Genomic DNA, 72089 nt, shown 5'->3' with positions numbered 1-72089 from the left:
AAAACTTGATTTGCACAAAAACACTATTTTTAATTTTTTTATTTTTTGATATGTTTTAGAGGACATAAATTGCCAACTTTTCAGAAATTTCCAGGTTGTGCAAAAAATCTTTAAGCGAGTTATGAATTTTTGAATCAATACTAATTTTTTCAAAAAATCAAAAAATTGGTCGCAAAATTTTTTTAACTTCATTTTTCGATGTAAAATCAAATTTGCAATCAAAAAGTACTTTAGTGAAATTTTGATAAAGTGCACCGTTTTCAAGTTAAATCCATTTTTAGGTGACTTTTTTGAAAATTGTCGAAGTTTTTCATATTTTAAAATTAGTGCACATGTTTGTCCACTTTTGAAAAAAAAAAAATTTGAAAAGCTGAACAAATTCTCTATATTTTGCACTTTTGAACTTTGTTGATACGACCCTTAGTTGCTGAGATATTGCCATGCAATAGTTTAAAAACAGGAAAATTGATGTTTTCTAAGTCCCACCCAAACAACACACCATTTTCTAATGTCGATATCTCAGCAACTAATGGTCCGATTTTCAATGTTAAAATATGAAACATTCGTGAAATTTTCCGATCTTTTCGAAAAAATTATTTTGAAATTTTTTAAACCAAGACTAACATTTTAAAAGGGCGTAATATTGAATGTTTGGCCCTTTTAAAATGTTAGTCTTGGTTTAAAAAATTTGAAAATATTTTTTTCGAAAAGATCGGAAAATTTCACGAATTTTTCATATTTTAACATTGAAAATCGGACCATTAGTTGCTGAGATATCGACATTAGAAAATGGTGTGTTGTTTGGGTGGGACTTAGAAAACATCAATTTTCCTGTTTTTAAACCTTTGCATGGCAATATCTCAGCAACTAAAGGTCGTATCAACAAAGTTCAAAAATGCAAAATATAGAGAATTTTCTCAGCTCAGCAAAAATATTTTTTTCAAAGGTGGGCAAACATGTGCACTAATTTAAAAAAATGAAAAACTGCGACTATTTTCAAAAAAGTCACCTAAAAATGGATTTAACTTGAAAACGGTGCACTTTATCAAAATTTCACTAAAGTACTTTTTGATTGCAAATTTGATTTTACATCGAAAAATGAAGTTAAAAAAATTTTGCGACCAATTTTTTGATTTTTTGAAAAAATTAGTATTGATTCAAAAATTCATAACTCGCTTAAAGATATTTTGCACAACCTGGAAATTTCTGAAAAGTTGGCATTTGATGTCCTCTAAAACATATCAAAAAATAAAAAAAATAAAATAGTGTTTTTTTGCAAATCAAGTTTTAGTGACAAAAAGTTAAATAAAAAATCACCAAAATTTTTTTTACCGTGTATCATTTTTTTCCAGTGTAGTCCATATCCATACCTACAACTTTGCCCAAGACACCAAATCGATCAAAAAATTCCTTCAAAAGATACAGATTTTTGAATTTTCATGTATCATTTTTGGATGGCCAGCTGCCAAATTTGTATGGAAAATTATATGGACAAACTAATGATGCAAAATGGCTTCTTTGAGCATACCGAAGGCACCAAAAAAGTTTCAGTCGGATAAAAAAATAAAAAAATAAAAATTGAAGAAAAAAGACCGATTTCGTAGAGAATTGCTCAAGTCAAATGTCCATGTATTAAGTCAATCCACCGTTTAAATCAGAACAATATTGAAAAGTATTACTTTTCACTACAGTGCTGAAAAGTAGAACTTTTCTGCATTTGTTTTGAAATATGTTTCTATTCGATTTTGTTATTTATTTATTTTTAGTAGAGAAAAGTAGGCTGTTTCGTCATTCGAGAATGACAGGAAAAGTAGGAAGTTTCAAGACGGAATTGCAAAAAGTTACTTTTAGGTTTTTGATTTCTTTTCGTTTTTTTACATCTCATTTTTTTTTTGAAAAGCTGAGAGTGTTACCTGCACAGTAACATTTTTTTTTTCAATTGGAAGGTTGAATATTACCTATTTTATATAGTTATTTTACCTCAATTTAGACTGAAAAAGTGACATTACACAAGAAAAGAGGTAAAATTACATATTTTCAGAGGTAAAATTACATATCATTTCTGGCGTAAAAGATGAACCCCTTCCCAGATGTAAAATAACCATGATTTTTTTACTGTGTAATTAGCCTGTTATTTTCAACAGAATCTCGGAAACTTTTGGTGAAAAAAAAAAACTTATGTGAAATTTTCTAATCTTTTTTATAGAAATATTTAAAAAATTGAAAAATTCGGTCTGATTTATGAAATAAGGAAATTTATCCATTTGCAGACCTTTTCAAAAGTTTGATTTTAAAATTTTGAGTTACATTTTTTTTCAATTGAAACGATTTTCAACCAATAGTTCTCAAGATATCGTCAGTTGTAAATTACAGGATAATTAAGTAACACTTGGAAAAATCTCCTTTCCATCGATTCAAATTCGTTGTGAGGCTGTAGCTCAGAAACTAATTGCCCGATTTTCAAAGTCTTTAGAGAAAAATATGTTGGAAATTTTCGCAGCTTTTTTAAAATACAAAAAACAAAAAAAGTAGCTATGAATTGAAAACGTTACATTTTATCAACAAAATTGTCAAGTAATTTTCGATTGAAGATTTGATATTGTTTTACAAAAATAATTTTAGTAATTGTTTTGTCCAGGCTTACGATATTTTCCAAAAAAATAAAAATAAAAAAAAGAAAATGGAAAAATCATGTATCCTAAACCAGATTTTGCACCATCACGGACTACAACTCAGAGGATGTCTTTTTCAGTCCCCTAAAATATATAAAAAAATTGAAAATTAGAAAATCGTTGTTTTGGGAATTGGACTTTTAGTAAAACTAAAACGATGAGAAAATCCCCTCTCAAGATACAGAATTGTATTCATTTACATACCCATTTCGAATGACCAGCCTCAAAGTTGATTTTTTGTCAAAAGAGATGTATAAACAAAGTCTCATCCAAACCATAAAAAAATATATTAAAAAATCACAAAAAAAAAATGCGAAATCGTAGAGAATTACTCATACTAAAATTTGGCTCTGGTGCACAGTAAAAAAAATCGTGGCAATATTTCTTCTCTGAGTGGGTACATCTTTTACGACAGAAAAAAGTGTAATTTTACTTTAAGTTAAAGTTAAAGTTAAAATATTTTTAAAATATTTTTTTATTATGGTATTTTTGAAAATTGACAACACTGTCAAATTAATTTGGACAAACTTGTGTCACAAGGTGTGACGGAAGCAAAATATTAAAAATCGAGATGACACATGGGAGATTCATACGTAGAAGGTTGTGGTTCTTCGATCTGATTAAAATATATTCGATTCAAAATATTGTTTCAGTGAAAATTGAATTTTTCATACCAATGGAGACGCCTGGTACTAAATTAATAATAACAAATTTTAACAAAAATATCTTTTTGGAAAATTTATGCTTAACTATTAGCGTGGCTCACGGATATATAAAAAAGACAAACGTGTTCAATTTCGAGTGCCTCAAAAGAAATTTACAAGCTCTGTAGCCCCAGAAGCTAGCCTGAAATTTTCAGCGCATTTGGTTAAGGTTTAGTTGTTCCACTCTTGACTTGAAGTTATGATGAAATTCAATAAATTAATTTATTTTTCTCTTTTTAACTCTTCTTCGAGAGAGTTTTCCTATACCCTATTATATTTTCTCAAATTTGAGGTTTCTTGTTGGTTTTGATCCGGGGATTAACTTTGTAGAACATTGCAAAGCGCTAGAAATAAATGCCGGAAAAAATACCCAACTCCAAAAAATATCTTGTATCTTTTCGGGATCAATTCCCAGCGCTTAGCGATGTTCTACAAAGTTGTTCCCCGTATCAAAACCTATAGGAAACCTAGGAATTGAAAAATTTGATAGGATTTTGGGGAACTTACTCTAAGAAGAGGTAAAAAGTGAAAATTCCTCATAGTTCATTTTTAGAAGTTCCATACTAACTTCAGATAGCAAAATTAGGTGGAAAATGGATTTTCCGAAAAATGGTGAAGTTTTGGAGCTTTGGTGTCTTTAGAAGAGTTGTTGCAAATGGAAAGGGGAAACTTTTGGTTTGGTTGAAAATTAGGGTGGTTCACAATTAGGGGGATTTTGAAAATCTAACTTTACAGGAATATTTTTGGGAATTTTTTCGTCTTCTATAAAGTTGTTGAACTTTCCAATTCGAACAACTTTGTCCAAGACACCAAAATTTTATCTCATAATCTACGCCTTCTATGACCAAATTTATAGAAAGCATCTAAGCAAACCTTCAAAAATCAGCTTCAGTCACAGCTCAACGAACTCAAGTCAATCATCATTTTCCCCTCAGTCACAAATTAGAGCGACATTTGAAAACTTTCCGCCAAATCAGGTAGACTTTATCGAGTCAGTTCCGCTTCCACCAAAGCCAATATCGGTCTAGTTTGATTCTATCTCGGAATCCGGCATCCATCAGTCGAATCCGTCAACTTTCGCGATAAAGAAATTCAATTTCATGGAACAAATCACCAGAAATGCTGGTGGACCCCTCCATTTGTCAATCAGTGTGCAGCACCGTCTGGTGGAATAATTTGATCAAAAGTGGCCCCGGAGAAAGTTTGCCCTTTCATCTTCTATCGAATTTCGCGTAATTTTCCGGAGTGATTATCCCGCAGGGAGTTGTGGAACTTGCCTGCTGAACGGTTATCAAATCACTAAATTCACCTCGAGTGATTCCATTCATAAAACGTCGCCTTTGAAAGTGATCTAAATTGGTGCAGCGCATGCGTCAAAAGTGCACTGTTAAAAATTTATGTTAATTTGACATTTTAGATCACATTCAGATAATAAACCGCCAAGTTCAAGCAGGTCCACTGCATTTGTAACGGATGAGAGTGAGAAACTGGTAGCGTGTATAAAAATAAACACGTGATATCTGATTGATCAATACAAACACTAAAGGTTGGCCATAATAAAAACAAATCAAAACGACGATTCGAAGCCTCAGGAATGTAATTTCAGCAGATGTCGATCGAATTTAACGGAAAAAGCAAAAGTTTCCAACACTTGTTTACGACGCGTCGCAGTGCTCGAAGGCCGGAAATGAACCAGGAACGAACAAGTTGTTGAGTTAGGGCTGAATGTTGATAATCGAAATCTGGGAACTCAAACAGGGCAACAGATGGCGGCACTTGTCCTTGTCCTATCAGTTCCGAAGTTTTATTAGCACTTATTCGGGAGGATGATTTAAAAAGGTCTTATTAAATTTGAAAGTGTTCAAATTGGAAGTGTAAAAATACGCCCTTTCTAAAACGTCATCTCGATTTTATAGTTATTTTCAATTTATCCGGAAGGCGGCAGTTGCTCGACCAGAAGTGGCTTCTCCTTTTATTTCCTGTCTCGGAACGGCATCTAATTGTTTGTGTCGTAAAGGCAGTGTTCAACAAGGGTAGAAGGTTTTAGAGTATAACTGGGAAAGAGCATCATTGAGGCTTCTGTCTTGTATTGTGTTTGTTGATGGGAACAGAAATGTTAATGTCACTGAAAAGAAAAAGTTAGCTTGCTATGAGACAAAATGGTGATAGTTATGAGAATCCATTAAAAGTTTATAACTTTTAAGATTTATTAACAGAAATATATGGAATAAAAACTTGTGTTGAACAATATAGGATAAAAAACTTATGGCAAAAAACTTCCGGATGAAAAAAAAACATTAAAGAATTAATTAAAATAAGATGAAATCAAACAAAATTAAACTAAATTTAAATCAAAGTTACAAAAAGTTGTAAAACAATGAATATTGCCCAAACTTGATTATCTGAAGTCTAGATTATCCGATGGCTTGTATGGAACTTTGCATAATCAAATCATGATTCAGAATAAAAATGTTCTTTTAAATTCAGTCAAATTTCAACAGTTGATCACTTCCATTTTGCTGCAATCTTTAATTTTAAAAAATATATGTTTTAATGACAACTTTCAGAAATTTAATGAAAATTCAACAAAGTAGAAAATATTAAAGAAAATTTCAAAAAAAATCAGAAGAATATTTCGAAGAAAATATTAATAAAATTAAACAAAAATTTAAGAAAATTTAAGACTGGTACAAATATTTTTAAAAGTTTTTGTCACCAATCAAAATCTGGCAAAAAAAAATCAGGGGGCACAAATAATTTTTTTTTTGAAAAATTTCAAAATGTCATTGAATATTAGCGTTTAGAATCATTTTTAGCATGTTTTGTTTTATTCAAAAATCTTTTGATTTTTTGAAATTTTCAGTGTGATTGCAAAACAACTTAACTGGAGTAAAACGCATGTTAGAACACTTTTTTCATTCAAATGTTGAGACAATTGCCAAAAAAAATTAGAAAATTTTGAAGAAAATTTAAAGAAAAATAATAAGAAAATTTTAAGATAATTTAAATAAATTTTTTAAAGAAAATTCAAACGAAAGTTTTCTGGAAAATTTTAAAGAAAATTCAAACGAAAGTTTTCTAGAAAACTTTTGATAAAATTTTCTAAGAAAATTGTAATGACATTTTAAAGACAATTTTAAAGACAATTTTAATGACAATTTTAAAGACTATTTTAAAGACAATTTTAAAGACAATTTTAAAGACAATTTCAAAGATAATTTTTAAGACAATTTTAAAGACACTTTTAAAGACAATTTTAAAGGCAATATTAAAGAAAATTTTAAAGACAATTTTAAAGACGATTTTTAAGACAATTTAAAAGACAATTTTAAAGACAATTTTATAGACAATTTTAAAGACAATTTTAAAGACAATTTTAAAGACAATTTTAAAGACAATTCTAAAGACAATTTTAAAGACAATCTTAAAGGCTATTTTAAAGACAATTTTAAAGACAATTTTAAAGACAATTTCAAAGACAATTTCAAAGACAATTTTTAAGACAATTTTAAAAACACTTTTAAAGACAATTTTAAAGACAATTTTAAAGACAATTTTAAAGACAATTTTAAAGACAATTTTAAAGACAATTTTAAAGACAATTTTAAAGACAATTTTAAAGACAATTTTAAAGACAATTTTAAAGACAATTTTAAAGACAATTTCAAAGCAAACGTAAAAGGAAATTTTGATAAAAAATTTACAGGCAATTTCAAAGAATAAATAATATAGAATTTAAACGAAAATAAAAAAAGAAATTTTTTAAGAAAAAAAAATAAAAGGATAATTTTACAAACAAAATTTTAAAGAAAAATTTCAAAGAAAAAAATCATAAAAAAATTTCAAAGAAAAGTTTTAAAGTGAAGAATAATAAAAAAATAAGAAAAATTATAAAGAAAATATTCAAAGAAAAATTTAAAAGAAAGATTTTAAAGAAAGATTTTAAACAAATTTTTTAAAGAAAAAATTCAAAGAAAATTTTTGAAGAAAAATTCAAAAAAAAAATTTAAAGAAGAATTTTAAAGAAAATTTTTTTATAGAAAAAATTTAAGGAAAAGTTTTAAAGAAAAGTGTTAAGGAAAAGTTTTAAGTCAAAATTTAAAAGAAAAATTTGAAAAATAAATTTAAAGAAAAAAATTAATGAAAATTTTAAAAGTAAAATTAAAAAGTAAAATTTGAGAGAAAAATTGAAAATAAAAATTTGAAAGAAATTTAAAATTAAAATTTGAAAGAAAAATAAAAAAAAGATGTTGAGAAAGTTGAAAGAAAATTTAAAAATTATAAAAAATTAACAAAAATTTAAATAAAATTCCAACAAAATAAAAAAAATCATACAAAATTCATAGAAAATTCAAAGAAAATTCAAAGAAAATTCAAAGAAAATTCAAAGAAAATTCAAAGAAAATTCAAAGAAAATTCAAAGAAAATTCAAAGAAAATTCAAAGAAAATTCAAAGAAAATTCAAAGAAAATTCAAAGAAAATTCAAAGAAAATTCAAAGAAAATTCAAAGAAAATTCAAACAAATTCAAAGAAAATTCGAAGAAAATTCAAAGAAAATTAAAAGAAAATTAAAAGAAAATTCTAAGAAAATTCTAAGAAAATTCAAAGAACACTCAAAGAAAATTCAAAGAAAATTCAAAGAAAATTCAAAGAAAATTCAAAGAAAATTCAAAGAAAATTCAAAGAAAATTCAAAGAAAATTCAAAGAAAATTCAAAGAAAATTCAAAGAAAATTCAAAGAAAATTCAAAGAAAATTCAAAGAAAATTCAAAGAAAATTCAAAGAAAATTCAAAGAAAATTCAAAGAAAATTCAAAGAAAATTCAAAGAAAATTCAAAGAAAATTCAAAGAAAATTCAAAGAAAATTCAAAGAAAATTCAAAGAAAATTCAAAGAAAATTCAAAGAAAATTCAAAGAAAATTCAAAGAAAATTCAAAGAAAATTCAAAGAAAATTCAAAGAAAATTCAAAGAAAATTCAAAGAAAATTCAAAGAAAATTCAAAGAAAATTCAAAGAAAATTCAAAGAAAATTCAGAGAAAATTCAAAGAAAATTCAAAGAAAATTCAAAGAAAATTCAAAGAAAATTCAAAGAAAATTCAAAGAAAATTCAAAGAAAGTTTCAAAAAAACTAAAAAAATTGTAAAGATAGTTTACAGAGTACCGTCATTTGAAGAAGTTTTAATAAACACTTCTAGAGTTTTTATTTTGAAAAAAGGTCCTATAAACAAAATTTTCATTTTTTGTCATTTGGGTGTTTATGAATACCCCTGCCTTAAGGCGGTTTTAAAAACACCTAAAAACCAGAAAAAAATTGTTAATAGAATGTATTCACAGTGTGAGTGTTTTAAAATTGAGTTGGAGATTTTAGAAACTTTTTGCAAATAAATGGAAATATTTATGAAAATATTTTTAAAAATGTTTTAGAACATGTGTTTGAACTTTTTCAAAAATAGCATGAAAATGTTTTATTTTATCTAAAAACTTTTTTCAAAATACCTTGATACAGGAATATAAAATACAAATTCCAGGGAAATGAGTTGATTGAAATTCCATGAACTGACCAATAGTAGTGGATTCCAATTAGCAAATGTTTTGACCGAGCAGACCAGTTAATTGATTCGAAACCACGCCAATCCATCCAAGTTCCAGCACGGTACTGCGGTAAATTTGATCCAACCCATCAGCCAGCTAGAACCGCACTAGTCATCGTGTACGGTAATGTCCATTGGCCGAGGTAATGGCCAAAGCCATCCGGATTGAGCACGGGCATGGGCATTTCGATATAATCAATCGGTGATGTACGTAGGTTTGTGAAATGAAAAATTCATACTGGCTTCTACTATGCGAAGACTGACCCCGACCACGTGGTGCGTATCCATCAACACGTTCTATCTGACCATCTGGACGGGAGTTGTGGTTAGGGTGGTCATTTTTTAGAATTTCAGAAATGTTCATATGCTTAATAATAGTCAGAGATTTTGTTTGTTTGTTTAATATAGTTTTTAATGTTTTTTTTTTTCGAAATACAAAAAATAATAATGGCAACTCTAAAACAGTTGAAACGCTGTACAAGTCCTACCGGCAGTCCTGTAAATCAACAACAACAACATCACAAACTCTACAACTACAAAACAAGTACAGGTCGATGTTTCGTGTGTCATTCACGTGTTCCTCGGGGGCTGTAATATCAACTTGATTTGGCCGCGTGTGATGTGGGCCCATCACGCCAACCAACCCCCTGGAGAGGGGGTAGGGGGGAGGGAGGTGTTTCTATCCATTTCCGTTGTCGACGAGTCGGCATTGCAGCACCACTCTCGTGTGAGAAAGAGAGAGCGGGAGTGAAAGGGAAAGGGAGTAGGAAAGAACGGAAAATGAGTCCTTCGAAGCACAAAAGGGGGGTGAACAATGTACAGAATCGTTCATCATGGGGCTTTAGGGTGGAGTTTGAAATTGTGGTTTATGGAATTGGATGAATATGTTTATTATTCTTCATTTGCCTTACAGTTTGTGTGAATGTCAAATGGAATTTTGTGTAAAAAATATGTATATTCAATGTGTACAACAAAACATTTTAAAAAATATGCCAATTTATATGACTTTCTGATGAAAAAAATCAATTCGAAATTTAATTTCGAATTTTCTAGCGATTTTGGTTTTCAAAGTTTAAAATGTTTTGATTTTTTAGCAGAAGCATAAGTGTCTACAGCTAGTTCTGAAAATTGTTGCTTTCATTTTTGTTCCAAAGGAATCAGGCTTCAAATTTGAATTTCTGTCCCTATCTTCAATCTCCACCAGAGCAGAAGACCTAAATCATGCAAAAATTGTAAATTGCAAAGGATTTTTATTGTATTATGTTTAATATTTGTCAATGTTTGTCAAAATTACTAAAGTAAAGAGAAGATTCAGATCAACAAAACATAATTCACAAATTTTACAACTTTGTTGATCTGGAACCATAAGTTTTTTTTCGTAATTCTTTTTAAGGTTAAGATATTTGCATGTTTTAACCAACCAATTTGTGTTTTAAAATAGTTTGCCAAACCAAAATTGAATTGTCAAGGGGCAGCCCTGACTTATATTTTGTGAATATAGTCGTAGTAGGCATAGGCAGTAACTACTCTTATATTTATTGCTTTTAGCCTGTTATGTTTTATTTTTCATTTTTTTTCAATTTTGTTTGAAATTTTAATGTAAATTTGATTGAAAAATTTAATGAAAATAAAAATAAAATTCAAAATTTTTTGAAGATGTTAAAGAAAATTTTATTGAACATTAAAAAAATTAAAGAAAATTTTAAAGAAAATTTTAAATTGAAAATGTAAAAGAAAATTTTAATAAAAATCTTAAAGAAAATTTAAAAGAAAATTTTATAGAAAATTTTAATGAAAATTTTAAAGAAAATTTTAAAGAAAATTTTAAAGAAAATTTTAAAGAAAATTTTTAAGAAAATTTTAAAGAAAATTTTAAAGAAAATTTTAAAGAAAATTTTAAAGAAAATTTTAAAGAAAATTTTAGAAAATTTTAAAGAAAATTTTAAAGAAAATTTTAAAGAAAATTTTAAAGAAAATTTCAAAGAAAAAATTAAAGAAAATTTTGAATAAAATTTTTAAGAAAATTTTTAAGAAAATTTTAAAGAAAATTTTTAAGAAAATTTTTAAGAAAATTTTTAAGAAAATTTTAAAGAAAATTTTGAAGAAAATTTTAAAGAAAATTTTAGAGAAAATTTTGAAGAAAATTTTGAAGAAAATTTTAAAGAAAATTTTAGAGAAAATTTTGAAGAAAATTTTAAAGAAAATTTTAAAGAAAATTTTAAAGAAAATTTTAAAGAAAATTTTAAAGAAAATTTTAAAGAAAATTTTAAAGAAAATTTTAAAGAAAATTTTAAAGAAAATTTTAAAGAAAATTTTAAAGAAAATTTTAAAGAAAATTTTAAAGAAAATTTTAAAGAAAATTTTAAAGAAAATTTTAAAAAAAATTAAAGAAAATTTTAAAGAAAATTTAAGAGAAAATTTTAAAAACAATTTTGAAGAAAATTTTAAAGAATATTTTATTTTAAAGAAAATTTTAAAGAAAATTTTGAAGAAAATTTTAAAGAAAATTTTAAAGAAAATTAAAAAAAATTAAAGAAAATTTTAAAGAAAATTTAAGAGAAAATTTTAAAAACAATTTTGAAGAAAATTTTAAAAACAATTTTGAAGAAAATTTTAAAAAATATTTTATTTTAAAGAAAATTTTAAAGAAAATTTGGAAGAAAATTTTAAAGAAAATTTTAAAGAAAATTTTAAAGAGAATTTTAAAGAAAATTTTAAAGAAAATTTTAAAGAAAATTAAAAAAAATTAAAGAAAACTTTAAAGAAAATTAAAAAAAATTAAAGAAAATTTTAAAGAAAATTTAAGAGAAAATTTTAAAGATAATTTTCAAGAAATTTTTAAAGCAAATTTAAAAATAAATTTGAATGAAAATAATATAAAAAAGAAAATTTTAAAGGAAATTAAAAAAAAATAAAGAAAATTTTAAAGAAAATTGAAGTTAAATTTAAAGAAAATTTAAACGAAAAATTTAAAGAAAAATTTGAAGAAAAATTTAAAGAAAATTAAAAAAATGTAAAGAAAATTGAAAAAAATTAAAGAAAAAAAAATTGATGAAAATTTAAGAGAAAATTTTAAAGATAATTTAAAGAAATATTTTGAAAGCTAATTTAAAAAGGAATTTGAGAGAAAATAATAAAAACAATTTAAAAAAAAAAATGAGAAAATTTTAAAGAATATTAAAAAAATTCCAAGAAAATTCAAAGGAAATTCAAAGAAATTTCAAAGAAAAATCAAAGAAAACTCAAAGAAAATTAAAAGAAAATTCAAAGAAAATTAAAAAAAATCAATGAAAATTCAAAGAAAATTCAAAGAAAATTCAAAGAAAATTCAAAGAAAATTCAAAGAAAATTCAATGAAATTTCAAAGAAAATTTAAAGAAAATTCAAAGAAAATTCAAAAAAAATCAAAGAAAATTCAAAGAAAATTCAAAGAAAATTCAAAGAAAATTCAAAGAAAATTCAAAGAAAATTCAAAGAAAATTCAAAGAAAATTCAAAGAAAATTCAAAGAAAATTCAAAGAAAATTCAAAGAAAATTCAAAGAAAATTCAAAGAAAATTCAAAGAAAATTCAAAGAAAATTCAAAGAAAATTCAATGAAAATTCAAAGAAAATTCAAAGAAAATTCAAAGAAAATTCAAAGAAAATTGAAAGAAAATTGAAAGAAAATTGAAAGAAAATTGAAAGAAAATTGAAAGAAAATTGAAAGAAAATTGAAAGAAAATTGAAAGAAAATTCAAGGAAAATTTAATGAAAATTTTAAGAAAAATCAAAGATAATTCAAGGAAAATTCAAAGAAAATTTCAACAAAATTCATTGAATATATAAAGAAATTTTAACGAAAAACCAAAGAAAATTCAAAAGAAATGCAAAGAAAATTTAAAGAAAATTCAAACAAAATTTAAAAAAAATAAGAAATTTCAAAAAAAAAATTAAATAAAAATTAAATGTTATAAATTTTAATTTTTCCAACAACAATAAAATATTTTTATTGTAAAAGGATGAAAATTATCACAAAATTTTATCTTTTCAATCAATTATCAAAAAGTAATACGTTTCAATATTTCGAACATGGACATTTCACTTAAAATTTCGTATAAAGGGTGTTTTTTGGAATTGCTAAAATGTTGTTTGTAGCTCGCTGCAAATTTGAAAAAATCCCTTGTTTTTTTTCATAGCGGGGATGTTGTTTCTTAATTTTTTTTAAATATTCAAAAACTTATTTTTTAGAATATTCATTAAAAAATGCCGAAATAATGCCAAAATATGTTTAGTCATTTTTTATTACAAATTTGATTTGCATCATAAACTTAGTTTAAATGTTTATTCTGACCATTTGTTCGATAATTTTCAAAACTTTTCATTACAAAATATTCTCAACTTATTTACCAGATTTTGCTCAATTCCGAACTCTTAAATAAAAAATAAAAAATAGTAAATTAAAAAATATATGGAAAAATAAAGTGTCATAAACCACAACTTAGCCGAGGACAACAAATCGATCGAAAAATGTCTTCTCAAGATACACATTTTCGAATATTTTGGATCTTTTTGGCATAAGGAAAACATGAACAAAGTTTTATCCAAATAAAAAGTTACGACAGTTTTCACAGTTTTGACACTTAATTTTCTTGATTTATAAACTTGCAACACAAAGTCAAGCTTTTCCAACATTTCCTCCCCACAATTTCCAACTTGACCTTATTTTCCAACTAAACTTTGCCACGTTTCGTTAGCCCACCACTATTCTGCTCCTGCTCCAGCTGCTGCCATCGTGCATTAATATTTGAAGTGTATAAACACGAAATGGAAAATAATGGAAAAATAGTGCGCTAGGAGAAAACCCAGACAAGAGAAAACGCTCGCTGGACGCTTGGGGTTGGGTTGGAAAAATAAAAGCTAGCCAAAGTTGGACACCAAGTTTAGTCTGGTGCGACTGGTTTTCGCGGTCGGAGTTCAAGAGGAGCGAGCCACCTAATCAAGTCGAGCGGCAGAAGAGGGGTTGTGGTTTGGACAATCGTGTGGAAAAACCGGTTGGGTTTTTGAAGTGAAATTTTGCAGGAACCCTGGTTGGATGTGCAAACTATTGTGGTTTTGCATATTGTTCTCGCCTCGTCGCAGCAGAGTATGGTGCATCACTCAGTGAAAGTGGATTAAACTGGTCAGGATGTACAAGTAGTAGAAGCAGCAGTTGTAGTGGGTGGAGCTAATTCAGTTAGAATGTTCCGACTAATTAATAAAAAAAAACCCATCAAATTCCATTAGTGTTGAGCTCTGGTGTGCGACCTCGTCAACGACATTTGGTTAAGTAAATTATTAACAACCCCCTTTTTTCTCTAGTGAGATACAGAAATATTATAGTGTGTTGGTTGGTTTTGTCCTGACCCTTTTTCGTTTCTATCGTCATACAAAAATCGATGGAGCGTCGTCCCACTGGAGGGAAATAGAAGAACCCACTTTGCGTTCGAAATCCATAACTCGTTGATAGTCTCGAAGAGAGGTCCCAGTGGAACATTCCATCAAAAGAAGTGGAGTTAAGTGCCCCCCCTAAGAAGTCAGAAGTCAAAAACGGAAATCGAGAACCAGCTTAGCGTGGCAAAACAAACGCGCAGCTTTTAAGCTCTCAGTGCAGTGCTGTTCTTCCGGGAAATGTAAAAATGGCAACGCAATCATCAAACGGAAGTACCATTCCGAGCAGTTCCGGCAGCAATTCATCTTTCACCAACATCCACACCGACGAGCGCCTCGTGGTGAGTTGAAGTTTTGAAGTGAATGGCCCCAATCAAGGTCCCTGAACAAGGGGGAAATGCACGGTGTGTTATGGAAAGTTCTATGAGATTTATTTCAAATTTCCTTGTTGAGTTTGTTTTAATAATAATATTGAAATAATGTTTGTTTCTTATAAAGACATTTTGTTTTTATCTTGCCTTTAGTTTCATGATTTGGACCAAATTACGACATAGTTTTATTTTAAATTTATAAAAAAAATTAGAGGAATTGCAAACTCTTCTGCTACTTTGTCAGTAGTCTGTACACTGACTTTTTCTGTCCTTTCAAAGTGACGAAATAGCCATCTTGTCATCGCAAAAAAGAGTGCCAAAAGTTCATTTTGCAACTCATTTGAGTTTCGAAAAGTGCTGAAAGATGTGCAATTCGTTGCATAAACTATTGTATGGATCTAAACACAGACGAAAATCATTGAACGAATTTACCAACTGTCAAATGCGTTTAAAAGAGCACATTGCTCTGTAGATTAATAAGGTAAGGCGGGTTTTTCATAGCTGTAAAAAAATGTTACTTAACACAAAACCAGGATTTTATATGGAAATTTACACAAAAGTGAAAATTTTACCATTTTCCGGGCAAATTTCACCGGTTTTTTTCTGTAGGGTTATTAAGCATGCCAAACTGAACCGAAATACGCTGTAAAAACAAACATATTTTTTCCAAAAAAAAAATAAATTCAATTAAACGCCTTTTTCGCATGCTTAACAACTCTACAGAAAAAAATCCGATGAAATTTGACCGGAAAATAGGGAAATTTTCACTTTTCTGAAAATCGTATATAAAATCTAGGTTTCGTGCTAACTGTTTTGAAAGCTAGAAAAACCCGCCTCACCTTATCTAATCTACATACCTTGGGAAATAAGCAATGGTGAATTCAAATGACAGTGGTGAGTTTCTGTCCATTCAAATTGACCGTTAAATTGTTTTTTGATGGATTATAATAGAGATTTACGTCTGTTTGTCTGTGATCTAAATTATACCTCAAAAATTGAAGTAACGAAATTAAAATAATTAAATTGAGAGCTATATTAATATGTAATGGGATCAGGGCTTAATGAAAATTTAAGAACTTTTAGTGTCCTGATAAATTAACAAAAATGTTAAAACTTGCGACTAACATCTGAATTTGTCTGTGGACAAATTTAAGCGTTAAATGGCAGTTGAAAATCTTAGCAAGAATTGTTAGTTGGTGTATATAAAGTTAAAAACATGTTTGTTTTAACATTTTTTTCGGCTATACTTTTTAGGCCAATATAAATTTTAATTCAAATTTTGGTGTCCTCTCTATTACAATATATTGTAAGCTTTCAAAAACACATCGTTTAACGTATATTTATGCATATTTAATCAAATTAAAGATTTTTAAAAAGATGCAGTGATAATGTTAGAGGCATAACCAGAAATACGAAGAACGAACGAGATCATTATTTTAATACTAGGTCGAGAATGTAACACCATAAAATAAAATTAATTGCTATAAAATATTATGTATTTTACTTACATGAAATTCACACAGAAGCAATTGCACGATTCGACAGTTTTGAAGTTGATTTCAGTAAACGATTCAGTTTCGACAAGGTATGTTAGATTTGGGCCTTCTGAATATGCTCCAATCGACAGACTTGAATTTTTGCGATAGAAAAAAGTTGTAAATTGTGGGTTCAAATGATATGACTCCATACTAAGAGGCCAGCCGCCTCCATGGATTAATATAGAGAAAGAGAAATTCAATGGAGGCGCTCGGTTGTTTAGAATGATTTCGTAAACTTTCTACCCGAAATTTACAACTTTATTCTTTCGCAGCTAATGCACTAAAATTTAATTCTGTCGATTAGACCCTGTTCAGGGAGCCCAAATCTATCATACCTTGACCGAAGTAAACTGACTTCAACTTCAAAAAGGTCAAAAATATTCTCGTTTCTTATTTTTGTATTTTTTTATTTGGAAAAACATTGTCGATTGAATTCTTGTGTCCAAATAAACTATTTTGCATAATTAATGTCTACATACGAGTCTCCATATAACTTAAAAGCTGCCCATACAAATTTGCTATGACAATCTCGAAAACCCATTACTGGAGCAGGGATTTCAGGTCTGACAGAGTTGGTGAGTTGGGTAAAGTTGTAGGTTATTATTAGGTCTTTTTAGAAATTAGTGGGTAAATGGAAAAAAATTCTCATATTTTAATTTCACTTTTTATTGCGATATTTTAACGATTTTTGAAAATTGCAAGCTATAGTTCATGACGTTTTAATTTGGTATTTTTTTTTGAAGAAATATTAAGATAAAAAGACACTTTATGTAAAAAAAACTTAATTTTGACTGTTAAGTTGATAAATTGCTTATCAGAACAAAAAGTACTTTTGTGAAATTTTGGTCAATTGCATCGTTTCCAAGATATAATTATATTTTGCATTTTTTCAAAAAAGGTTTTTTCCGTTTATCACTGAAATAAATATTTTCTGATGGCTGTAAAGAATTCTAATTTATTTTTTTATATTTTCAAATTTTGAATACCTAGTGATGACCTAATGATTAGGGACCATCCATAAACCACGTGGACACTTTGTTGCCCCCCCCCCCCCCTAAAGTGTCCACGTGGTTTATGGAAGGTCCCTTACCATTGTAATGTTTTTGAGCATAGGTTCATTGCTGACGTTTTTGTTTAGCCAAGTTTTTTTTAAAAAGGTTTAAAAAAAATATTCGATTGATAAAACTTAAGATCAAGTATTAATTTGCTTTTGAGTACTTTTATGGAATTTTGATAAAGTGTACCGTTTCCAAGTTATAAATATTTTTAATTTATTTTCGAAAAAAATGCTGGATTTTTTCTTTTTTTTTCAAAATAGAATAGTTTTTATTTTATTCCTGAAATACATATTTTTAAATAACTGAGAAAATTCTTTGCAATTTCCTTTTTTTACATTTTCTGATTTTCATTGTCTAAAAATTCTCTCATCTCTTAAAACAAAATATTTATAGAATTTTAAAATCAAGCCAAACATTTCAAAATGGCTTAACATTTAGCTTTTTCAAAATGTTTGTCGTGATCAAGGTTGCCAAGTTGCCAGATAAATCTAGGAATGCCTGATTTTTCAAGTATCTCAGCCAGAATAAAGATGAATTATAATCTGGGCCAAATTTTTACAGATTTCGCCAGATTTATTTTTTTTTTGCAAATTTTGAATTTTGTTTGATAAAAATAAATGATTTCATTAAATTCGATAAATTTTGTAAATGTTAAATTCAACCTTTTTGAGACCAAAAAATCAACTAAACCTTCTGAATATTACAAACTTTTAACAAATTCATATTTTCTCTCCCCTTCCCCATTCATAATTGCAAGATTTTCGTCTGCCAGATTTTTCCAGATTTTCTATCCTATCCTATCCTATACTTTCTTCTATCCTTGGCCAGATTTTTTTCCAATTTTGAGCTGACAGCCTTACCGTGATTGCAAAATTACGATAATATATACAGCAATTCCCCACGAAAACAGCATGGAAAAACAAAAGTGCTCGGATCGGGCTCAAATTTTTTCTGGGGGTTCCCTGGCCGAAATAATTAGACCCGTATTTTTTTTTGTTTGGCCATTAGGGTGACCTACGCCGTGTTAGGGTGGTCTGAAAAATGGCCATTTTCGTCGATTTTGCAAAAACCACTTTTTTCGAAAAATCATAACTCCTCGCCATTTTTACCGATTTCAATTGTCTTATACGCAAATGAAAGGTGATAAGTTGGCCTTTTAAAGAAAAATAGTAAGAAGTTTCTAAAATCTAGCCTAACATATGAAAAGGGCGTATGAAACTTTAAAATGCCGTTTTGACGGTGTCTGGACCAAAGAGCCTATGTCTGGAAATATGTTTATCAGATTCCCCGGACATTTTTACATAACATACTAAAAAATGGGAGGAGTTCATTAACAGGATTCAAAGGTATGATTTTTTGAAAATAAAATCCGTGTTTTTTGACGCACTGCGCGCAAAAACCGGAGAATGACGAAATTGGCAAAAAATCAACACTTTTCACTAAAACTGCGATAACTTCAAAATTTCAGCGATGACCTAAACATGTCTGGGTACCAAAAGTTGCGTCTCTTAATTACGAAAATTTTGGTACCCAAACATCTATAGGTCATCGCTGAAATTTTAAAGTTATCGCAGTTTTAGTGAAAAAAGTTGATTTTTGTCAATTTCGTCATTCTCCGGTTCTTGCGCGCGGCGCGTCAAAAAACACGGATTTTATTTTCAAAAAATCATATCTCAAAATCCTGTGAATGAACTCCTCCATTTTTTTAGTATGTTATGTAAAAATGTCCAGGGAATCCGATAAACATATTTCCAGACATAGGCTCTTTGGTCCAGACACCGTCAAAACGGCATTTTAAAGTTTCATACGCCCTTTTCATATGTTAGGCTAGATTTTTGATACTTCTTACTATTTTTCTTTGAAAGGCCAACTTATCACCTTTCATTTGCGTATAAGACAATTGAAATCGGTAAAAATGGCGAGGAGTTATGATTTTTTCGAAAAAAGTGTTTTTTTGTGAAAATCGACGAAAATGGCCAATTTTCAGACCACCCTAACACGGCGTAGGTCACCCTAATGGCCAAACAAAAAAAATACGGGTCTAATTATTTCGGCCAGGGAACCCCCAGAAAAATTTTGAGCCCGATCCGAGCACTTTTGTTTTTTTCCATGCTGTTTTCGTGGGGAATTGCTGTATAATTCTTCATAGAGATTTTACAAAGGTTTCATAAGTTCATCGTGAAAATCGGATCAAGATATCATCGATTGAAAATATAGGGCAATATAGGTTTTAGATATCCCATAAATCCTAATTTTAGACTCCAAAAATCGATGCTACCTTTTCAAAATCGCTAATTAGGCTGTTTTATGTTGAGAGACAGGGATTTTGGGAAAAATATTTTTAGAATTTTAGTTTTAATAAATCATTGAATTCAACATACGATCGCCACGAGTTTTGATTTGGAACTGTGGCCCAAATCAAAACTTATTTGTCATTTTTATCTGCAAATAACGCATAATTTGTTTCAAATTTGGTCAATCTGGAACACCGTGACCGGCGTGCTAGAGATGTTCAAACGGCTGCATAAACGCTGGCGCAATCCGTGCCCCAACTCCATACAAACCCGCATAACTTTAGGCGCAATTTGAACATCTCTCCCCCTTCCTTATTCTACATTACATGACGCTAAAAAGACGACTTAGTGACCAACAAACCGACATTTATGGAAATTTATTTCTCCCTCCCTTTCTTTCCATTTTCCGCTGTATCTAGGTCGCCGTCCGGATTCGACCGCTGGGCGATGCCGCCGAATCAAACTGCATCCAGGTGCTGTCCCGGGGCACACTCAGCTTCGACGAGGGAACCCGGAACAAGCCGAAAAAGTACAACTACGACCACGTCTTTGGCGAAAGCTCCACCCAGGTAAGAACGATAAGAAGAAGAAGCAGCAAGTTATCGAGCGGATTTGGGAGGAAAGATAAACACACTCACACACAAAAAAAGAGATTGCAGAAGAAAATTCAATTTTCAAAATAAAACGAGCTGCAGAACGGACGCTTTGTTGAAAGTGGACTTGAATTAGTTTGTAAGGAGCCTAAGCTGGGAAGAACTCTGTTACAATGGGGTGAGCTTTTCTCTTTCCATCTCATTTATGGGGAAAGGCAAGCGCTTTTAGTACTTCATGAGATTGGCTTGCGGAGAATGAGCAGTGCGTTGACCATTGTGCAGGTTAAAACTTTTTATTGAAGTGGAGGAGGTAGACGAGGCTTGAGGAAGTCTGAAAAGTTTTTTTTCTTTTGAGATTATTCGGAACTTTAATAAATTTGGTTGGATGATTATTGCTGAAAAGAATTAGGTAAATTTGGAAAGTCAGACTCTTCTGGGTAAAACATTGCTTGTCTCCAAAAATAAGTTTGTACTTTCTAGATTATTTTCTTTGAACATATATGCAATTCTCAGAGTCCTTGGTAAATAGAATTCATTTAATTATTTGATCAGGGTCGTTCTGAACACAAATATGATTTGTTTACTTCTTTTCAAAGTCGATCAGAGCTGAGCGTCAAAAATATTTTCGGATTGGGTTAGTCGTGGGCACTTCTATCAAGAGTAAAAAAATATGTTTTTTCCTCAAACTCAAACTTTCAGTGGATGCATCTCGCAACTTGAATTTTTTTAAGTTGGTGTCAGTAAACGCTTCAGTTTCATCATGGTATTAAAAATAAAATTGTATATTTTGGTGAGCAACCATGCGAACCTTCTTATTTTTTGTACCCCCCATAGATATCATGTTATATGTTATTTCTAGATTTTTTTGAATAGGTCCTCTGAACATAAAAAAACACAATAGCCTATAAGACCTTTAAAAAAAAACTCTAGATTTAATCTAAATTTCAGTTTTTCAATTGTTGAGAGAAAATATAAAATAGAACAAAACAGTAAAACAGTGAGGAAGTAAAAAATGCCTCAGAACTGTTTTTTGAAGATATTGTTCATTAAAATATTAATGGAAATGCAGTCAATTGATTGTAAATTGTGAAAATAGATTTGATTGAGTACGATACAGAATTGTACAATGTGAAGTTTAAAGCACCATGTTTCATTATTCTATTTTATAAAATATCGAAAATTAAATAAATCGTATTTTTAGGATTTCAACTTTGAGTCATAAATAATTAATAAAAGAATTGTTTTTTTTTCCGTTGAGCTTTTTTTTCTGCAAAGTCCTACATTTTTCCCAAGACACCAAATCGATCAGAAAATGTCTTCTCAAGATACAGAATTTCATACATTTGCATACAGTCATGCCCCGGTTTTGCGCTGCCCCGGCTTTTATTCGTTCAGCTGCTTCGGTTTAGCACAACCCAGTGCCTAACTGAAGCACAGAGCTTATGGAATTCTGGCTATATGGGAGACATTGGCTATAATCCTATGAAAAATCATCCAAACTTCAAAAAATTATAGTGCTTTGAAATCGGAATGATGTCACTCATCCATTGCATTTATAATTACATGAAAATTTTAACAAAACTACGTAATTTTCCTGTATTTGCAATGTTTTGTGAATTTTTTTTATTGTTTTGGCAATATGGGTATCAAAAAAAAGTTTTAAAAATACTCAATATTTTCACAAAACTACGTCTTTCGAAAAAATACCTAAAATCTAAGTTTTTTTTACATTATGGGTATAAAATTATCAGAATTTGTTCATATATTTCGAAAGTCATCAACAATTTTTGGAAACACTCAAAATTCTCTTAAAACTACGTATTTTCAAAAAAAACAAAAATCTCTAAAATAAATTTTACAATATGGGTATCAAATGATTGAGATTTTTTCATACATTCCGAAAGTATTTATTTTTTTTAAATACTCTAAATTTTCACAAAACTTCGTATTTTTGAAAAAAATACATCAAATTTCAGATTTTTACAATATGGGTATCAAATGATCGGAATGTTCCATTTATTCTGAAGCCATAACACAATTTTTTAAAAATACTCATAATTTTCACAAAACACGTACTTTCGAAAAATACTCAAAATTTCAGTTTTTACAATATGAGTATCGAATGATTGGGGTTTTTTCATACATTTCGAATGTAATAACATTTTTTATTGTTAAGAATTTTCACAAAACTTCTTGTTTTTGAAAAAAAAATACTTTAAATTTCAGTTTTTTACAATATGGGTATCAAATGATCGGATTTTTTTTTCATTTTGAGGCCATGACACAAATTTTAAAAAATACAAAAAAATTTCACAATATACGTACTTTTGAAAAATACTCAAAATTTCAGTTTTTACAATATGAGTATCAAATGATTGGGATTTTTGATACATTTTGAAAGTAATAACACATTTTTTTTAAATTCTCGACATTTTCACAAAACTACGTATTTTCAAGAAAATACTCAAAATTTCAGTATTGTTACAATAAGGGTATCAAATCAAATTATTATCAAATGATTGTAATTTTTTATAAACTTCGAAAGTAATAAATTTTTTTTGAAAATACTCAGATTTTTACAAAACATCGTATTTTAGAAAAAAAAACTCCAAATTTAAGTTTTTTTTTCAATATGGGTATCAAATGATCGAAAATTTTGCATACATTTTGAAGTCATGAAACAAATTTCAAAAAATACTCAATTTTTTCACGAAACTACGTAATTGCGATAAATATCCAAAATTTCAGTTTTTACAATATGAGTAAATGATGGGGATTTTTGATACATTTCGAAAGTAATAACATCATTTTTTTTAAACACTCAAAATTTTCACAAAACTACGTATTTTTGAAAAAATACAAAAAATTAAAGTATTTTTACAATTTTAGTATTTGAAAAGTTGTATAAAAATGTATAAAAAACACCCGATCATTTGATACTCATTTAAAATAAAACCCTTAATTAAAAAAAAAATTCTAAAATTCGTAGTTTTGTGATTTGTTTTGGTATTTTCTTATTGTTTGTTATAACTTTTGAAATATATGAAAAAATCTCGATCATTTGATACCCATATTGTAAAAAACTGAAATTTCGAGTATTTTTTCACAAGTACGTAGTTTAGTGAAAATTTTGAGTATATGAAAATAATGTGTTGAAGTTTTTGAAAATGTTTGAAACATTCCTGATCATTTGATACCCTTATTGAAAAATAGTGAAATTTTTAGTATGTTTTTCGAAAAAACGTATTTTTTGATTTTTTTTGGATTTAAAAAAAATGTAAAAACCTCGAAATGTATGAAAAAATGCTGATTTTTTGATACCCATATTGTCAAAAACTGAAATGTGTAGTATTTTTTTTTCGAAAATACGTGGTTTCGTGAAAACTTTGAGTATTTTTAAAAATATGTGTTATTACTTTCGAAATGTTTGGAAAAGTCCCGATCATTTGATATGGGTATATTGTAATAACACAAATTTAGAGGTTTTATTCGAGAAAATTACGAAAATTTTGGTAGCCAAAAACGATATAGGTCATTTTTAACATTTTTAAGTAATCTCGGTTTACGTTTTCGTCATTTTTCCCTACCTGCGCGCGGCGCGTCGAAAACTCCAGCTTTTATTTTCAAAAAATCATATCTTTGAATCCTATTTATGAAACTTCGCCATTTGGAGATATGTTGAATAAAATTGTACGAGGCATCCGATAACAATATTTTCAGACGTGGGCTCTTTTGTTCAGAGACCTCCAGAATCACATTTTAAGGTTTTGTTACGACTTTTTAAAATTCAATTTTTATCTTCAAGACGGTTCAAGACAGCGCATATCGGTTAAAATGTAGCAAAGTTATGATTTTTTTTTTTGAAAACTGTGGTTTTAGTGAAAATTTACGAAAATTTCCATTTTTGGACCATTCTAACCAGGTGAAGGTCACCCTAATGGATGAACAACAAAAATACGGGTCTAATTAGTTCGTTTTTGCATCAATTTTGAATGAAAAAAATGTTTCCCATCAAAAATTACATTCAATGTGAGTTTAAATAATTTGACTGGCTATATCGAGCAGGATTAAAAATTAAAATACCACCAAATCACCGATCGTATAATCGCATCTTATTAAACTGAATCAATTCAAAGCATGTTGAAATTACAATTAAATATTATCAAAAAGTAGGTGAGAATGCCATGTAGACGGTTTCAACAGAATATGCTCAGCATGATTTTGAATAACAAACGACAAGCCATTTTTAAAGCTCTCCAAACAAGAAGTTGTCTCACGTTAAAAATCGTGCCTTCCTCACTGTTTGTTCACTTTTTTTTATCCCAGAACCAGGTCGTGAAACCTATTTCCGTGCCCGACAGTTGCGTGATATATCACAACCAGTGTAACGCACTCCCCACCTCCAACGGCGTGCTGTGTTGAATAAAAAATCGATTCCCGTGTGGGGACATTAATATTCCCGCCATTTTTTCACTCTCATTTTTGCTTCGTTTTTCTCTCTCAACAGGAGGAGGTGTACCAAACGACGACCGCCCCCCTCGTCCAGGACGTGCTCAACGGGTACAATGCGGCCGTGTTTGCCTACGGCGCGACCGGTTCCGGCAAGACGCACACAATGCTCGGACCGAACCCCCGCAAGGCGGCCACTTCCGGCGGTGGCTCCTCGGGGGATCAGCAAGATAGCACCGCGGAGGCCACTTCCGGCGGGGGGAAATCAGCGTCCCAGGGCAACGAGGGACTCATGATCAAAGCCGTGGCCGACATCTTCAAGTTTATCGAGGAGTCGGAAAATCCGGACAATTTCAAGGTGAGTCTGCAGTGGGGGGGTGTTTGGGAAACTTTTTCGGTGAATATTCGTCCGATTTCATTAAGCTCCTGTGGTGTATTATGAATTAAGCAACTAATTAGTTTATTTGACCAGCAAATCTGGGTGAAACCACCTCACCACAGGAGAAACTTCCTCCCAGCTGGGTACTCATTTACAAAGTCAAATTTACGAGGTCAATACGTGGTACGTGGCCTCATTGTCGAAACTCAGATTACTTACTTACTCTTTGATTAGGTTTTGGAAGGCGGAGAAGGGGACCAATAACCTGACTCGAGACTCGAGTCGACTGGCACGAAGGTGAACTTCCTTCCTTCCGTTTCTTATGCGGCTAAACTCCGAAGTACTTAGCCATTATCCTTTTCTTGGTTCTATTCTTAGTAGAGATCCTTTTGAACGGGGACTGCTCAAACATATTGATCGAAACGGTAAATAGCCGTGGACGTCTGAACGAACGAGCCTTACTTGTTGCGGATTTTAATGAAATTTCAGCCCGTCTGATGCGGCGGCACTGAAAGGGTCTTCGCTTTTCGTGGGGCAAGAAGACAGAGTCCACAAGTTATGTAAAGCCCCGCGCGCTGCTACCTTTTCAGCCAGACTTTCGACGGCGGCGATGGCAGAAGAGCAAACAGAAAGTGGCCCTTTAAAGATGGAATCGCATTGAGTGGAATTTAGGACAAGATGTAGTGTGGCAGTGCGTGGCCGAATGGTTACGCTGTCCGCTTTGTAAGCGGATGATTCTGGGTTCGATTCCCATCTGCTGCAACCTTCCATCGGAGGAGGAAGTAAAAATGTCGGTCCCGGCCTTGGTTGTTAGGCCGTTAAGTCATTCTAGGTGTAGGAGTCGTCTCCATGCCATAAGTACAAACAACACACCAAACCAAGCCTACTCCGGTGGAATCGCTGGCGGCGGTTGGACTCGCAATCCAAAGGTCGTCAGTCCAAACACTGGGGTGGAAGGTTCCTTGGAGTAGAAAGAGGTTTGGGTGCTCTCCCCATTCAAGCCTTCGGACTCCTAGGTTCGAGCAGAAACTTGCAATAGAGACCACAAAAGACCCGGGGGTCGTTAATGTGGATGGTGTGATTTTTTGATGTAGTGTTGGGGATATTTTTTTTTTGGTTTTTAGAAAACACACATTTACAAAATCACACAAATAGCACAGTTATACAAATCACACAAACCACACAATCTCCACAAATCATTCAAATCACATGAACCACACAAATCACATAAGGCTGGTACACATTTTATTTAAAGTTTTCGTTTTCTCCTCCCTTAAAAGTGGGGCCGAAAAATCAAGGGGCAATTAATTTTTTTTTAAACTTCAAAATGTCAATGGAAATTCAAGTGCAATCACCTGAAATCAATTAAAAATGCATTCCCCTGCCTTAAGAATCATTTTTAGCATGTTGGGTTTATTCAAACCCCCCCCCCTCTTCCCCTTCAACCCCGTTTAGAGCCAAAGGATAAAAACTTTTAAAAGTATTTGCATCAGCCTAATCACACAAACCACACTATCAAACAACCACACAAACCACTTAAATCACACAAATCACACAACCACACAAACCACTTAAATCACACAAATCACACAATCACACAAACCACAAAAACCACACAAACCACACAAATCATACAAATCATGGAGTCACACAAACCACTTAAATCACACAAATCACACAATCACACAAACCACAAAAACCACACAAACCACACAAATCACAGAAACCACACATACCACACAAATCACACAAATCATACAATCACACAAACCACAAAAACCACAAAAACCACACAAACCACACAAATCACAGAAACCACACATACCACACAAATCACACAAATCATACAAACCATGGAGTCACACAAATTACACAAACCACACAAATCACACAAATCATGGAATCACACAAACCCCACAAACCCCACAAATCACACTGGCTGTTAGTCAGCTTCTGAATTGGGTGAAAAAGTATGACGAAATAGTCAAAACTTTTGCATAATTTGGACAATTGGGTCCTAAAATTAAGCTTAGATTACTGATATTACTGTTCACTAGTGCGTCCATCCCGGGAATTCCCAGGACAAAAATCCCGGGATTTTGCCAAAACCGAGAATTTATATTTTGTCCCGGGAATTCCCGGAATTGAAAAAAAAAAAAAAAACAGATTTCGGACTGGAAATTCAGAAATGTTTGAGGAAATAGATGAACAAGTAAATACTTAGTAATCGATTAGAATTTTAAAGCATTTAAATTAGTATTCGGCATATATACAACCATTCGACGTCAAACAGGAAGTCTCCAAATCAAAAGTGCTCCAATTTGGCTCAAATTTGAAGTGGGGGTTCTTTGGCCCAAATAATTAGACCCGTATTTTTTTGTTCGGCGATTAGGGTGGTCCTATCCGAAATAGGGTGGTCCAAAAAATTGCGTTTTTCGTCGATTTTCGCAAAAACCACATTTTTCAAAAAATCATATCTCCGGAACGGCTGAACCAATTTTGGAGCGCCACAATTCAAAAGAAAGGTTATTAGTTGGGCTTTAAAGGAAAAATATGTTGAGGTCCAAAAAAACTAGCTGAATATTTGAAAAATTCCATTTGCCGATTTCAAGGTCTCGGGACCAAAGAGCTCATGTCTGAAAATATTTTTCCCTGATTCCTTGTAATATTTTACATAATATATAAAAAAATTGCGAATATCCATTTACACGTTTCGGAGATATGATTTTTTTAACATAAAAACTGGGTTTTTCGATGCGCCGCGCGCCAAAACGGTAAAAAGACGAGGGGTGAAAATCAAGTTTTTTCACTACAACTGTGATAACTTGAAAATTTCAGCGATGACCTATACATGTTTAGGTATCAAAATTTTTGTAATAGAAAGACGCGGTACCCAGACATGAATAGGTCATCGCTGAAATTTTCAAGTTATCGCAGTTTTAGTGGAAAAAGTTGATTTTTACCCGTTTTATATAAAACATGAAATTCTAAACTTTTCTATAATTTTACATTGACTGTAGTTGTTATCGTTTTTTTTGTTTTTTTAGACATTTTTAATGATTTTGTTTAGCTTTTCTAGTGACGTCAAATAAAAAAATAAAAGAAATATATTTATAATACTTATTTAGTTTGAATCACCTTGGATGATGTTTGTTTATTCATTTTAAATTCAAAGTACATTAAAGATAAAAAAATCCATTATTAAATTCTTTTAAGCTATCTAAAATCTACCGTCCTTGTTAAGATTGAAGTGTAAATTATCAGCAAATAATAGTTTTGAGCTAATTCTATGATTGCTTGATTAACATAACAAATATAATGAAAACATAGGGAAAATTCTCTACCAACTCACACGAAATCGGGAAAAGTTGCCCCGACCCCTCTTCGATTTGCGTGAAACTTTGTCCCTGATCACGAATCCAAGGTCCGTTTTTTGATATCTCGTGACGGAGAGGTAGTACGACCCCTTCTATTTTTGAGCATGCGAAAAAAGAGGTGTTTTTCAATAATTTGCAGCCTGAAACGGTGATGAGATGTACTTTTCGAATCTAAATTGACCCAGAAGGGTCATTTTTTTTCATTTAGAACAAAAATTTTAATTTGAAATTTCGTGTTTTTTTCTAACTTTGCAGGGTTATTTTTTAGAGTGTAATATTGTTCTACAAAAATGTAGAGCAGACAATTACAAAAATTTTGATATGTAAACATAAGGGGTTTGCTTGTAAACATCACGAGTTATCGCGATTTTACGAAAAAAAGTTTTGAAAAAGTTGGTCGTCATCGATCATGGCCGTTCATCGTCACCCGCGACAAACACGGACGACAAAACAAAGAAAAACGCAAAAAGTAACTTTTTCAAAACTTTTTTTTCGTGAAATCGCGATAACTCGTGATGTTTATAAGCAAACCCCTTATGTCTATATATCAAAATTTTTGTAATTGTCTACTCTACAACTTTGTTGAATATTGTTACACTCTAAAAAATAACCCTGCAAAGTTAGAAAAAACACGAAATTTAAAAATGAAAAATTTTGTTCTAAATGAAAAAATGATCCGGAAAACGGAAAATGGCAGAGTTTTTAAAACTTTTTTAGTGTTTTTCTCGATGAAAAATAAGTTTTTTCGGAATTATGAGTACGCCATCAAATCGGGCGTCTAATTTTACATAAAAGTCCCTTTGACATCAAATTTCTATCTCATCACCGTTTCAGGCTGCAAATTAATGAAAAACACCTCTTTTTTCGCATGCTCAAAAATTGAAGGGGTCGTACCGCCCCTCCGTCACAAGATATCAAAAACGGACCTCGGATTCGAGATCAGGGACAAAAGTTACCCCATAGGACAAAGTTTCCCGCAAATCGAAGGGGGGTCGGGGCAACTGCTGTGTGAGTTGGCGGAGAATTACCCATAGATTTTATGACTTCTAAAAAATTTCCGGGATCCCAGAATTTTCCGGGATTCAAAAAATATTTTTCCCGTTTCCCGGGAAATTTGGACGCCCAACTGTTCACAACGATAAAGCTTATTTTTTTTGGAGTAAAATGACCCTTTGTACGACCACTAAAAGTTACAAATTGACAGAAAAGTTCCTACTTGACAGCTCTTTCCAAAGGGGACCATAGTTGATCCATCGAAAAAAGGTTGTCTTGTTAACTTTTGTTTGCTTTAAAAAACAAAAGGGTTCAGAAATGGCTTTTAAGTGTGTTTTTTTACCGTTGTACATAAAAATTTTCATAGGACTTTAGGACCCTATTGTCAATATCAAAAGCTTGAACCGCAACTTGTCTAGAATTCCAGTCTATGTCCGAATCTTTGCCCGGGTCCTTGAAACAATAGACTTTCGCAAAGCCGCTCCCGGGGAAAGACTTATTATAGTTACCTACGTCTAATTCTGTATGATCCCGGGAACCCTTTAATAACGTCAAGTTTTGGGCTGAAAAAGCTCGCATGGTGTGCGTGTGCTTTGTGTGGGAAAATTTCACTTTCTTCAAAAACACGACCCCTCAAAATTGAAACATCGGGTAAATCGGCATAACATTAGCATATAAATTCAATATATTCAATTCACCACTTTGCAGTGTTGATGTTTCCAGTAAAGTTTAGAGGGGATGGGAAGGGGGGAAGGTTTTCTTTGTGTACTTGTCAAATTTTGGCGCAAAACGTGCCCCGGAGGTTGTGTCGAATCAACATGTGCGTAACGGATTGGGAAAAGTGGTTTTGAAGTTAACGTGAAACGGTTTTCGAAGTCAGACATTTGTATCGAACCGTCGACAGTCCTCACTGTCGAGTGCTGTTATTGACTGCTGCTTTCGTTGAAGGATATTAGAGGGATATTGTGGAGATAATATTGGGATTATTGAGAATGGCTTACATTACACACAGAAGAGGACTCGCCTTTTTCTGGAAAACATGAACTGATTTTCCGTTGAATTCATTTCACAAAGATTTTTCTTACTAAGCTTTTCAACAGCTGAGCGATAAAGTTCTTAGCTTTGCAAGAATTTACAAGACTCGCTCCATTTCGATTTAAAAAATCCCACAATAATAACAATGTAAAACAGCTCAGCCTAAGTACTTGGAGGCAAATCTTTTCGTCGGATTTGGAAATAAAAGATAATGAAAAAAAAAATGTTTCTCCAAACTCGCTGCCAAATGCAGCAAACATTTTTGGCCCCCTTCCACCCTTCTCTCACATTCCAACAAACAGACACATAAATGAAAAGTTTTTTCTCTCCAAAAGTAAACAAGCAGCATCCTGTCGGAAACAGAGCAGAGTCAGTAAAGATGGTAATAAAAAAATAATGCCCTCCAAAGAACGAAAAGAAGAAAAATGAGTTACTCTCTCTCTCTCTCATTTTATCGCTGCAGAAGTTGGCATATGCAGAAAAGTTTAATTAAATTTGGCAGCTCTGCCCTGAAACTGCCGGTGCGGCTGGCAACCACGAATGATTCCACCATTAATCAAGTGATCACCGCGCTATATGGATGGTGGGTGTGGTGGGCTGACCAAAAAACGTCAAACTGCTCGCGCTCGTGGAATCGATTTGGAGCACCTGTGTGTGTGTCAGGGTGAGGGGAGGGGGGGGGGGGGGGAGCGAAATTTCAAATTAGGGAAAATTGCTAGTTTCTGGCCCTTTCTAAAAAAACTAAAAACTAAGAGCTAAAAACTAAAAACTAAAAACTAAAAACTAAAAACTAAAAACTAAAAACTAAAAACTAAAAACTAAAAACTAAAAACTAAAAACTAAAAACTAAAAACTAAAAACTAAAAACTAAAAACTAAAAACTAAAAACTAAAAACTAAAAACTAAAAACTAAAAACAAAAAACTAAAAACTAAAAACTAAAAACTAAAAACAAAAAACTAAAAACTAAAAACTAAAAACTAAAAACTAAAAACTAAAAACTAAAAACTAAAAACTAAAAACTAAAAACTAAAAACTAAAAACTAAAAACTAAAAACTAAAAACTAAAAACTAAAAACTAAAAACTAAAAACTAAAAACTAAAAACTAAAAACTAAAAACTAAAAACTAAAAACTAAAAACTAAAAACTAAAAACTAAAAACTAAAAACTAAAAACTAAAAACTAAAAACTAAAAACTAAAAACTAAAAACTAAAAACTAAAAACTAAAAACTAAAAACTAAAAACTAAAAACTAAAAACTAAAAACTAAAAACTAAAAACTAAAAACTAAAAACTAAAAACTAAAAACTAAAAACTAAAAAACTAAAAACTAAAAACTAAAAACTAAAAACTAAAAACTAAAAACTAAAAACTAAAAACTAAAACTAAAAACTAAAAACTAAAAACTAAAAACTAAAAACTAAAAACTAAAAACTAAAAAATAAAAACTAAAAACTTAACACTAAAAACTAAAAACTAAAAACTAAAAACTAAAAACTAAAAACTAAAAACTAAAAACTAAAAACTAAAAACTAAAAACTAAAAACTAAAAACTAAAAACTAAAAACTAAAAACTAAAAACTAAAAACTAAAAACTAAAAACTAAAAAATAAAAACAAAAAACTAAAAACTAAAAACTAAAAACTAAAAACTAAAAACTAAAAACTAAAAACTAAAAACTAAAAACTAAAAACTAAAAACTAAAAACTAAAAACTAAAAACTAAAAACTAAAAACTAAAACTAAACAATTTTGACAATTTTGACAATTTTGACAATTTTGACAATTTTGACAATTTTGACAATTTTGACAATTTTGACAATTTTGACAATTTTGACAATGGTGACAATTTTGAAAATTTTAACAATTTTGACAATTCTGACAATTTTGACAATTTTAACAATTCTGACAATTTTGACAATTTTGACAATTTTGACAATTTTGACAATTTTGACAATTTTGACAATTTTGACAATTTTGACAATTTTGACAATTTTGACAATTTTGACAATTTTGACAATTTTGACAATATTGACAATATTGACAATTTTGACAATATTGACAATTTTGACAATTTTGACAATTTTGACAATTTTGACAATTTTGACAATTTTGACAATTTTGACAATTTTGACAATTTTGACAATTTTGACAATTTTGACAATTTTGACAATTTTGACAATTTTGACAATTTTGACAATTTTGACAATTTTGACAATTTTAACAATTTTGACGTTCTCTTTTCCTACCTTGCTATAATTTTCCTCCTCCTCACTTTAATGTGCACTCGGAAATTTAGCCAATAAATCTCACAATCTCGATGCCACCGGACAGGCGCGGGGTGTGTATTTTTTTCTGATCGGTTTCCTTGAAACAAACAAAATCTTTATTACATTTAAATGCATATATTTTTTTAAATGTTTTTTTTTGTTCAATGAAAATTTAAATTGTTGGTCAAAATTTTGTTGCTCCTTAGTTTTTTGGGGGATTTTCTGAAACACGAACTATATGCTCGTGAAGTTTTTTATTTGAAAAAGTGCAGTAACCGTTAAGAGTCTCAAAACTGGCTAAAACCAAAACGCACTGATTTAAATCCCGTAAACTCGTAACTGGTCAAGCTCATATTTGGGTTTCGGGCTCAGTACACCTAAGGGATCATGCCCTGAAATGCCCGCAAAAATGACCCATTTTGTTACATTCTATGGAATAATTATTTCTTGAGTCTAGAGTGATTTTATGTTGCAATTAATCTTTTCAGCAGTTATAAACTGAATGCTGAATAGTAATTTTCGGTATTTAGATTTGAATTGTTTATTGCCTTTTAACCCACCGGAGGTCGCGTACGTGTACTTTGTACACAGTTTGTAAGGGCACTTGTAAGAAAGGCGAAAACACGCGACTTCCCGAAGGTTAAATTACCAAAAGCATTTTCAAAATAGCTCATCGTTGCCATTTTGGCCGCCATCTTGGATTTATAATTTTTTAATCACTTTAGGGTAGATAAGATTTCATATTTAATCTCGATAATCAAATATAAGGAAATGAAATATTTATTTTTCTGATGATTTGATTTTCCGAAGTGAAATTTTTCCATTGTATTCGGATAATCAAGTCTGGACTGTACCCACAGAACTTTCTCTAAATGTGTAACGTCGATTCACCCTTTTGGTGATTTTACAATGTACTTCAACTGGTGCAAATATTGAAAGTGGTATCGGCAAAGTTTGATAAGATAAGATTTGGTTTGTCGTTGATATGGCTCAATAGTGAGTTTAACTGGGAAGACATCGTGAGGATGCGATTGACTTTGGCAGTGTGATTCAAGCAATTGACCGGTGAAAGTTAAAGGTAATGTTCTATTGAACAAAAAAAAAATATCGTAATAGCTGAATCAATCTCAAGTAAAATTACAGCACTCAAAAAGCAGAATTTTTCAAAAAAGATCGAAATGCAAAGCATGGACCCCTGCACGGAGTACAACGCGGGCAGCCTAGGAGGCCATGGGAACGATTACCAGCGGCAGCTTGCTTGGACGCTGCTGCAGCGGGCGATGCTGGCAGGCTGTGAGTTTAGGCTCGCGTTCGAGATGGACGACGCCGGCAAGTTTGACGACGTTGGCCTGTTTGTGAACGGCGCGTGGACGCTCATCCAGACCAAGCACAGTCGGCTGCAAAAACATATAACCAAGGAAACGCTGTTTGAAGGTGGCGACGGTGACTTTGCGCTGGGGAAGTATTTGAAGAGTTACCACAAAATGAAATGGAGTCATGGGGAAGTTGGGAAAATTATTCTTTTTACCAATAGAAGTTTGGACTGGTCGAAGTTTGAGGTGAATTCGTACTTGGAAGTGAAATTAGATGGCATGCTCGACTTTTCACAAGGAAAACATCTGCAGTTGATCAATCAAGAGGAAAATATGATGAAACTGCTCAGGGATGAAGCATTCAAACGTGACTTAAGTGATATTCGTGAGGCAATCGTTGATTTGTTTAGGAACGAGAAAATGCACCAAATACTGGAGGAGTACCACTGCTACTTAAAGGAAGTGTTTGTCATCGATGGACAGGACGTATGTTTGGTGAAAGCAAAGCAACATAAGAACCCAATTATTAAACAACTCTACTCAGAGTTGGAACGAATATTAGGAAAAGACTACTGCAAGATTGATGCTAAATTAATGGGCAATTTTTGGTCGCTGACAGAAAATTTAGTCAAGACAGAAATTGATCGCAACACTATTGAGGATTTCTTTTCAAAATTAGTTCTGTCGATTTCACAACCCAGCGTTGAGGCACTGCGAGAAGTAATGATCAGCGAAGGACGACGTTGGATGCTCAGCTGGGTACGACCTGACGATTTGGGGCGAATGGATGGGAGTTTTGATAAGGTGCCGTTGGATATAATTATGAAAGAGTTTGATAACTATGAAAAGTCTGAAAAGGTTATAATTGCAAAGGGTAAAAAACAAATTAGAAAAGATTTTTTGGATACTCAGAAAGGCAACGAAATCATGAGAAAAATTAAAGAAAAATTGCTAGCAGACATACAAATAGGTAGCCATCGATCGTGTGCAAGTTTTGAACAAACCGAACATTACTACATTAATCGGAAAATTTGCTTTCAAGACACTTTTGTTAAAATGTTAGACACTGAGTTTGTTCAGCAACTTTTCGCATCATTCAAGAACCAGAGCTGTTTCGTTCTCACGGCTCAACCAGGCATGGGAAAAAGTACTCTCTGGCAGTATTTGGCATTTCAAGCTCAACAACTTCACTCGGATAAGGCCGTGCTCTTGGTTTACTTGAACAATTTGTCAGGCGTTGCGCCAAGCATTAATACGTTGGAAGATATTTCAAGCTCAAACGTCTTTAAGAATGAGCTTTCCAATAAAAACGTTCAACTACTTGTGAACGAGAGTAAAAGCGAAATAATATTATTTCTGGATGCTTTCGATGAAGTTAGAACAGAAAACCGTGAAAATACTTTGAAACTTATTAGAGTATTATTACAAAAGAAAAACATTAAAATAATTGTAAGTGGTAGACGACACATCAAGAATTATCTCGTCGAAAGTCTCAAGGCGGTTTCGATGGAGCTGCAAGCATTTGACTGTGACGAGCAGATAATGTTTCTGAAAAAGTATTGGAAAAAAAGTGCTACCGACCCAGCAAGATTCAAAACATTTGCTGATAAAATAGTTGCAAAATTTCACCGCGACATTTCCAGCAAAGAGTACGACTTTACCGGTGTTCCACTGATGATCAGAATGGTGGCGGAAATTTTCGCCGGGCCGTTTGAAAAGTATCTCGAATCGAACGATGGTTTGAACTCAATTGTACGTGGAGAGAAAATGAGCCTGATTGGTTTGTACGAGCAGTTTGGCCGGAAGTGTATAAAAATTACAATGAACAAAAAGTACAACGTTGACAGCAATAAAGAGCCAGATCGGTTGTTTGACTCAACAGTGACAGCAATAGATTACGATTATCAGGTGCTTGCTGTAGAACGATTGTTTTCATTTGAACTAATACCATTCATAGCGAACAAAAAGTATCACGAAACATTGCAATCGATCAGAGAAAGAATCGAGGATCAGCAGTCTCTGATAATCGAAGTAGTTGCTACAGATGTACGATTTACACACTTATCTTTTGCCGAGTATTATGCAGCAAAGCATTTGTTTGAATTTTGTGGTTTAAAGGAGGCTCATTTTTGCAAAAGATACATTTGGAGGGACCTTCAAAGGCGTAAAGTTGTGCGCATTTTCTTTCTGGCGATGATTGAGTCAAACATCGTTATAAATTCGAAAGACGTGGGCAAAAGTATGGCTAAGTTGAGCCAGCAAGATATAAACAGGCTTAAGCTGTTGAAGGAATGTGGCACAGAAGTTATTTGTTGGGCTTGCAAAAGTGACTTTGAGAACATTGTGAAAGGTTTGCACTATTTGCATGATCCCTTTACCTTTGAAAATGTGAGAAATGGCATGGGAAGACCCCTGCTTCGGATATCGTTTGAAAGTGGCGCACGAAAAGTTGACGAATTTTTAAAAGAAATTTTCAAACAGAGTGCGACCTGCAAGTATCCTCTTCATCTGGCTGTTGAAAGCAATCGACTGGATGTGGTGAAACAATTAATTGCCGGTCAGATGGATGTCAATTTACTTGATGACGAAGGAAACACTCCAATATTTCGAGTCAAGTCGTTCGAGATGATTGATTATTTATTACAAAAAGGTGCAAACCTAAATGTCGCAAATCAATTTCAAAGTACTATGCTTTTTAATATCGTGTTTTATGGAGAGTTTGACTCCCTACCGTTCTTATTTGAATTGAAAGATTCAAATGGGTACGAACTTTCCAAAATAATAAATGTTCCAAATGATATTGGGGAAACTCTTCTTCATGTGGCTTGTCGAACCGGTAACTTGAAAATAGTTAAGCTTCTGATCCAAAAAGGTGCTGATGTAAACTTAAAAAACAAAAGCTCTGATACGCCGTTAGATCTTGCATTGAAATTGTTCCACCTGGATGTTGTGAAATATTTGCATCATGAGTGTAACGCTGTCACAAACCTTTTCAATGCTGGAATGTCCGATTTTTTGTCGAACTCCGCTGGTAAAAATTGTTTAATCGTTCAAATAAGTGAAAATACAGTCAACTGTACCTGCACCGATATCGCAGAGACTGTTGAAGCCGAATGCACTGTCAAAAATGCTATTCGAACATGTCTCTTTGTAAACATGGACTTCAATTTAAGGGATAACAATGGCAACTCTGCACTTCACCTAGTGGCCAAATCTGGGTGCATCGAAGCGATGAAGATTCTTTGCAAAAATAAGGTTCAAATAAATGGCCAAAACATTGAAGGGAAAACTCCCCTTCATTTTGCTGTTAAAAACGGATCCTACCACCTTGTTGAGTTTCTGGTCTCTCAAGGGAGTGACCTTACTTTAACTGATAAAACTGGGAACACAGTTTTACATTCAGCGGCGAAAGTATGCGATGAGAAAATGATCAACACATTGATCGAAATGTTTCGATCGCAGTCACTGTCACTGGATACCGAGAACTTTAATGGGAAAAGTCCACTTTATATTGCATTAAACGGATGTAAGGAAACAACTGTAAAACTCTTACTCGATGCAGGGGCCAACATAAATTCATTGTTTAGTCTACAGTTTGAGTGCAACTTCAGATTAAGTCAAATAATAGATCTTTGGAAGTTCTCAGGTACAACCTTTCAGTGTTTACTTGATAAAACAAACAAATGTTTACTCAAAGACGAAAATCTCCTTCGTTTGGCAGCTGACTTGGGATGTGAAAAATCAGTCAAAATCCTCATCGAAGCTGGAATGAATATCAATGCAATTTTTTTTATTGAATCTTTACAACCTTGGCTAAAAAATAACCCAGATTCTTCAACTAAAACAGCACTTCACATTGCTGCGCAACGCGGTCATAACGATGTGATCAAACTGTTGATAAACTTGAAAGCTGACGTAAACATTCAAAACGGAAAGGGACAATCTCCACTCCACTTTTCACCAACACCAAAAACGTACAATTTATTGGTTCGAGAAGGCGCCGACGAAAATGTAACGGATTTTGAAGGAAACACTGTTTTACACATCGCAGCAAGGGACAATCGCTTGGAATTGGTTGAATTTCTACTGAACAAAATATCCTCCGATGTTGACTGTAAGAATAGGATAGGTCAAACTGCCTTCCATTTTGCTTCCTATGGTGGGCATGAAAGGATAGTGGAATTGCTTATCAGAAAAAACGCAAACATTAATGTGAAAGACGATTTAGCGAAGACTGCGATTTTCTACGCAGTTAAAAGAGAGCACTCCAGCATGATCCGTTGTTTGAAAAAGCATTCAGCGGAAATTGATTTGAATGATTATAAGGGTATGTTGCACACAGCTGTACGTCAGTATAAGACGGAACAAGTTGTTTCGCTACTCATGGTCGGAGTCGATGTCAACGAAGTCGATGAATATGGTAGAACTGCCCTGCATTGGGCCGCATCACTTGCCCATTCAGAAGCTGTGTTTCAATTGGTAGCTGCCGGTGCAAATGTCAACACCTTGGACAAGTATGGCAATTATCCTTTAAATTATGCTGCAGTTTGCTACAATTTGCAAGAACACATGATTGGATACCTCATAGATTATTCGACCAACATTGACCATAGAGATAATTTCGGAGAACCTCCCCTTCATTCAGCAATTAGGAATAGTCATTCAGATTACCTCACAAACATACTTATCGCAAAGCACGCATCCATTTATTCAGTAGATCTTAACGGAAATACACCTCTACACCAGGCAATTTCAAGAAACAAAGACGGTGTGATTCACCTACTCATTGACCTTCTAGCACCACCAGAGTTGACCAGCCAAAACAATCGGGGAGAAATTCCACTTCATTTGGCAGTTAGGGAAAATAAATTTGAACTGGTTGTAAAGCTAGTTGAAAAGGGGGCGTATATAGAAATTACACAACAGAAAACTGCGCTTGAATTGGCGCGAGACAAAAATTACTGGGACATTTATGAGTATTTAACAAAGAAATTGGAACTACGATACGAAGTGGAGCCGTTAAAGTATTAGACAATGCTAAGGTCTGCCTGAAAAATAAAGCGATTTCTATTATAACACCACATCATTTTTTATTTAAACTACTGAAGAACATCTAAAAAAATAAGGAGCAGTCGTTGCTGACTGGTTACAATGTTCGCTTTGGAAGCGAATGGTCCTGGGTTTGATCCCCATCTGCTCCCAACGAGCAAAACTGATATACTTGTATCCAAGAATAGGACGAGAATACAAGGTTTAATACAAGTTGAACTCGTAGGCGCATTTCAAATTCGAAATCTTCACGTACCATTTTTGTAAGGGAACTTAAATGGGTAAACCAATGACACAAAATAGCGACTTTGGTCATGGGGAAGGCTCCCACAAAGTTTGAGACAAATAAAAAAAACGTCATCCAGTATATCACGCTAAAATCTGCCAAAATCGGCTTCTCAAAAACATCAGTAAAATATTTTTGAAAAGCATAAAACATAACCTGAAATTTTCACTCTGGAACATTGAAAATCGGCCAATTAATTTCTCATACAGCCTCACTAAGCATTCGAATCGATGAAAATGTAATTATCAACTGACTTCTAAAATATGAATTGCCCTCTACTGCCCAAATTTTTTTTTCAAAAATTTTAATTTTTCCCGTCTTTAGGAGGCCATTTTGAGCAACTTTTGTTTTACAAAAAACTTTACTTCACTTGTCTTATGTTTTTCTTGTTTCATTTTTAGTATTTAATTTTCATTTATCTTGTACTAAGTTTGTTTTTGGTAATATTTGGCCTATTTTTTCACCTTCTATCATTACATTTTACCAATCTATTTTTTTCATGTTTTTACAATCACTTTTGAAGTTTTTGCTTGCTTTTCACACTTTCTGCCATAAAATGGCACCATTATCATTTAAATTGAAAAAATCGTAGAGGCATAGAGGAAAACATAGGCAAAAAATTTCAGGAGTTCTTCTTTTCAATGCATTTTAAAGATCAAAAATTGATTGAAAAATTGATTTTTGGTGATTTTTTAAATCGAATCCCGTCTAAAGGCGGGGTGGGTTGTAGAGGGTTAAGAAAAATTACTTATTTGTTAATCTTTTGAGTAGTTACTCTTGATTTTAAAATTTTATTATTATTTTTATTAAAAAGATCAGAAAATTATGCAGAGGTGAGATATCGTCAGTTGAAAACTGCAGGCTAATTCGGTGACGATTAGAAAAATCACTTTCGATTCGAATTCTTTGCGAGGATTTGTCTCAGAAACTATTTGTCCGATTTTTAAATTTCCAGTTCAAACGTATTTTTTCCGAAGAGCTTTTTCTTAAAAATTATATTTAAAACTCAAACATCTAAAAAAAATTAACATAACGTCATGATTCGAATTCCCGGACGCTTCGAAACCCGGACACTTCATCTTGTTTTATCAATTATTTGGGTATAAGTTCGCATTATGAATGCCAAAACTGTGTTATTTGATGAATTCCAACATCAACTTTCATTTAAAGTTTGTTTGAACGATGTAGTTAATGCCAAAACAATTAAATACAATAAAATTATAAGTTTATCAAAAATGCGAAATATTTCACTTGAAATATTTCATAGGCGTTCTAAGCACCGGGAAGGCAAAGCCGAAATTTATGGTTTCGATTTCTTTAAATTCTAGCAAATTTGTATATATACTATCGATTGTTTTAATGTTAACAGCTTAATTGAGGCCTATATAATGCCATTCACTAACATTTGAGTCCAAATTTGTGCGATTCATAAGTAAAATCGAGTGTCCAGAATTCGAAGCAAAAGTGTCCGGATTTCGAATCAGCTTTTATCAGTGTCCGGGATTCGAAGCACAACAAATCATTTTAACCCTCTACAACCTAACCCCGCCTTTAGACGGGCTTCGATCTAAAAAATCGCCAAAAATCAATTTTCCAACCGATTTTTGATATTTAAAAAGCATTGGAAAGAAGAACTCTTAAAATTTTAGAAAATTTCAGGGTTGGAAGTTTAACTTGTTTTATGTGACTTTGCTAATGTTTTTAAAAATGTCATTTTTTTAGGGGTCAACTTTGGCTGTGTTTTTTACTAACATTTCCTATATTTTCAGTAAAAAGAAGTATGCAGTAATTTTTGTAGTGTCCCAGACTATGCCTCTACGCATTTTTTTGCAATTTAAATGATGATGGTGCGATTCTATGGCAGAAAATGTGAAAAACATGCAAAAAATTGAAAAAGTGACTGTAAAAACATGAAAAAATTAGATAGGCGAAATGTAATTATATTAGATGGTAGAGTAGGCCAAATACTACCAAAAACAAACATAAACTAAACAAGATAAATGCAAATTAAAATACTAAAAATGAAACAAGAAAAACATAAAACAAGAGAAGTAAAGTTTTTCGTAGAACAAAAGTTGCTCAAAATGACCTCCTGAACACGGGAATAATAAATATTTTCGAAAAAAAAATTTGGGCAGTAGAGGGTTAATTTTAAAATTCTGATGAAAAATTGTTAAAAAAGATATATTTTGCATGCATTTTCTTGAAACGGACTGTTTATACTACATCCTTATGATATTTCTACATTTCCAACTTATTACATGATTTTTTGACAGCTATAACAAAAATGATATGATACTAAGTGTCCGGATTTCGAATCATGACGTTACTGAAAAGTTACAAAAATATGAAAACGGTACGCTTAATCAAATAATTGTTATGTTCTTTTCGATTGCAAATTCGATTTTGATTAAAAAAATTATTTTTAATTTTTTTTTCTCCAAATTTTGGATAATTTACAAAACAAACACATTTTTTCAAAAAAAAAAATATTTCCCAACCCATATTTTGCGCTATCGATCACAATGGCTCAAAATAGTATTTTTTTTCCTCTTTAAAAACAAATAAAAAAAATTCGAAAATTTATAATACGTACTCTGGGGATTCAACTGATAGTCATTAAAATTTAAATAAAAAAATGGAAATATTTTTTTCCGTGTACCAATTTTTGTCTGACAAGTTCCAATCATAACCTACAACTTTTCCGAAGACACCAAAATCGATCAGAAAATACCATTTCAAGATACAGAATTTCATATTTTTACATACCCATTTTGTATGACCATGACGAGCCCCCCTAATTTATATATTTTTGAATCATAAATCAGCAAAATTTTAAAAGTTTGTTTGCACAATTCAGCTCAGCCTCGATTATCCGAAGCCACGAAAGGTATGTACGATACTTCGAATAATCGAATCATGACAAAACAAAATGTTTTTCGTTTTTTTTTTTAATTTTTTACTTCAATCATCAAATTCTAGCTTCTCGACCACATTTAAGCATAAATCGAATAGTTGATTGCCCATTAAATTACAAAATTTTTTTTTAAATATTTTCTCACCGCCATTTTGGCCGCCATCTTGGAATTAAACATTCTAAATCACTTTATTGCAGTTTGTCATACTTAAGCACGACGATCAAAAACAGGACAACGTTCGATTATCCAAAGTGAAATGCCTTCGGATAATCGAGTCTGAACTGTATGTGATTCCAGAGCTTTAACCAAACATTTGATAACTGAAGCGAAGAAATAGTTTTCCAAAAACTCTTTTCAAAGCAAGTTTAGTTATTGTTCATTTTAAAAGGTCAAATTACGCAAAATTTAAAATTCTCCATTTTTTGACAAATCACCCCAAAAGCCCAAAAATCCATCGAGTGCGCTTGACCTCGGACCCTAATTCGTTACTGGTGTAAAAGGTAGCAAAGGGCGCCCCAAAACCAAACGGGGAACCCGGAACCGGGTACAATGTGGGGAAAATTCATTACTTGCGTGCACCGGATGCAGTTGATGTGACGACACCAAGGGCCGTTCAAGGAGGGTTGGCTGACAAAATGTAGGTCGCAGTCAACGGCAGTGTTGGGATTTCGAAAATTTAATTTAATCGAGTCAAAAGTTGAACAATCAGTTAAAATTCCACTCTCGTGAGAATTTAACCGTTTTTGCGAAAATAGAATCACTTTTCGAGTTGAATAATTTTCCCGGAAAATTTCACGCTTGTTGCCACGGGTTGCCAACACCAATTTTCGGAAGCTCTCCAGGGGCACGTACATTATCATTTGGAACTTTGACTTGGGCGGATGGCTGGGGCCTTTTTGGTGAAAATTATTGCCTGCTTCTTTTTTCCCCCCGCCTGCTACAACTTTATTTACACACCAAGCTGAGAGGGTTGAGTTTGTTACATTAGCGTTATCTATTTCGTGCTCAAATTCTTCAGAGTTGCAGCACATTTTTTATTAACATTCTAAAAGTGCTCAGCAAAACTAGTTTGCTCATCGCAGTAAGTCTTGAGCAGTGCAAGTCACCGCTTACTACGGCGGTATTCTTTTTTGCACTTTTGGAATGTTGTTGAATTTTGAGAGCTTCTCTCCCCGTTAGAAGTTGAGGTAAAACTGTGGATTTATTTGAACCACTAAAGGGACGGGAAGTTATTTCGAAAGTAATTCTGGTGAAAATGTTGAAACGGATGTTGAGGGGGCGCGTCAACTAGCTTTTGAACTCACCCTTGATGGTGGTGAAGGATCTTTTTTCGTGTCTCTTGTTTTGTATAAAATATTTTTTTTATTTTTCGCTCGAATGCTCTCAGATCAAAAAAGTGTAGCGTGTGAGGTTCACATTTCTCCAATCGATAAACTCAAACGGATATTAGTTTGAAAATCGTTTCGAAAACTGAAGTCCATTTTTTGTCCAAAATTTATTGAGCAAGCGAGACTCAGTTATCTGGACTGGTGTAGTTTGTTGCCTTTCTCATTGAGAGGAAGATGTTAAATCATTTCAAATGGGAACTTTTAAATATTCAAAATATACACAGTAAAAAATAATGTAAATTTGGAAGCTGTAATTTAAGAAGGTTGAATATTACCTCTTTTATGATGTAATTTTACCTCAATTTAGACTGAAAAAGTGACATTGCACTTTTACCACTGGAAATGTGTAATTTTACCATTTTTCTGATGTACCCCTTCCCAGATGTAATATTACCCTGATTTTTTTTCTGTGTATTTTCAAATATAGACTTAAGATTTTAGAGCTTTATTACGGGTAGTTTGGACAATAAAAGCGTTTTTTTACTTTCTGACTTTTTGTTCCGAAAAGTTAGATAGCCTAAACATTCATTTTAAATTTTCGATATTTTTTACGTTTTAGGAATCTAAAACAGCATTTTTTTTACGCTAGAGTTTGCAAAATAAAAAATAAAAAATTTGCAATATCTGATAAAAAAAAAAAATACTTTTTGGGAAAATTTCGGAAACTTTCAAAAAATTATAAAAAAATCATTTTCTATCTTGTTTTCTATTCAAAATTTATTTTCATATGGAAAATCAAATTCGCGATTGTAAATGACTTTCAGTTTTGTTTATAAATTCACTATTTACAAGTTTTAAGAGCGAGTTTTTCACCAATGTGTAACAAGTCGTATCAAGGTGCTCCGATTTGGATGAAACTTTCAGCGTTTGTTTCCATCTATTTTTAACAGTAATTTGCAAAAGCTATGAGAAAAAGTCAAACCAATCCTGGATGTCTATGACGCATTTTGAAGGGCTTCAAAAGAATTGCAACTAAGAGTGTTGGAATTGATGAAGTTTTACGGAAATGCGAGCAATTTTAAGATTTTTTTATATTTTTTGGGCCTCAAACTTCAAATCCCGTTTTACCCCACTTCCCTTTGTTGTAGAGGGCTCATATTTGGCATGAGTTCATCTCATGTATAGACAAACAAACGCTGAAAGTTTCATCCAAATTGGAGCACCTCGATACGACCTCTAGAACAAACCGAGCAATATTTACAAATACTGCCTCTTAAGCATTTTTAGGTAAAACTTTCGAAAAATGTATTTTTTTCGCATTAACAAAATGGTTTTAAAATACAAAAAAAATGTTTTCATTAATTTTACTTTTTAAAATCTCGTTAATTGCTTCAACGTTAAAATTTTGTAAAAAGATAGTTTTTCTCAGTGTACTTAAATAAACCATAATTTTTCATCTTGTGATGAATCGGAAATTATAGGTTCGATGTTCAATTTTGAAAAATAAAACTTTGGTAAAATTGTCTGCCCTCAAAAAATCTGACTCTAAATTAAAAAAAATGTACAAAATTTGTTTACATGTTACACTTAGTTCCAGAATTTCAAATTTATTTATATTAAAAAAAGAATCAAAAAAACTACCAAAAGTTTTATTTATTTGAAAAAACGATTCAATAGTTTCCAACATATCGCGAAAAATGATGGCTTATTAGGTGACACTGAGAAATCTCCTTTTCGCATGATTGAAACTATAAGAAGTTGCTTCTCAAGCAAGTCCGATTATCACAGTCCAAGTAAGAAAATTGTAAAATATTTTTTTCAACTTTTCAAAAATGCTTTTTGCAGCGATAATTGATTTCAGAAAATATTTTTGAAGTGCAAAAAAAAACAAAAATTTTCGAATCAAATTATCGTAAACTGGGGTGATTTTGATAGCCCGGGGTGACATTGATAGAAATTTGATTTGGACACTAATTTTGATACATTCAATGTAACTGTCTCATTCATGCATATATGTTCGATAATAAGCTATCGCTTAATGCATACATACTCAAAATTCTCAAAAATGTTTGGATATTAATTTGACGGGCGTTTGAAAAACCTATCAAAGTCACCCCGGGCTATAAAAGTCACCCCAGTTTACGGTACCTGAAACTACCTACAACTTTCAACCGGTGCACATCATTACCAAATTTGTAATCATTTACAGTTTTTATTCTGAATTTTAAAAGGATTTTTGATTTTTTAACAATATTTATTTTCCATTAAAAAAACATTTTTCTAGAAAAAAAACATTTTTTGGTACCAAATTCTGTAAATTTTATTTAAAAATAAACGATACCAATAAAATAATATTTTTAAACTTATTTCTTCGAAAATACAAAAATATTGTGTAAAACCCCACGTGACGGTTGTGATTTCAAAATGCCGGAAAATTTGGTAAATTCCAATTTTTGAAATTCAATAATTGTTAAGACATGTACAAAATTTATATTTTTTCAGAAAAAAATGTTTTTTTTATACAAAAAATAGCATTGAAAATTTGGAAATTAGACTTTGGGCACACTTTATCTTTGGAAATTCATTGAACACAGTGTAAGTTTTTTACCTTCATCTTTATTTCTGAAAATACATATTATAAATCGAGATAATCAGTGTAATATGGCAGTTATAGTTGTTATCCTTTATCATTTGTTGCAAAAATATCAAGTCAGAGTGGGAACTAGCTCATCTCGTGAAATTGCACGCTCTTACCAGAACTACAACCACAGACAAACAGACAGTAAATCTTTGAACAGCTTTATCAAAAAATCATCATTTACTCTTTACTAGTGCCATCTAGTTGTGGATGCGCCCAACGCACAACATTTGTAGCTGTGTGCGCCCGTACTGTTTCAAGCAACTGTCAATAGGCTGTGGTGAGTTCAAAATTGGCGTGGTGAGTTTCTGATAATTCAAATTGATTGATAGAGATTTACGTTTTTTTTCTTCTTTTTAACAACATTGCAGGAAGAGCTAAATCGATAAAAAAATGCCATTTAAAAAACAAGTATTTTGAATCTTTCCAAAGCATGTTTGTATGGACAGCTCTCAAATGCTCAAAAGGCCCTTTGAAAATACAGTCCAGACTCGATTATCCGAAGGCCTCGGATAAAAATCAATTCGGATAATCGAATCTTTGGATAATCGAATCTTTGGATAATCGATTTACGATTTTTTTGCTGTTTTATTTTTGATGGTCAAGCCCATAAATTACTCTAAAATTTTCTTCATATTTGGCTGTTCAGTCCGTCGAATAATAATAACAACCGTTTCCCTTTGTTACAGCCAAATATGAAAAAAATGCGTAATTGCGAAAAGTCTACTCTTAAATCATTTAGAATTTTCAAATCCAAGATGGCGGCCAAAATTGTGGTGATAAAATATTGAAAAAAATATATTTTTTTTTAAAAGGCAATCAAATATTCATTTTTTTCTAAAATGTGGGTCACAGAACTCGAATTTTATGTGAAAGGTAAAAAAAAAGGAAAAAAATTGTTGGTCATGATTCTATTATCCGAAATCCTATAAAAACCTTTGGATGATCAAACTTCGGATAATCGAGTCTGGACTGTATCGAAAATCTGGCTATTCTGCTTTAATTAAGAGCACTTTTTAGGAAACCACTTACCAACTTAAGATATACAAATTTTAAAAGCTAAAATGGGCTGTTTCTTACACTTGATATCAAAATAAGTTGTAAAGTTTCTTTATATGGCAACACTGTTATGATATATCGGAACTTATTTAACGAAATTTTTAAAACTTTTCAAGGCCTTTACACTTCTCTAATAGTTAAATGAGTGTTCGAAAGACTTTTTGCTGAGTGAATATATTTGATAACCTGGCAACACTGCTCTGATATATCATAAAGAAGTGAAAAAAGTCCCAACCACTTGCAGGTGAACTAAAACATATTTTTCACATCAACAAAAAACAAAGCAAAACAGTCCACGTGATAAACCTCGGTCCTCCGGTGTCCTTTCAGCAAGTTTGTTTTTTTTTTTTCATTTTTACCAACTGGATGCAGCCAATTTCCCCCTGTTTTTTCCTCGTTTCGCTCGAAACTGGTGCAACCCAATTCATCATGTGCGAGATATAGTGGTAGTCGAGTGGATAAAAGGGACAAAGTTTGGTGCTGGCTTTGCGGATTGGATTGTTTGCTAGTGGTTGGGCAACTTTTTTTAGCTCGTGATTTTTCACCTGTATTTTTTTTTTTAGTATTTTGTTCTGCTTTAATAAACTTCAAGCGAAATTATCTGTTTATCTTGATGAATCGCATCGAATTTATTTTCTTAATCTTAACAGCATTCTTCCCTCAGGATTTAGGGCATATCCATTACCAGTAATCATTTCATCGTTCCAAGTTGCTTTCAACGGACAAGTCCTGTCCATCTTCATCGGCTGGTCATTTCGTGCTGTTGGGGCATAATTCCTCCTCCTTCTCCTCTAACCCAGCAGCAAAATGCTTCATATTCGCACTGACAACTTTAATTGGATTTTATTGATTCTGATGGCTAAGCCAGCGGGAAGGGGGGTGGGGGCCTATCATTGTCTAGTTATCGAGTTGAGTTTGGTGTGTCAATAAAAAGTCGTTGTCATCGTCAGACTTTGTCGACTTTGCGCCCTTGGGGCCACGTTACGAGAAAGTTATGTTTACTCTTTTGAGGTGGATGATGTTTACCTGTGCTGTGCTCGTTGAGTGGTTGTTTTCGAGTTGGCCAATCGATGCCTCTGTGCTCTCTTGTTCTTAGCTTGCTGGTTTTCCTATCTAGTTAGCATAAGAGAGCACAGAGGCATCGCAATGTCAACAACAAAGGGGTTGATGAATGGTTAATAATTAAAACGGTGACTTTTTTTGTGGGTTTTTTTTTAATGGGAAAATCGATTTTCTTCCATTTGAGCAAGGAAAACTTGGTCAAATACTGAGGTCAACTTAGAATAACTAAAATAGCTCTAACCTTTAAGCACAGACGAGTAGACTTAAATTATTGAAGAAAAAAAACGCGTGTAAATTTTCTGTGGTGAATTCTAACCAACGGTGGTGAGTTTCCAATCCTTTTAAATTGACCGTTAAATTGTTAATTGATGAACTTTTAAAGACTTTTCAGACTGTTTGCCTCAGTTTCAACCAAGAAGCAACACTTTCTAAACGACACATTAAGGGGATCTAAAAACAATAGCACGAAAGCTATCGTGTTTACTTTTTTTCGCACGAAAAAGGCCCTCCCCCTTTAACGCCGTACAAAAGCTGTTTGACGTGAATTATGTGGTTTTGGTAGTAGGAAATTTGCCGATGCCACGAAACTGATAAAAAAAAGGTTAGAATGAACTCTTTTTTCCTTTAATAGCTATGTGTTGTAGTTGTCTCAAGGTCAGCAGCGGTTCAAGGGAAAATGGCAACGAAAAATGGTTCCGAAAATAAGCGCACCCTTCATTGTACGGGGGTTTGGGGGTGGCAAAGCGGATTAATCGTCTCGTTCGGTGTGAAAATTTGACCGAAAGCTCCCCTCAGCCGCTGCTGTTGAATGGAGTGTTTCGGTCATTATGGTATGGTTGGAGTGTTTTTCCTTGAACTTTGATGAGCTTTAATGAACTCAAATTGGGTGTGCTTTTGTGGGAAATTAGGATGGTGGATATTCTGATTCAAGCTGAATAGTTGATGTAATGGAATTTATCACTTAATGTTTTATAGTTTTGTAAACCACTAAAAAAATACATTTTGCATTATTTTACGAAATTTTATGCAATATTACACCCTGGAATATGTAACCCATCAATATGGGAAACATACTTGATCCAAATGTCAAGCTCATATATGCGTCTATCCTTTATTTTTTTAGCCTTATGACCACAGCGGTAAAATAACCATTGTGACCAATTAGAGGAAAATTGCGGTGTGACTCTTTTTTTTTGTAGCAAATCAGGTTATGAATCAGGAACCAAGGTTGTTAACGATAAAATTATCGAGGCTCGATAACGATGACGATAGATCTATCGTTATCGTTAGGACGATATGTAAAATATGTACTCAAAATTGTTCACAAAATTCCATATTTTTTCGAAAGTACTCAAATTTTCAAAATTTGCAATACGAACGAAACAAAACGAAATTTGGTTTGATTTTTTACATTTTTTTTAAATAAAAAAAAATCACGAAATACCGTATTATTTTGAAAGTACTCAAATTTTCATAATTTGCAATACAGCAATTCCCCACGAAAACAGCATGATTCGAAAAAAAAAGTTCTCCGATCGGGCTCAATTTTTTTCTGGGGGTTCCTTGGCCGAAATAATTAGACTCGTATTTTTTTGTTTGGCCATTAGGGTGACCTACGCCGTGTTAGGGTGGTCCGAAAAATGGCAATTTTCGTCGATTTTCGCAAAAACCACTTTTTTTTAAAAAATCCTATCTCCACGCCATTTCATCCGATTTTAGCTGTCTTAGGCGCAAAAGAAAGGTGATTAGTTTGGCTATTTGGGAAAAATAGTAAGAAGTTCCAAAAATCTAGCTTAACATTTGAAAAGGTCGTATGAAAACTTAAAATGCTGTTTTGAAGGTCTCGGGACCAAAGAGCCTATGTCTGAAAATATTTTTATCAGATTCCTCGGAAAATTTTACATAACATATCAAAAAATGGTGAAGTTATGTTTTCAGTACTCTGAGATACGATTTTTTGAAAATAAAAACTGGGTTTTTCGACGCGCCACGCGCAAAAATGGGAAAATTACGAAAACGGGAAAAAATCGACTTTCTTCACTAAAACTGCGATAACTTCAAAATTTCAGCGTTGACCTATACATGTTAGGGTACCAAAATTTTCGTAATTGAAATACGCAACTTTTGGTACCCTAACATGTATAGGTCATTTTTTTCGAATCATGCTGTTTTCGTGGGGAATTGCTGAATATAGGTATCAAACGTTATTTTGTTTAACAAAATACCGTATTTTTCGAAAATACTCAAATTTTCCAAATTTGCAATATGAATAACAAACGAAGCGAAATTTTGTTTGCTTTTTCACTAAACTATATGCAATATGAGAATCAAACGAAACGAAATTTGGTTTGATTTTTCACATCAACAGAGGTTATTTTTATTTTTGAAAATACAATTTTTTTTTACGAAATACCGTATTTCTTCGAAAGTATTGAGTATTTTCATTATATGCAATATGGGTATTAAACTAAGGGAAATTTTGTATGCTTTTTCACTTTATTCAAGTGTTTTTTTTTTGGAAAATACTAAATTTTTCACAAAATACCGTATTTTTTTCGAAAATTTTAAATTTGCAATATGGATATCAAACGAATTGAAATCTCGTATAATTTTTCAATTTATAATATTTTTTTTTGTAAAATACTAAAATTTTCACAAAATACCTTATTTTTTCCAAAATACTTAGATTTTCAAAATATGCAATTTGGGATCTTAGTACAAGAGAACAAAGAGTCATCAAAATATTAAACATATTTTTTGGATTAGCCCCTGGCACAAATTGGTTGTAAACGCTGGGAAATGCTTTTTATTTTTTAGTTGAAGTTGAAATTATTTTTTTTAGTTTGAAGTATTTTTTGAAAAAGAAACGTTTATTCCTTGAAAAAAAAACTTCGACAAAAGAATTTAGGATTATTTTAAATCTGGTAGTAAAAATGTTTTTTTTTGAAAAATGCAATTTTTGGAAAAAAAATCATTTCATTTTTGTCAAACAAAAATCAAAAAATCATTTATGGAAGCAAAATCAATTAATTATTTTTTATTGCTCTCCCCCATCAATTTTGGTCAAAGTAGACGGACGTAAACTACAACAAAATGCAACAGTCTAAGAAGTTTTTTTAAACAATAACTGAATGTACAATGTAAACATTTTTTGCTCTTTTGAAGGATATTTAGGATGTTTTATTTAAAACATAAAAAAAGTGAATTAACAGGATTCCGAGCAGAGCTGAAAATGTCAGGGGTCCTGACGTGAAAATCGGCGACGCATACACGATTTTTTCAGATCCATTCACTGAACCGCAAAACCGTGACATAAACAAACCCGACTCAGTCGTGAGTGCCCTAGCTCACTGAGCAGCTGCAATGCGAGGCAGTAGTCGACCAACGCTCATTCGACGTTGCACGCACACACATAAAGAAACAAGTTTTTACACAAAAAGTTAGTATTTATGTGTGGAAATTTAATTTTGAATATAAGTTATGGTTGTTTTAAGTGTTTTGCACAGTCTAGAATCATACAATTGTTTAAAAATAGTCAAAATAGTGTTTAGAGAGGATTTTAAGAGTCAGTCATACGACACGAATTGAGTGAGTGTAGCTCATTTTTTCACGTCTCCCATTCTCCAGCAGCCGACCGGCACGAGTCAAGCGGCAGTGGTTGAACGGACACAGTAGGCTTACAGTCAGATGCTAGCAGTGAACTGACATTTTGGTTTGCTTCATGTGTACGCTGGGTTGGAAACATTTTGCAGGCCTGATTCCGAGATATGTATGTTTGTTTTAAAGTAATTCATCGAATTCCGGTACATTGATCGAACTTAAAGCATCATGCGTCTCCAGTAAAATATTCTGAGATATGAAGGAGCATGGTGTTTTTCAATAAGTTATCATTCCGAATCAAGTATTTTGGAAATAGTTACACTTTTTTCAAAACCAAAAAAAAAAAATTTTTGTGAAATTTTTGGTTCAAAGATGCATAAGAACATCGGAAATTGTTTCTATCTTGATAAAAAAAAACAGTTTTTAGTTTTTAAATAATGTACAGAATTGTTGCATAACAGTGACAAAATGCTACCTTATCTCTCAATTTCACAGTACTTTGTGGATTAGTTTGAAACAAACAACAGTTGAGCACGTTGCATACAAACCAACCGACATCAAAGACATGTGCTCCGTTTGTAATAAGTTGGACACATCCCGCATGGAGAAGAAGCTCTTTGCTGAATGAAAATGCATTCACTATGTGAATGGGTTGAAATTAACACAACATTTTAATCATCCCTAATAGCCAGCCACTTTTGATTGATTAATTTCCCTCTCTCTCTTCTCCCGCAGATTTCCCTCTCCTACTTGGAAATCTACAACGAACTGATTCGCGACCTGCTCAACCCGGGCCCTAATCCGCTGGAGCTGCGGGAGGACAACAAGGGCAACCAGTCGGTGGCGGGCCTGTCGGAAATCTCCACCACATCCCGCCAGGAGGTCATCCAGCTGCTGATGAAGGGCAACAAGGCGCGGACGGTCGAACCAACCGCCGCAAATCAGACTTCCTCGCGGAGTCACGCCCTGCTGAGTATCACGGTGCTGAACCGGACTCCCCTGGGAACGAAGCAAGGGCGGTTGTTCCTGACGGATTTGGCCGGATCGGAGCGCGCCCGGAAGACCAAGAACCGGGGCAAGAGGCTGCAGGAGGGAGCTCACATCAACCGCAGTCTGCTGGCCCTCGGAAATTGCATCAACGCGTTGGCCGGCGGAGCGAGGTACGTCAACTACCGCGACTCCAAGCTGACCCGACTGCTGAAGGAAGCCCTGAGTGGGCGCTGCAAGACGGTCATGATTGCGCACGTGGCCCCTGAAGTGAAGCACCGGGACGAGTCCAAAAACACGCTGGTCTACGCCGATCGAGCGAATCACATCACGACGAGGCTGCAGAATCCGACCATTTTGGAGGAGAACCGCGAGCTGCCCATTCCGCACTACCAGAATCTGGTGTCGGAGCTGCGTGAGGAGGTCGGACGACTCAAGGCGAAAATGCTTGCCGATCGGCCGCGGAGTGGGGCGGCGCTGCAGAGGCAGCAACAGCAGCGGGATCAGGAACAGCAGAATCCGACGGATGAGCAGCTGAAGAAGGCAGAGTTGAAGTACCTGCGGGAGCAGATTGTGCAGACGTTCAAGCAGCAGATGCGGCTGAGGAGGAGACTGCTCGAGGCGGATAGCCATCTGCTGGGGTTGGAGTTGGACGCGGAACGGCAGCACATGGTGATTTCCCACTGGCAGAGTCGGCAGGGGAAGCTGTACGAGAGGATGGAGGACGATGAGGGTGAGCTAAACAATCATGTTTTCGTTTTTCTCCTGTCCGGAGAACATTTTAAGCTAGTTTACTGCCGTTCTACGGATAATTACCGTATTTTTTCGAAAGAACTTAAATTTTCATAGTGTGCAATATGGGTATCAAACGAAACGAAATTTTGTATGCTTTTTAAATGCTACAATTTTCACAATTCTCTGGTTATTTTGCAATACATCGTAAGAGCCATCGCGACTTCCGACACTAATTTGAGTTTTTCTCTGAAACAAACCAAATTTTCATTGTGTTTCAGCGAAGAGTCCTTGAAGGTCGTGCAGATGAACAATTCATAGTATTTTTGAACTTGAAAATTCGTAAATTGAACGAGAACCAATCGAAAAACTGTTTTGTTTACAACTGGCGCTTAGGACCTTTTGAAAACTAACCCGAGAATTAACGTATTTTTTTTTCAAAAGTACTAAAATTATCAAAATATGCAATATGGGTATTAGGGTGGTCAAAATCCGGGCTTTTTTGGGGCTACCCCCTAAAATCAAAGACCTGCTCACTAGGCTAAATTCCAAATTTGAGCTCATTCTGACCAGGGAAAAGCAAAAAAGTTTTGAAAAAGTTACTTTTTGTGTTTTTCTTTGTTTCGTCGACCGTGTCTGTAGCGGGTGACTATGAACGGCCATGATCGATGACGACCAACTTTTTCAAAACCTTTTTTTCGTAAAATCGCGATAACTCGTGATGTTTTTAAGCAAACACCTTATGTCTATATATCAAAATTTTTGTAATTGTCTGCTCTACAACTTTGTAGAACATTGTTACACTCTAAAAAAAACCCTGCAAAGTTAGTAAAAACACGAAATTTTAAAATGAAAAAATTTGTTCTAAATGAAAAAATGACCCTTCTGGGTCAATGTAGATTCGAAAAGTACATTAAATTTCGCATAAAATAACATGTTCCAAAATTTTTTACAATCGAGTAACGGAAAATGGGAGAATTTTTAAAACTTTTTTAGTGTTTTTTTCGATAAAAATTACGTTTTTCCGGAATTCTGAGTACGCCATCAAATCGGGCGTCTAATTTTACATAAAAGTCCCTTTGACACCAAATTTCTATCTCATCACCGTTTCAGGCTGCAAATTATTGAAAAACACCTCTTTTTTCACATGTTCAAAAATGGAAGGGGTCGTACCACCCCTCCGTCACGAGATATCAAAAAATGGACCTCGGATTCGTGATCAGGGACAAAAGTTACCCCTTAGGACAAAGTTTCACGCAAATCGAAGAGGGGTCGGGGCAACTTTTCCCGATTTCGTGTGAGTTGGTAGAGAACAAAATACCTTATTTTTTCAAAAGTACTCAAATTTTCAAAACTTGCAATATTGGTATCGAACAAAGCGAAATTTGTATTCATTTTCAGTTTATCTAAGCTGTTTTAGGTAGTATGATTTTTTTTCACAAAAAACCGTATTTTTCGGAAATACTCATTAATTTTTAACTTGCACACGTCGCAAACTAAAAAATGAAGCATACACAATTTGAATGTATGTATGAAGCATACAACAATTGGCTTCGTTTGATACCCATTAGGGTGGTCCAAATCCGGGCTTTTTCGGGGCTACGAAATTTCGCTTCATTTGATACCCATATTGCAAATGTGAAAATTTGAGTACTTTCGAAATAATACGGTATTTTATGAAAATATTAGTATTATTCGAAAAAAAGCTCAATAAATGTGAAAAAGCAAACAAAATTTTGCTTCGTTTTATACTCATATTGCAATTTTTGGAAATTTGAGTATTTTCGGAAAAATACGGTAATATGTGAAAAATTTTGTATTTTCAAAAAACAAGTTTAATAAAGTGAAAAGTATTCAAAATATTGCTTCGTTTGATACCCAAATAGCTTATTTTGAAAATTTGAGTATTTTCGAAATAATACGGTAATTTGTAAAAATTTCAGTAATTCAAAAGAAAACTCTAATAAAATGAAAAAGCATACAACAAATGGCTTCATTTGATACCCATATTGCATATTTTGAAAATTTTAGTATTTTCGAAATAATAAGGTAATTTATGAAAATTTCAGCTATTCAAAAAAAAATCTAATAAAATGCAAAGCATACAAAATTTCACCCCGTTTGATGCTCATGTTGCAAATTTTGAAAATTTGAGTAATTTCGAAAAAAATACGGTAATTTGTGAAAATTTCAGTTATTCAAAAAAAATCTAATAAAATGCAAAGCATGCAAATTTTGAAAATTTGAGTATTTTCGGAAAAAATACGGCAGTATGTGAAAATTTTAGTATTTTCAAAAAACTCCAATAAATTGAAAAGTATTAAAAAAATTTGCTTCGTTTACCACCCACATTGCATATTTTGAAAATAAGAGTATTTTCTAAATAATACGGTAATTTTTGAAAATTTTTGTTATTCAAAAAACACTCCAATAAAATGAAAAAGCTTTGTAAATTTGAGCACTTTTGAAAACTACGATATTTTATGAACAATTTTGAGTGCATTAAATTGAAACTAACTACAATTTCATAAAATATATTCTTAGCAAAAGCTTTAAAAATTTAACATAATATGGTTGAATTAAGTCGATTTTAGAAAGTTTAAAAAAATAATTATTCCTTTTTTTCGCGTTTGTCATGTCTATTTTAATATTTATTTTTGAAAAATTCAGTGAAAAGTAAAAAATATCAACTATATGATCTTATTGATAACAAGTTTTAGGAAATAACCCATTAACTATTTCAAATTCAGGGTTTAAAACGACAAACATTGAGTGCAAATTTTCAAAATTTTATTATTGAATTTTAACATGAGATGAGCTCTTTTTAGCCTTGGCTTGGCCTGAAAGATATTTGTTTGCAGAAAAAAGTTGTTTGTTATTGAATATACTATTTTAACCCTTAAGACGGGCTCCGATTTAAAAAAAAAAATGCTAAAAATCTTTTTTTATCAATTTTTGATCTTCAAAAATCATTGGAAAGAAGAACTCTTAAAATTTTAGAAAATTTATAAGTTGGAAGATTTAATTGTTTTATGTGACCAAACCAATTTAAAAAAAAATCATTTCTAGAGGTCAACTTTGGCTGTGTTTTTTACTAACATTTCCTATATTTCAATCAAAAAGAAGTATTCTGTAATTGTTCTTGTGCCTATACGCATTTTTTACAATTTAAATGATAATGGTACCATTTTATAGCAGAAAATGTAAAAAATAAGCAAAAAATTGACAAAAGTGACTGTAAAAACATGAAAAAATTAGATAGGAAAAATGTAACGATAAAAGGTGGTACAATAGGCTAAGTACTACCAAAAACAAACATAAACTAAACAAGATAAAAGCAAATTAAAATACTAAAAATGAAAAAAGGAAAACATAAAACAGAACAAGAGATACTCAAAAGATGGGAAAAATTAAAATTTTCGAAAAAATTGGGCAGTAAAGGTTAATTCCGAGTTTCTGTCTACCAAAAATATGGAGACCAAAAAATATATAGAAATTTTCAAAGAAAATACTTCTGAAGTTGGTGAAAAGCTAGTTATAATACAATGTCTTACGTTTATTTATGTATTTTAAAATAAAATAGTAAATAAAATATAGCCTTGAATTTTGGAGCACAAATCAGAAAAAATGTAAACCCATACGATTTGTTTTAAGAAATTGAAAATCCAGCTTGAAATTTAAAACTGAGTTTTTTTTTATTTATTGCCTCCCCTCGACTTCATCCATTTCTGAGCGACAAAAAGTTTAAATAAATTTAGTATAAATCTAATTAACTTCATACTATAAAGGAAACAATTGAAAACGTTTATTTGAGGAACACACAACTCAATATTTTTGAAGTTGACGTCAGTAAACGCTTCAGTTTTGTCAAGGTATGAAAGAGTTGGGCTCCCTGAACACGCTCCAATTTAAAGAATTGAAGTTTAGTTAATTCCCTGCTAATTAATAAAATTGTAAATTTGGGTGAAAGGCTATGAAATCATGTTAAACAACCATGCGCACCCCCTTGTTTTGCTACTCCCATAGATAAACATAATTTCTTGAGACAATTCCATTGAATTTATAGCCAAATTTACAATTTTATTTCTTGGCAGGGAATCCACTTAAATTCAATTTGTTTCAATATCAATATCAAAATTCTGAATTCAATGTCGAAAGAAGTGCCAAAAAACAACCGGAAAGCAGCTGTTGAAATTCTCAAATCATTTGCCCTCCCCTTTGCAGATTCCGACTCGGAGGGCAATTCCGCGCTGCGCTCCGCCTGGAACGAGCTGTCCGCCATCGAGAAGGAAGTCAAACGGTACCGCGAGATCCGAATCAACACCGAAAACGACCTGGAAGATTGCCGCAAAAAGGGTGTCACGCTGGAGGATGTAAGTGGAGGGAGAGAGGGGGAGCTTTCAATAACGATGATTTCCACTTTTCTTTAAAAAAAAAATGTCTCAAAATTCCACAGCAACTTCCGGAGCGCATCAGCAGCGACGAGGAGCGGGAACTTTTGTCGCTGCTTTGTCGCGTTCACGAGCTGGAGGCCGATAAGGTGAGGACGCACGGAGAATCGTGAAGATATTCTTCGTTATTTTCCACGTTTTTTTGTAATATTTGCAGGTATCACTGCAGGCGGAGCGTCTGGCACGGCAAGCGGAGCTCAGACGGCGTGATTTGCAGCTGTTACGCGCTGAACGGCAGAGGAGACTGTGCGAGGACATTATCAGCACTCAGCGGAGAATAATTGAAGGTTTGCGTTGTGTTGGGGAAATTGTTGAAATTTTAAACGATGCTTTACAGAGTTTTTCTTAAGATTCATTTTTAATTACATTGACAATTTTGTTTTAAATTACATTGCGAATAATTCGTCTAGAAAGCTTCAATGGAAAACTTCTAACATTAATTGAAATTACAATTTATGTTATTCATAAACCGTTATGATTTTTTTGTTATTGGATTGTTATGTAATAACTAATCCAATCATCCCAATAACAGTTGGAGGTATTCTTCCATAACAAAAAATGTTATTCCCAAGTGGTTCCGGCTTTCAATCAATATCAGACCGATAACAAATTTTGTTATGATAACATTAACTGTTATTGAACTCTTATGCAAAAATGGATTTTGAAAGAATATTCCATAACACTTTCTGTTATTTTAACAGCAATTGTTATTGAAATGACATTTTGTTATAACCGTCTGTTCGGGTAGAGCTTTATGACGTTTCGCGTACGCACACTAGCGCACCATTTTATTTCGTTGGCTGACAAAATTTAACCTCACTTTATTTTCGTGTACGTACACGCAATACATACGCACGTATGTGAGAAATGATTAAACCCGGGCAGACGGTGATAACAAAATTCATGCCATTTCAATAACAAATACTGTTAAAATAACAGAAAGTGTTATGAATTCTTCATGAAAATTCCATTTTTGCATAAGAGTTGAATAACACTTTATGTTATCATGACAAAAATTGTTATTGGTCTGATATTGATTGAAAGCAAAAACGTCTTGAGAATAACATTTTTTGCTTTGGAAGAATAACTCCAACTGGTATTGAGATGATCGGTTTAGTTGTAAAAATAACAAAAAATAATAACAGAGATTTGTTCGAAGAATAACTTAAAATGTTATTAGCCTGTTATTACAATAACAATCCAATAACAAAAAATTCATAACGACGAATAACAAACATAAAATGTTATTGGATTAGTATTTTCAAATATCAAAAAATGTTATTCCAAAGTTATTACCGTCTGCTCGGGAAATGGGAGCGTTATTTTATTGCGTAACGCAAAAAATTCATTTGTAAATTATTGGAGAGATAGTCTTTAGTATAACACTTTGCATCAACACAACACAAGATTTGTTTTCTTAAAAAAAAAAAATGATTGTAAATTCATATTTGGGAACAGCTTCCTACAACACAACAAAAAAAGGGAGAATTTCCTTTATCCAAAAAAAAAGTGGAGCAACAAGACTTTCCGTCTTCCTAATCTTTTTTTCATACCCAATTCAATTCTCCACTAAAACCGGAAATGAATTTGATTCATATTTTTTTATTTGGCTCAAACTTTGTGGGGGCCAAAGAAGCTTTTTTGTGTCATTGGTTCACCCATATAAGGCTCTTTACTATTTAGGCAGCGATGATACGTTAATAAGTTACAGATTTTTACTTTTGAAGAAATTTTCTGATCGATTTGGTGTCTTTGACAAAGTTGTTCGTATTAATTGATGAGGACTGTTCGTAAAAAATGGTACACGGAAAACCGATTTTTAAATTAACTTTTTTTACGAAAATGTAATTCCCAAAATCTGTTTTTTTTTATTTTTAAATTATTGTGATATGTTTTAGGGGACAAAAATTGCGGCTTTCAAGCCATAGAGAAGTATGGAGAAAAAAATTGCCGCTGAGTTATATATTTTGAAAAAATGTACTGTTTTATGCAAATTGATTTTTTGATAAAGTGCAATCTTTTCAAGATATAGCCACTTAAAGTAGAATTTTTACTCACAAATTCCCGTATTACGATTTTTTAAAACATTGTCCTGGATTGTCGTCCATTCCTAAAAATATTCTTTTTAAGTTCAGAAAATTTCCAATTAACCCTCTACTGCCCACATTTTTTTTCGATTTTATTTTTATTTTTTCGTGTTCAGGAGGTCATTTTGAGCACCTTTTGTTCCACGAAAAACTTTTCTTCTCTTGTTTTATGTTTTTGTTGTTTCATTTTTAGTATTTTAATTTGCATTTATCTTGTTTAGATTATGTTTGTTTTTGGTAGTATTTGGCCTACTCTACCACCTCCTACCATTACATTTTGCCAATCTAATTTTTTCATGTTCTTACAGTAATTTTTTTCAATTTTTTGCATGTTTTTCACATTTTCTGCTATAAAATGGCACCATTTTATTTAAATTGTAAACAAATGCGTAGAGGCATAGTCTAGAGCACTAGAAAAATTACTGCATACTTCTATTTACTTAAAATATAATAAACTTTAGCAGTGTTAAGTTGACCTCTAAAAAAATTACATTCTTAAAAACATTGGCAAAGTCACATTAAACAAGTAAACCTTGCAACAAATATTGTTTTTGCAATTTTAAGAGTTCTTCTTTCCAATGCTTTTTAAAGATCAAAAAATGGTTGAAAAATGGATTTTCGGCGATTTTTTAAATCGAAGCCCATCTAAAGGCGGGGTTGGGTTGTAGAGGGTTAAATTGCATGATAGACATTGAAGATTGGACCTCTGGTTGCTGAAATTCAGCGAATAAAAGAAAACGAAACAAGGAAATTTAAGTTTTTGAAGTCTCTTCCAAACATTTCCACATTTTCTAATGCCAGTATCTCAAATATTTTCAATGTTGCACGGTGTGTTTTCTAGAACAACTTTTTCAGGAAAAAATAGTCATCGCTACTTTCAAATGTGTCTTATGGGAAATTTTCTCAGCTTTACAATGCCTCTAAGAGCGAAATGTTTCATCGAGAAATTTCTGAGATATCTTTATTTGAAGTTTTTTGTTTTAAATTCCTTCATTATTTATTGGAAACTTTTTAACAACATGTCAGAAAACTAGTCAAATGATGTGTTTTATGTGTCATTTACTCATCAAAATGTGCTAAATAAGACAAGAAACAAACTTGTAGAAGGTTGCAAATCGCTAAACATTTTGAAAATTATATTTTTAACTGATTTTTTTTGAATTTGCGGGATTTATTCAGTAATTAGAAGCATATAACTGAAAAAATACTAAAATTACTAGATTCTAACATAATTTTTGTGTACATATATCGCGTGTCTACTCTGATTAAGCTGATACAACCAACATTTTTGCAGGTGTTAGATTGGTAAGGGTGTTATTAGATTTTTTGTTTTGGATTTTGAATAAATATGATATTTCCTTAAACAAAAATGAACCAGGAACATAGATACAAAACGTGATTTAAAAACGTAACTTAATCCACCCTAGGGTGGTTGGTGCCTTCCTCACATTTAAAGGGTGCTATCCAAAATAGACACAAAAGGGCGATGTTTTTCAGTGTTTTATCAATTGGATAGTCTTCATATTGCAGGACACTTATATGCTTACACCTTATGATAGGGTAGCCAGATCCCCAATCCAATTCGTGCTTGTTGAAAAGGTCTGTTGATTATCTATCCAACGATATGTCGCATGAGAGATCCGGACAACGTTTTCATCAAAATATCTGAGATCCTTCAAAAAAAGCCTCCAAAAAGTGCATAAATGACACTTAAGTGCTTATAACTTTTGATTGGGTTGTCAGATCTTCAATTTCTTGGACGCGTTGGAAAGGTCTTTTGATTACCTATCCAACGATATGTCGCATGAGAGATCCGGACAACGTTTTCATCAACATATCTGAGATCCGGCCTCCAAAAAGTGCATAAATAACACTTAAGTGCTTATAACTTTTGATAGGGTTGTCAGATCTTCAATGTCTTGGACGCGTTGGAAAGGTCTTTCAAATACCTTTCTGAAAATGTATAACATGACGGGTTTTCTTACAAAAACCACCCTTTTTACAATCTTCCGAACTTTAGTCAAAATTGTTTTTTTAGCATAACTTTTGAAGTACTTAACTAAACTGCATAATTTTTAATAGCGACTTATGGGACCCCAAGACGGATCGAATGAGGCCAAAACGGACAAAATCGGTTCAGCCAGTCTCGAGATAATCGAGTGACAATTTTTTGATCAACATCCCACCACACACACAGACATTTGCTCAGAATTTGATTCTGAGTCGATAGGTATACATGAAGGTGGGTCTAGGAGGTCTAATTGAGAAGTTCATTTTTCGAGTGATTTTATAGCCTTTCCTCAGTAAGGTGAGGAAGGCAAAACGAAAGTGTACTACATATAACTGTTGCAAGCTTCAAAAGTGATATTTTTAAGAGCATGAAGTAAACATAAAACTTTGAAAACATGTTTTACTGTTCAAAATGCATTTAAAAGTAGCAATAAAATTCGTGTGTTTCAACTGAGAATGTTGAAAACACCTTCAAAAACTTTTTTTTGTTCAAACGAAAATAAAATATTTATGTAACAAAAAATCAGACAGAAGCCTCCATTACAAGCTATTTGAACAAAACTCAAGGTACTTGTAAATTGTTTAAAAAAAGATAAAACTTCTATAATATTTCTGATTCCTTGATCTTTCATACAAAAAAACTAAGAAAAAACCTTTCATACTCATGAAAACTATTTCTCCCTAAACTCTGCACTGCAATTTGTAGTTCAATTTCGAGTAAATAACATGTTTTGGTATCCATGCAACTGGTTGTGTTTGGTTAAGGAAATATCACATTTATTCATAAATATCTAAAAACGAAACGAAACTATTGGCACTACGCCCCCCGGGGCATGGCCTTCCTCTAACGTGGGATTTCTGCTCCAGCGCCTCTGACGAGACAGGAGAAACCGGGACCGACGTTTTACTTCACCATCCGATAGAAGCTCAGTGGATAAGGCGGGAATCGAACCCGCGTCTCATAGCATCATCGGGATCGGCAGCCGAAGCCGCTACCCCTGCGCCACGAGACCCATAAATATCTAGTAATGCCCTAAACAATCTCAAATCTGCAAAAAAAAACGGTTATGTCAGCTAAATTCAAGCTAAATCAGAGCAGACAGCTGATATTTGTACACAAAAAATATGTAATAATCTATTAATTATTGTAAACATATATTTTAATACGGTTTCATGATTTAAATTTCTAAATAAATCCCACATATTCAAAAACTCAGTTAAAATTATTTTTTAAAATGTATAGCGATTTGCAACCTTTAACAAAGTTATTTCTTGTCTTATTTGGCACATTTTAATGAGTAAATTACACATAACACACATCATTTGACAAGTTTCCAATCAATAATGAAGGAATTTAAAACAAAAAACTTCAAATAAAGATATCTCAGAAATTTCTCGATGAATCATTCCGCTCTTAGAAGCATTGGAAAGCTGAGAAAATTTCCCATAAGACACATTTGAAAATAGCGATGACTATTTTTTCTCCTTAAGGTTGCCCAGAAAACACGCCGTGTGAAGAATGAAAAAATTGTTGTGAATTTTTTTTTGATCTTTTGGAAAAAAAATTGAAAATTTTGGAATGAGGACTGTCATTTCAAATGAGTGATTTTGATTTTTTTTTAAATAATTTCAATATAATTGTTTTTTAATTTAAAAATTCACAAATCAAACAAAAAATAACATTTGAAAAACAACAAATGAGTTTATTGGGATACTAATAAACTAATAAAGTATACTAATAAATAATTATACATGTTTCAAATGTGAAAGCTCAATTTTCCTCATTACACAAATTTAAAACCGTGATTTATTGGATTCTGAAGCAAAAGTCCTCAGCTTTCGTGCAACAATTGAAACGTGCAACTGTATTAATATTCATCACTTATATTTATAACAAAGTAATGCCTTCCGAGCCGTGAACAAATTTCCCCTCCCTCGTTTTTTTTTCTGCATGTACTTTTCCCACCCCCAGAAGGCAAAGTCGAACTTCCGGAGGACCTCCGCGAGCTGTACGCGCTGTACCAGCAGGAAATTCACGCCAGCACCTACACCAGCGGCCTGCAGACGGCCATCTCCGGTGGCACTCCGTACTCTTCCGGGCGCGACTTTTACGACAACAAATTGCCGCCCATTTATCAGCGGAGCAGTGGCGGGTGAGAAGGGAAATTGGGGGGTGGAGGGGGATATTTTTCAGCTTTGTAACAAATTTTCTTTCCAGCGTAAATTCACCGGGCAGCTCCAGTTCGGGGTCGGAGTGGTCACCGTCGCCGCTGCCCCCGATCGATTCCGAGGGGAACCTCGTCAATCCGGACCGGCTGATGGGGGCGCCGGTGGGGCCGAAACTTCCCTCGATTAACCGGCTGCGGAGCAGCTACGGCAGCACCCAGAGCACCTCCAGCGATGATTAGAGTTAGGGGGGGAAGGTTTCTGGAGAATTAAAATGTTTCATTCCTTATTACAATGTTAGTGAATTAGTTTGGTTTTATTTAATTGAAAGAAATTTTATCGCATAATTTTTAAAACAGCTAATAAAATATTGCGTTGTTCTCTACAGGAAACAATGAGAGTTTAAAAATAACTGGAGCATGCAAATTTCTCAAGATCTGAAATTAATCCTAGCGTTTCGTTGGTTATTTCTACCGCAACCAACATTGAAAAGCATTTCGTTATTTGCAGAGCATTCATAATTGGTGTGTTTCAAATTCTTTCAATAAAAGCAAAAGCGGTTGCAGCAGATGTGGGTGGAAGATTACTCAAAATAGGGTGGATTAAAAGTAGATTATTTCATTATTACTATTATTTTCTGGTGCCTTTGAGTGTCCTGAGCAACTCCTTAAAAAATTAAAAAAATAGTCAGCAAAATACAGAATCGTCGTGATTTTTTTTCTTTTCAAACCCGGGCAGACGGTAATAACAAAATTCATGCCATTTCAATAAAAAATTCTGTTTAAATAACAGAAATATTCCTAAAAAGTTCATTTTTGCATAAGGTTTTAATAACAGTTTATGTTATCATAACAAAATTTGTTATTGGTCTGATATTGGTTGACAGCCAAAACAACTTTGGAATAACATTTTTTGTTATGGAAGAATAACTCCAACTGTTATTGGGATGATCGGATTAGTTGTTAAAATAAGAGCAATTCTCTACGAAATCGGTATTTTTTCTTAAATTTTAATTTTTGTATTTTTTAATCCGCCTGAAACTTTTTTGGTGCCTTCGGTTTGCCCAAAGAAGCCATTTTGCATCATTAGTTTGTCCATTTAATTTTCCATACAAATTTGGCAGCTGGCCATACAAAAATGATGTATGAAAATTAAAAAATCTGTATCTTTTGAAGGAATTTTTTGATCGTTTTGGTGTCTTCGGCAAAGTTGTAGGTATGGATATGGACTACACTGAAAAAAAATAATACACGGTAAAAAAAATTTTGGTGATTTTTTATTTAACTTTTTGTCACTAAAACTTGATTTGCAAAAAAACACTACCCGAGCAGACGGAAATAACTTAGGAATAACATTCTTTGTTATTTGAAAATACTAGGCCAATAACATTTTATGTTATTTATAACAAGATTTGTTATTCGCCGTTATGATTTTTTTGTTTTTGGATTGTTATTGTAATAACAGACTAATAACATTTTACGTTATTTTTCGAACAAATCTTCGTTATTATTTTTTGTTATTTTAACAACTAATCCGATCATCCCAATAACGTTTGGAGTTATTCTTCCATAACAAAAAATGTTATTCTCATGTTGTTTTTGCTGTCAATCAATATAAGACCAATAACAATTTTTGTTATGATAACATAAACTGTTATTGAACTCTTATGCAAAAATGGATTTTTCAAGATTATTCCATAACACTTTCTGTTATTTTAACAGTATTTGTTATTGAAATGGCATGAATTTTGTTATTACCGTCTGTTCGGGTATTTTTTATTTTTTTTTTATATGTTTTAGAGGACATCAAATGCCAACTTTTCAGAAATTTCCAGGTTGTGCAAAAAATCTTTGAGTGAGTTATAAATTTTTGAAACAATACTGATTTTTTTTCAAAAAATCGAAAAATTGGTCGCAAAAAATTTTGAACTTCATTTTTCGATGTAAAATCAAATTTGCAATCAAAAAGTACTTTAGTGATATTTTGATAAAGAGCACCGTTTTCAAGTTAAATCAATTTTAAGGTGACTTTTTTGAAAATAGTCAAAGTTTTTCATTTGATGTCCTCTAAAACATATCAAAAAATAAAAAAATAAAAATAGTGTTTTTTTTGCAAATCAAGTTTAAGTGACAAAAAGTTAAATAAAAAATAACCAAAATTTTTTTACCGTATATCATTTTTTTTCAGTGTAGTCCATACACCAAATCTATCAAAAAATTTCTTTAAAAGATACAGTTTTTTGAATTTCCATACATCATTTTTGTATGGCCAGCTGCCAAATTTGTATGGAAAATTATATGGACAAACTAATGATGCAAAATGGCTTCTTTGGGCATACCGAAGGCACCAAAAAAGTTTCAGTCGGATTAAAAAATACAAAAAAAATCGAATGATCGAAATCTGAGAGAACTGCTCATAACAAAAAATAATAACAGAGATTTGTTCGAAGAATAACTAAAAATGTTATAAGTCTGTTATTACAACAACAATCCAATAACAAACAAATCATAACGACGAATAGCAAATCTTGTTATAAATAACATAAAATGTTATTGGCCTAGTATTTTCAAATATCAAAATAAATTATTCCCCAGTTATTTCCGTCTGCTCGGGAAGTGCATATTTTTTTGTGGATTTTTATATAATTGATTTTAAGAAAGTGAAAAAACGACTGTTATTCCACCCTAACGAATCAAATTGTGACGACATTTGTGCATTATGAATGCTTTCGCTAACCGGTCCACAGACTATCCTCCTCCGTCGTGAATTAATTATGAGATTGCGGAAAAGTGAAGCACGTGCCAAAACCGAGCGTGGAAGGTTTGGCATTTCGTTGAAAAATCGGCGGCTCCTTAATTAAGGCTTATGAATCTTTAAAATTGGCACTTTAAAATTTCAATAAAAACATTTTACAATCTCTTGGTCTTTTCTGGCGTCTGACTCTAAATATAACTGCCAATGACGGCAAGTTGAAAATCAAGATGAAATCAAACCAGCTTCCCATTCAGTTCACCGCTGTCTGAGCCAAGCCGAAGCTGAGCCTAAGAGGATTGATTTGCTGCAAGTGGGCTTCGCGTGGCATCAGGTGGAAAAGGTTATTTTCCAGCCAGATTATCGGAGAGCTTCAAAGACACTTGATCAAAAAGACAGACTTTGGTTGTGAGTTCAATGCCATGATATCGTCTTTGAAAATGCTTAGCAAAGATGAAATTTGTTGCTATTATTAGATGTAACAGGATTGCCAGGTCAACATTGGAAAAATCTGGCCAAGGACCGATAGAAAATCAGGAAAAATTTGGCAAACGAAAATTTTGCAAATTTGAGTGGGAAAGTTGAGGAAAATTTAAATTATATCAATTTTTTTTTGAATTCAGAAGTTCAGTTGATTTTTTGGCCTTAAAAAGGTAAAATTAAAATTTTCATAAAAATGAATGAATTTTATGAATTATGTATGCCAAAATCTGGCCAACATTACAACATTTTTTTTTTGATTTGATTGGAGCTTTTATGGTTTCCAAATTATTCAATTTAGAAAAGTTAAATTTGGAAGAATCTTTAAATCTTGTTTCATTTTTGTTTTGTCACGAACACGAACATACTTTTTTTTCATCTGCATGTGAATTATACATTTTATTATTTATAAGAATTGATTATTTTCAAGTCAAGTTAGGCGTCAAAAAAACAATAATTTGCCGATCTGTTGTTTTATAATTTAATTTTACAAAAAGACTCAAATCGCTAAGGCCGATGCAAATATTTTTCAAAATTTTTGTCCCTCGGCTCTAGCCGAGGTCGAAGTGGGGGAGGGGGGGGATTAAAAGATAAAAAAATATATAAAAATTGAAATAACAAGCCACAGTCTCAACATTTGAATGCAAAAAAGCGTTTTAAAATGCATTTTAAACTAGTTCAGTTGTTTTGCGATACTAAACATCAATTGCACTTGTGTTTCCACTGAAATTTTGCAGTTTTTTGAAAAAATAATGGTTTTTGCTCCCTTATTTTTTGGGCCAACTTGAAGACGAGGGGGGCATAAACTTTAAATAAAATTTGTACCAGGCTAATTGGGTACTAATTTAGTAAAAGCCCTTTGTAAATTTTTATGTACAACAGTAAAAAAACACGATTAAAAACCATTTCTGATCGCTTTTTTTTCATTTTAATGCAATTTTTTTTTTGCAAGACAACATTTTTTCGATGGATCAACTATGGTCCCCTTGGAACGATCTGTCAAGTAGGAGCTTCTGTCAAGAAGGACCGCGAGGTTAATTTTTCAAAATTGATTTAAAAATCCATTTTAAACTCTTTATGGTCGTACGAAGGGTCATTTTACTCAGCAAAAATAAGCTTTATCGTTGTAAACAATAATATCAGCAATCTATGCTTCGTTTTAAAACCCCATTTGTGGAGAAAATTTTGAAAAGGGAGCATATGCATTTTGACAGCCTGAACCATTTCGCAGGTAATCTTTTCACCAAATTCGAGTTGCAAAACAAAACAGCTCCATCTCGTTTTTTGGCAACACCCAGTTTCGGCAATAATTTCTTCAACTATTCCCGATTTTGGCAACACTCAAAATAATTCGATATTTTTGGTCTCGTAATACTTTGAAAACATAAATTGATTAATTATAACTCGAAACAACACTTTTTTGATATAATATCATAAATCAATTTTTTTTTTGAAAGTCGAAAAATCATCTTTTTCGTTAATTACGTGATTTGTGAATATTCCCTCAAACCACACCCGCCATTTTGAAGGATTAACTATATTTATTAATGGTTCTCGCACAAATATTTTTTTCTTTAAATTACACTTTTTATGACACCGATTTTGGCAATATAAAAATCACGTCGTATTGCCTAAAACAGGATGGCATAGTACAAAGAAAAAAATATCAATTTTGAAAGGTTGAAATTTTGGTTTGTTGAATATCACCTCTGTTTTGAGAAAATTTGCCTTAAAAATGTGTGAAAATGTGAACCTGCTAAAATTTTATCAAAAACTGATGAAAATTCACCAATTCCTGATGTAATATCACACATTTTTTGAAACAAAATCTTCAACAACTCAACTCAACTTTAATTCAACAATCGGTTACAAGGGTTTTTTCAATGAATTTCATTCTTAGTAATATTTTTTGTTGCTCCTTTATTTTTAAGGTAAAAAAAATGAAACTTGAGATGCAATATGCATTAACCTTGAGGGTTTTTTTTAAATAAAATTTACAGCAACAAAATAAGGCGTCATCCATAAAGTACGTCACGCTCTAGGGGGGAGGGGGGGTTGTCGCAAGTGTGACAAAGTGTGACAAGGGGGAGAGGGGGGGTACGTGAAACTGTGACGTCACGCTAGACAATTTCTTTAACACTGAAAATTCATTTTTTCAATATAGCTTCAAAAGTTTAATGTTTGATAAACTTTACTCATAAATCAAACACGATTCAAGGCTTTAAGGAACAGAGTTTTTGATGGCAGATTTAATATGCTTAAAAAAGTGGAGTGACAGATTCTTCGGCTGCTTTTAAAAAAACCCCAAGTTTTTTTCAGCGTTTTGGCTGTAGTGGCAAAATAAAAGAAGAAACCCCCCAATGTTATTACATATTTGGGAAGATAATTAATTTTCCTACAAAAAATGTCATGTAGAATGAACCATATAGTACCTGTGCTTCCCATGAAATGAAAATGTAGCGTGACGGGACAACATCGTAAAACTGGTCTTTTAAAAGGGCCAGTTTGATTTTTTAGACTTTTGCTTTTCTACACATTATCACGAAATAAAAAACGAATCTTTTGCTCCTTAAACTGATAGAATTGGTTCAAATTTGAGATTTTGCCAGCCATTTCTTTCCGTGACCGGACAACGAAAGGAGCAGATTTATGAAAAAATCCTCTCCCGTTCAATGGCTTGCAGACTTCATTTGGCCAATATTTTTGGCTTTTGAGGTAAGAAAACGCATTTAAACCACATTTCAATTATTTAATCATAATAAAAATGAAATCTTTCATTTGAAAAATCACATTGAAAATTGAAAAATGTGGCATTTTGGTGTAGCTTCGCTAAGAATCGGTCTGATGGTGATGGTGATTTCTATCATTATTGAACAAAATAAACAAATCCAAACGCAACCTGTATAAATTAAAAACATTCTCAATTCAATTCCGAATTCAAAAATAATCCTTTTTAAAAATCATGATAAAATTGTACAAAACACAAGAATGTGGAGGGGGGGTCCGACCAACCGTGACGTACTTTTCGAGGGGAGGTCAGAGCCAGCGTGACAAAGTGTGACATAGGGGGGAGGGGGGGTTAATTTTGGCAGATTTTAGCGTGACATACTTTGTGGATGACGCCTAAGCATTGAATGTTAAATATTTAGTGTGGTTAATTTCACCTGAAACATGTTTAAAAATGTGATATTCAATAAAAACCGATGAAAATTTCCCCAGTTCTTGATGTAATCGAAGTACAAGTTTCTTAGTAAATTTATGAATCATGCTACAAAATTGGTTCTGGTGGCAACAAATGTTATATTTGCATGTTTTTTTTTATTAAATTTATCTCAAATTTGCATCAATTTGTGCTGTTTCAAATTAAAACATTAAAAGTTATCTTACTAATGGTCGATTTGACGTACCGTCATCTGGGGCAAATCGGAACTACATTCTGAATAGGTAGGGTAGGGTAGTCATCAATGAGACACTTTTGGTTTTCAACTTTCAACGATTTTTCTAATTTTTTCATCAGCATGTCTTAATGAGCTTTTAGTTGCATTATCTTTCTTTTAATGTGTTCTATCATTGACCAAAATATGAGATCGATCCGACATCTACAGCCAGAGTTATTCAACTGTCTCATTGTAGACGCACTTGGCAGGAACAATGAGACAGCTGGGGAACAATGAGACACTTTACGAAAATCAACATTTTTCTAGCAAAACATCATGTTTTTGTATTGTTCCATTGCAGGTGACTTGCCTTGAACATTTTAGAGCAATTTTGCCAACATAAAACTTTTAATAACAAAAGTTACACTAAAAAGTATTGAAATTTGGTAAAATCCATATATTAATACCAAATAACTTTGTATTTTTGGTTAAATGAAGTTTAAACTCTATAAATATGCCAAAAATCACTTTTAATTCATGTTTTGAAAGATTTCCATCAATTTTGAAAAGTTTATTTAAGAAAAATCAAAGTGTCTCATTGTTACCCATGGGCTGAAATGAGTGGGGAACAATGAGACAGTCCTGGATTCTGGGTGTATTCTAAATTTTGGCCAAATCTAATGAAAGGACATTGTAGCCCAACTTAATCCCTATGGAACGTCGAAAGAAATTTGATGAAATATTAGTTTTTGTGTAAATGGCAGCCTACGAGCGAAAAAGTATTTTTTGTCCATGATTTACTTCTACACCCCAGAATCAAACATTTATGAATTACTTTTCAAGGGAGCGTCCATAACCAAAGCCACTTATATGGCAGACGTGTATCCAGTAGACACACCTTTCCCCCAAATATGAGCCTGATTGGTTGAAACTACGACTTGTGAGAGCCATTTTATCATTGTTCCCCGTGTCTCATTGATGACTACTCTACCCTACATCAGGTTTTAGAGCACAGCACAGCAAAATTTGGAAATTGATGCTCTATTTTTGTTAATCTGTGTCT

General features: G+C 32.5%; 2 protein-coding genes across 3 annotated transcripts; both read left to right on the top strand.

Annotated features, from left to right (window-relative positions):
- The first annotated feature begins 13956 nt into the window (after nt 1–13956).
- Nucleotides 13957–64718, top strand: LOC120432210 (kinesin-like protein KIF19). The gene is made up of 9 exons (XM_039597370.2): nt 13957–14717; nt 20057–20206; nt 24738–25037; nt 52721–53705; nt 57929–58077; nt 58161–58244; nt 58313–58442; nt 64225–64405; nt 64471–64718. The coding sequence occupies exons 1-9, from the start codon at nt 14625–14627 to the stop codon at nt 64658–64660; spliced, it is 2262 nt and encodes a 753-aa protein (XP_039453304.1). The 5' UTR covers nt 13957–14624; the 3' UTR covers nt 64661–64718.
- On the top strand, nt 33728–39123 carry LOC120432209 (uncharacterized). 2 transcript variants are annotated; one of them, XM_039597369.2, is made up of 2 exons: nt 33728–33810; nt 33876–39123. In XM_039597369.2, exon 2 carries the CDS (start codon nt 33911–33913, stop codon nt 39074–39076), a length of 5166 nt encoding a protein of 1721 aa, XP_039453303.1. In that variant the 5' UTR covers nt 33728–33810; nt 33876–33910; the 3' UTR covers nt 39077–39123. The 2 variants fall into 2 exon arrangements, with proteins under 2 accessions (XP_039453303.1, XP_039453302.1); XM_039597368.2 differs by having other exon boundaries at nt 33761–33810; nt 33865–39123.
- Nucleotides 64719–72089: the final 7371 nt, after the last annotated feature.

This window comes from Culex pipiens, chromosome 1 (genome assembly GCF_016801865.2).
Source record: "Culex pipiens pallens isolate TS chromosome 1, TS_CPP_V2, whole genome shotgun sequence".
In the NCBI taxonomy this organism is placed as follows: domain Eukaryota; kingdom Metazoa; phylum Arthropoda; class Insecta; order Diptera; family Culicidae; genus Culex; species Culex pipiens.
Note: the sequence above shows the minus strand (reverse complement) of the source record. Positions and strands in the feature narration are given on the sequence as shown.

Coding starts and splice junctions, on each gene's coding strand:
- LOC120432210 (XM_039597370.2), top strand. CDS start 14,625: ATGGCAACGCAATCATCAAACGGAAGTACCATTCCGAGCAGTTCCGGC. Junction 25,038..52,720: donor AAAATCCGGACAATTTCAAG/GTGAGTCTGCAG, acceptor CTTCTCCCGCAG/ATTTCCCTCTCCTACTTGGA. Junction 58,078..58,160: donor AGGGTGTCACGCTGGAGGAT/GTAAGTGGAGGG, acceptor AAAATTCCACAG/CAACTTCCGGAGCGCATCAG.
- LOC120432209 (XM_039597369.2), top strand. CDS start 33,911: ATGCAAAGCATGGACCCCTGCACGGAGTACAACGCGGGCAGCCTAGGA.